The sequence below is a fragment of the Dermacentor albipictus genome, chromosome 6 (genome assembly GCF_038994185.2).
Source record: "Dermacentor albipictus isolate Rhodes 1998 colony chromosome 6, USDA_Dalb.pri_finalv2, whole genome shotgun sequence".
NCBI lineage: Eukaryota > Metazoa > Arthropoda > Arachnida > Ixodida > Ixodidae > Dermacentor > Dermacentor albipictus.
Genome location: NC_091826.1, coordinates 101,222,462 through 101,294,550, shown reverse-complemented (window position 1 = coordinate 101,294,550; position 72,089 = coordinate 101,222,462). Strand labels below are relative to the sequence as shown.

General features: G+C 48.6%; 1 protein-coding gene across 1 annotated transcript; it reads left to right on the top strand.

Annotated features, from left to right (window-relative positions):
* Window positions 1-13,084: 13,084 nt before the first annotated feature.
* On the top strand, window positions 13,085-66,459 carry LOC135913671 (uncharacterized). Its single transcript, XM_065446244.1, has 9 exons — window positions 13,085-13,112; window positions 15,019-15,185; window positions 21,136-21,287; window positions 22,226-22,481; window positions 37,817-37,980; window positions 43,092-43,183; window positions 59,750-59,908; window positions 63,395-63,464; window positions 66,058-66,459. The coding sequence occupies exons 2-9, from the start codon at window positions 15,055-15,057 to the stop codon at window positions 66,138-66,140; spliced, it is 1,107 nt and encodes a 368-aa protein (XP_065302316.1). The 5' UTR covers window positions 13,085-13,112; window positions 15,019-15,054; the 3' UTR covers window positions 66,141-66,459.
* Window positions 66,460-72,089: the final 5,630 nt, after the last annotated feature.

Here is a 72,089-nt window from a genome sequence, read left to right as displayed (position 1 = left end):
TTCTACCCTTGCCGCATTACTGTTTCTGTACCTCATTAAGAAGCACGCGTCATATCTCAAACGACATATCTCAAACGACTCCACACGGCACCATGCCGGTACAAAGTACATAATGGTATTGTTACAGCGGAACGCACGTGTCATCGCCGGATAATGGCCGTGAAAATGGCCTCATAAAGAGCAGTTGTGAAATTGCCAACAGAAATGCGCACCATCGTCAACGAAATAAATCGCTAAATGCACAGGCAGATGGAAGCATGAGTCAGCGCTGCACTGCGGATGCAATTCCGCTGTGTACGATGACGAGCTGCCCTTCCCACTAGTGTTGTCTCAACTTGAAAGTCTCTTAGTGGCCCACTTGGAAACGTACTATGAGAAAGTCTTCTCAAATTTTCAGTATTTTTGGAGTGTTACTGAATCAATAAGCCAGATCAAATTTTAAACGTGAACCACCACTGGCCAAAGTAGACGGGCGCTCACCGCAGGGGTGGGTTCGGTCCGGAGCGGCGTAAACGCTGCACTCAAAAAATTTCAATGATCATAAAATGCACAGGAAAAGGTTTCTCAACCGCGCAATACACAAAACACTCTGTGTTGCAGATGCGTTCAAACAGCAGCAAGCTTTAATTACTTCACAATTATGATGCGCATTTTTCAGGGAGAATCCATGCGCAGCAACTATAAGAGCAGTCTTCGCCCTGGCCTGCCCCTTTGGAAGATGTCCTCATGCGAAAAGAACCAAGCTCTTAAATATACACTTGCCCTCCCCACCCCCATCCTCATTCTGATAAAAGAGCGATTTACCAAGGTATAAACCAGATGAGGTGAAAAATGAAAAACGCATACCTAAAAAAATAAAGAAACTATTCTTTGTGAAGCAACTGGCAACAGTACAATATTCTCGAAGCTCTGCACAAAATAGGTCCGCTGACCTGAACTGTGTAAGAGCTTGTGCGACAAATTAAAGGGACGTGTGCAGCCAACAAAATCAATGCTTGCAAGCCGCAGCAGCTTTAGTGCACAGCGTAACGCACTCGCTCATTCGTGCACCCCATAGGGGGTAAGCGCTTGACGTCATCATCCGCGAAGAGCGCTATCGGCGCTCATGGTTGCCGCCATATTACCGGTCCCGATTTTGAGCGTTCGTGTTTTGTGTGCGTCATCTGCTGTTCAAACGGGCGTACCGTCATTTGTATATAAGCTCTATATAGCTACCCTCCAGTGGTGGTTGATGTCCGTCCGCCTATACACGTGTCGTCGACACGAAAAAAGTTCCGGCTCTGGTTTCTCACGAATGCCCTGTAGCTCTCGATATAATGTACATGTTTAGGGAGAAATTATACTGAAATTGGCCGCTGAAACGACTATATTATTACGCCGAGTTTCATTCAGTTGCCATAATTGCGCAGTTCACAGTGAAGTTGTAAATGCCAAGAGAATTGCTGTCTGCTGTTATTACGTGGCCGTCTATGGTGGCAGAATAGCTAAAGAAAACGGCCTTGACTATCCTGAAAAAAATTACATGAAAATTAGCAGCTAAGACGACTCTAACATTACGCCGAGTTTCATCTACTTCTCATAATTACGTAGTTCACAGTGAAGTTGTAAATATTCTGAAACTCCCGTCTGCTGTCAATACATGGGCTTCTACGGGAGGAAAACGGACGGCCCCATGTTTGTCCGCTAGAATAAAACTCTAGTGCTTCCATGTTTCATTCAGTTAATTAACTAGGAAGTGTGCGCAATCGCAAATTCCAAAGAAACGTGTTTTCTTCCGTGCACTGCTCTGACTGCGCCCCGGTCGATGCATATCGTCGCTCGTGTCGAGGCTCGGTTTAACGGTCAGCTGCGTCATATACACACACTTACCACCAGTGGGCGTTGTGTGTTGTGGTTACGTCATTGTCGCTTAGAAGACCTGAGACGCCTAGAGCCAGGACCTAGAAGGCATTGGCTCTGGCTCTGGTATGGGCTGGACGCGTGTTGAGCGCAATAATACCATGGTAATACCTATAAATACATGGATGCGTCGATTGAGGTAAAGAACACCACAGCCTCGCTGCTGGTCCTTCTTCACAGTGTGTAAGGGCTGATGAATTTTCGACTTTGTCCCCTGCCCGTGTTAATGTCGTCGAGTGTGAAGAAAATCGATATGAAAGAAAGAAAGCAATCGAACTAGATGTTTCTCGCCTAAAGACGGCCATTCACTGCTGTCCTCACTCTTGCACATGGGGCCTCGCTGGTTATTTGAGACATTTTGGGCATTTGAACAGCCCATCACTCAACATTTCGTTGTTTGAGAACTCTGACAATGTGAATCAAACATATACTCATGAGCAGCGACGCAAAAACCTATGGTGGACGGCTCCTTCCTTCTCTACCGCACTTAGGAAGGAAGCCACCAGTGGTGCGTCTATCGGCACGCTGTAAGCATTCCATATTTGTACGTAAATATACGGAATATCACGATGACGATGACGGCCAGAATTCGCCAGCAGTGTAAGAATAATTCGCAGGCAGAGAGACAGGCAACGAACTTTATTTAATCCTGAGGTGCTACTGCCAGGACCTCCTAACGGGAGGCCATGGTAGCCGCTGGCCGCGCCCACGTAAAGTACAGAACGCCGTGACGCTACGCTCTTTTCTGGGCCCTCTGGATAGCCTGGGCTTACTTTCGCGGTACCGTGCTTCTGCTGGCCTCCTCCCATTCGGCTTCGCTGGAGAGGAAGTTGTTAGCCAACGCGGGACATCGCCAGAGCATGTGAGCCATTGAGCAAAAGGTTTCAGTGCAGTCGGGACAACTAGGGTCCACATCCGAGTACATCCTACTGAGGAGTCCCCGCGACGGGAAAGATCCCGTCTGCGGCATTCTAAATAATATTTATTTTCCTGCGAAGGTATCTGCTTTGGTATGAATTTTTCCGCAGCTGCGAAGGAAACCTGCGAGACTTCAAAATGTACCACATGATGACGCCCTTGAGCGCAGTGACATTATTGCCCTTGATAATGATGATATTCTGGAATTCCCTTGGAAACAGGGCGGTGACAAATAGTCACTGTCACGGCTTGTAACCCGTTAGCCGTCGACGCAAAGTCATTGATTAGGAATACTTGCCCGCTGTTGGTTCCGTATTCAAGGGAGCACAGTGAAGAGGGCGAAGTTGGGAGAACGAAAGAAAAATTATCGACTGACAACGATACATAAATTAAGGAAAATGACACAAGAACAGTAACATACATGTACTTAATCTAGATCAATGATGACGATAAAAGAAATACAATCAGCAATTAAGACTGGGCATAGAAACTAACACAACACAAGAATGCATTTAACGCTGGTCCACAAAAACAGAGTTCAAAAGAAAACGAATGACGGCATATGCATGGTCGTGCAGCAACAGCAAGTTCGTAAACCGTGGAGTCGATGGAAGAGAATTCACGAAGAATGCTGGCAAGCTGATCTTTTTGCGGTGGATGCGATTGCTGTGCTGGGTTTCCCAGGAGTCTAGACCTGACGACCTTCCTCGAGCAGGTTGAGCTAACTCGAGCGGAACTACTGTGAGCTTCGTGGCACACGTTGGTTTGTCGTGACGTGGTCAGATCGGAAGAGGACTTGGCACGCCGAGGTACGGTGTCTAACGTAATTCTGTACATTAACCACGGCACTCTCCCTCAACCCGATTTTACTGAGCGGGGGCTTTGGTTAGGGCCAACGGTCCTTTCTTGACTAGGGAGCTGCTGTGGTGAAGCACGACTCAGCTACTGCACTCAACACATGAGCACCATGTCAGTGTTACAGGACACGAGCCTGACAGACCCTCGGATTGCATTAACGCAAAAGAGGTCAAGCAACCATGGAGACCACCACAGCCATCCGCGGAGCATCGCGACCACACGAAGGAGCGCCAAGACTGGTTCCGGCTCTGGGCTCCGCTGCGCGAAACAAAACCCCGTGGATCGACTGGCACACAGTTCGTGCGAGCTTAGGAGCATGCATCATAACTTTACGGGGAGCTTCCAGCTGACTCATCACGAATCACGGCAGGAGGAGTCCACACTTCGAGAAACTTCTTGTCGCCCAAGTGATGCCGCTCTCGGGTGAGATGGAACCAGACCTCCTTCCATGCTTTCGCAAGCACTTCGTGAAGGCCTGGCACGCGCACCCCAAAACTTCACCACAGCGTGCAAGAAAAACTTGGTATGTGCCCTCGACAAGAAGCACGAAATGGTTGATCGCCTGCTTTGGCGAAGTCACTCGGAGTACGGACACAGCTGGGCGGCCAGGGCGATACTGGACGGCACTAGATCCTCGACGCTTCTCAGATAAGTATGGGCTCAGCTTCTAAACTGCTTTGCTCGGTCAAAGACGTGAATTTATATAGCTTCGCTTTCCCTAATTGCTGGGTCGGGCAGCTGCAGATACTGGTGACAACGTAACAGATTTCACCTAATGATGACTCCTCTCAAGGTCTTGGCCACGCCTCTTTCATTTAGAGGTGAAGGAACATGTTATTCTCCCCTGCTGTTCGAGGGTCGCGCCCTTGCATTGCATGACACAGACACACACGCACGCCCTTGAGTACATGGCGGACCTTTATTGTCCGTCGACAAACACAGAAGAAACAACGGCAACCGCCCGACAACAAATGCACGGTTAGCAGTGCGTGGAAACAGTATAGCACAAACACACCACATTTTTCGGAGTATTCACCACCCCTCCCATCTTAGCAACATTCTCCATGCACGCACGCGGCAGAGAATGCACAAGGCTGCCTACAAAAGACTCATAGAATGTCGAGGTCACTTCAACAACAACAAAAAAAATCTTCAAACCGGCCACTTGCCCGTGTGGCCGGCATTACCTGTCTTACTCGCCGTTTCATAATCCCACGACCTTTTTGCCGCTCGTTGGTCGGTGCTTTGCCCATTCGAACAATGCCGCAACACGACAGTCACTTGGCCTGCTTGAGCTAATCAAGTAATGTATTTTTAATTATGCGTCTGCCATTTTTTGTCTCTCCTTAATCTTTTATCTCTTTCTGAAAACCTTTATCTACCATGTACAGTTCTTAAGTAAGTCTGTACCGGATCTGGTTTTGTCGATCTTTTTCCTGCTTCTACCTATACTCTAATCGTCTGGTATCTCGACTGCTGACCAGACAATCCTTCCATATTCTCTGAATACCAACGCTTGTATAAGATGGGCACTCCCTATGGGTCTCGCTGGCTAAATATCCTGGCATTCCATCAAGGTGTGCTAAGTTGTCCTGAGTTTTGCTGCAGCAGACACATGACTCATGGTGTTGCCAATATTTGCTCCGGTATGGCTTTGCCCTTAGGCAACAACCAGCTCGAGTCTCTCATAGCAAGGCGCTCGTGTTAGCTCGAGTCTCATATAGCAAGGCCTTTGTGTTAGGGTACAGATTTTGCCTTCTAGTTTCTTTCTTGTCATTTTTTCATACATTCTCTGCGAAATTTATGTGATGTCAGTTTATACGAGCTTATCGAACAACTGGGTGCAGCAGTAGCTACAACACCCGGTAATTTCTCGTGGCTGTGCCAATCATGGCTGCGCGTTATCAGCCGCTTTGGGAGTGCGTGAAGTCACTGAGGAATATGAAAGAAATTAAATGGGTTCAAGATAGTGTTGAAGTATTTATAGACGATAACCGTTGACTCACAGTGGAAAAAAATAACTAGGAAGCTTACCAGCAAGCATGCGACCGGTATAATAACATGGCTACGAAGAGTTTTATAGAGGTTGAGGCAATCTCCAGGTCAGCGGCAATGGAAATGGGAACCGCTATTAGTAGCTACCCAAGAGCTAAAAATGAAATCAGAAAAGAAACAATTTAGCCTACCCTAAGAGATAGTGTTTACTTTTCCGAGCGAGATCAGGGCTCTCTAGATTGCGCAGTTATAAATCCAGATACACCAAGCAAGAAGGAGCCCGTACTTGGCTGCGGCACAGAAAGGGAAACGACAGAAGAAGAAGAAAATAAACTTTAATTAAAAGAATGGTCCGGTAGTTTCAGTTGTGGTGGTATCAGGAGGGGGCTTCAATTCCTTAAACTCGGGCGGCGTCTGCGGCTGGCCGGACGGCCCAGAATTGGTCTTCCAAGTCCAAAATTTTGACAGATGCCTGCAAGTGGCGGTGACGACGACGGTGACGGAGAAGGTCTCCGGCGGCCCACGCAGCTGGGGCGGCGTCAGCAAGAAGCGATGGAACATATTGTGTTAGAATGTGAATATATCTTCTGAGCTGTGGGTTCTGGTTCCGCCGGCCTCTGTGAAGCCCTTGGTATCAGGGATTTGCAGGGGGAAATTAAACACGTCCGCATTGGCGATTAGTAAAAGCCGATTGTAGGTTTCGTGGCAGAAAAGTAGGGAGACCAGCAACCAGCCTCCGAGGGAGGTCGCCGTCGCTCCAGATCGCAGTCTAGGGGTCCCCTTCGTTCCAGGAGTTTATCCCGGAGCCGTTCCCGTGGTCGCTCCAGGAGATGATCTGCTTCCATGTGTCGCTTCGAGCCCAGAAGAAGATCCCGGTGAAGATCCGGAGCCAGGTGAGGGCAGCAGCAGGTCGTCCACAAGGAGGGCCGCCCCACTTGGGCAGATCGGGTCCGTGGAGGACCACCGGAGGTGATGTCGAGGTCACTGGTTTCCCGCACATCAGGGTCAGATAAAGGGTGCTCGTCCCAACCTCAACGAGTCGGCTCACGGGCCTGCGCGTGAACTCGCCCACCACGCGGGAGCCGACTCCCCAGAGAACAGGGACACGTCCTCCACCTACATCGAGAATACTAAACACTACTTTCTCAGCCATCGACCATACCTTGTTTATCATCCGCGGCTCAATGGTGCTCAAACAATAACACTCCGTCTACTACAAACGAATACGAATCCCAATCCGTCGCTCTTACATAAAATCTATCCAGATACTTACATCATACTTGCCGCGACTGTGGAGAAATCGCCACGTTAGAACACATGCTCTGGCGGTGTGATCGGTCACGCTCTATCATCGATAACTCGGCCAGATGGGAGGCGGTTTACCACAGCCCTCTTCTGGGTAACCAAATCTGGGCTGTCCAGCAAGCCCACGGTGCGGCCGAGAGGCTCGGCCTTCTGGTTCCCGCGTGAAAGCGGCCCGCTTCGTGAAGACTCACGATCTGCAGGACATCAATAACGTTTTACCATACCACACAAACAGCGGAGGTGTACAAAAACAAAGTTTGCAATGTTGCTTCAGAAAGTGTGATGCTGGGAACCTTTTCTTTGTTTAAAAATAGGGAAAACATTAGGCAACATAACGCAAAAAATCTTGGTAGGAAAACCCACCGCCGCGATCCAAAGGGGACGGTCAAAGCATGCATCCGTCCACCCATATGGAGGCCTTTATGAATAAATGGTCAGCACAGTTACATTGACTAGAGATCATGCGGAGTCGTTGTCGCGTGTAGTTGCCTGGACACGAAAATAGAGAATCACATAGTATTGCGACGTACTCAAACCAACGCAAGCGCGAGTTAAAATGTACTCACTAAGATTCACAACCACTCACTTCACTTCAGTGAAACTCGCTTGGATTCATGTGCAGTCACTCAAACCTCCGGCTCACTCACACTCACACATGAGTTGACTAAGTCTGAGTTGTCGGACCTATCTTTGAGAGTCGCTTTTGTTAATTAGCTTTTTATTTCGATCAGAGAGTTCAAGATTATCATATTGACACGTGTACTTCTTTAACTTTATCGGGCGGCCACTTCTCACCACCTAACAAATGTTATCGCACAGCGCAGGACGCGCCTGCATGTAAAAGAAGTTTCTGGAATGTTATCGATGGTTACATCCGCTCTCTTTCCCCGCAACTTGTGCAATCTGATTGCATGTATGCGCGACGCGAGCAGTGTAGAACATTGTGGAATACACGCGGGTCCCAGTGGTTACTCTGGAACATTCGACGACTGATCTATACAAGCCGACGCGCTTGACTCGCTGATCAGATTTTCGACGATCGCCGACTGTGTTCGCCGCCATATTTGTGCTTTAAGTGTAGCCTGTCCTTGTGGGCACAGCTTCACCCAATAAAAGCTAGTTTTGTCTTTCACAGTATGTGTTCTTTAACGTCACTACCACGTGACAATTTTGTATAGTCAATTCATTTACGAATGCCTGTTATTTCTTTTTCTTCTTCAACTGCACTGCACAGTGCCTGCCCAGTCTTCTTTGTGACGGTATTTTTCGAGCTAGTTCCATTAGCGAAGCTCCAGTTGGCATCCTTTTAGAGCTCATAATTTCTATGCTTTCATTCGATGTGCCAAAAAGCTGTTCCTTGTGGCTTAAAATGACATATGTGGGGAATAACAATGCTGGGATTGTCTCCCTTTATGTAAGCCTTAATTGAAATTTTTTTTGTCTTCCTTTCAGATGGTTGGAAAAGAAAAGCGTTCATCCACATTGTAGCTTGAAATATGGCGCGTCGGTACTTCATGCATGGTAAAGATGAGTGTTATTTCATTTTCTCACAACCGATCAACCACGTGCGTGCATCGCATTCCTCCTTTAACCCTTGCGTTGTATAATCGCGTCATGAACGTAACCGCATTTGTCTGTTAAAAACTAACCCATACTGGAAGAGACTGGCATTTCCTATCGCAGCGAACATCGCTTCAATGTCGGTGCCACTACGTGTCGCCCTAAAGCGTACCTTCATTTTTTCATACACCGCACCAGCAGCCAATTGAACTGTTTTTCTCCTCCATCAGTTAAGCTTCCCCCTTCAAGAATTGGCTCTTTCGCAGTTTGAATGTGCAACCAGAGTCCTTTAATATTAAGCGACTCTAGCAAAATATGTTCGACCGAATTATGGTGATGATGATGGCGACTATATTCATGATGATGATGATGAATTCTTTAAAAGATGGCCCGCATCTAGTGCAGGAGATAGGCCAAACTAATCTGGTGCTACTACGAGAACAATAATTACGGCGCTTTTGCGTTGAGGTAGATAATAGAGACTTTTATCGGGTCCGCTCTTCCGGCAAACCGGGGCGGTTTGGGCGGATTACCGGATAGTCGGGGGGCGTAAACGTGAGCGGCCAGATTGGTGGCGCCAGCTGGTGGTGCAAAGCTCAACCACCTAAACACATAGCCAATTACTATACTCTTCTTAGCTGTGGTGTAAGTTTTCGACAGCGGCGTAATTAGAGAGCTTTATCGTGCCCGGTATTCCGGTAAAACGCAGGCGGATGGTGCGTTGGGGCGGAGGCGTAAATGTGAGCAGTCTGCCTGGTGCAGCCACCTGGTGGCGTAGTGCTCAAACAGACAGAAACAACTAATATTGCAATAAACAAGTGTATTTTACTTCGTTGCGGGTTTGGCAGCAACACGATTACGGCAGTGCTGAAAATTTACACCAGCAGCGAAGAATACGCTCGTTTAATGCTATATTAACTGTTTCTGTCTGTTTGAGCACTGCACCACCACGTGGCTGCACCATGCAGACCAGACCGCTCACGTTTACGCCTCCGCCCAAACGCCCCGTCCGCCTGCGTTTTATCGGAATACCGGACAAGCTAAACCTCTCTAATATGACAATTAGGCGAATGAAGTAATAAATTATGCCTAAATCCCAAACCGAAAATTTTCGAAACGACATTTCTGAATGCGGCAGCGCCACTGGTAGGAGCAATAGACGAGCGAAAGCGGCTGCATCCGAAGCTGGTGCGGGTTTTTAAATAATAAAGGTACACGTTAGCGCGAGGCGTTTCAAAGCCCAGATTGAAATCGTGTTCACTGCGAGACGAAATGTCACACGGTTCACGTACGAGTTCATCTTTAACATACATACTGGCGGAATGTTCAATATGCACAAGAATGTTGTGATGATGTGATGCACAAGAGTGATGTGATGAACAATGTTGAAAAACGCGAGAATGTTCTAGTGGGACATTCAAAATGAATTCTTATTGAAGCTACGCTGGCAATGGGACAATAACTAGAATTACAGAAAAGTCGGAAGACGATGCAACTTCCAGTTGTAGTCGACGAAGGACAACGTCATTCTCAGCAAGTTTGGGATGAGAATGGGACGGAGTCACTGCCCACGGCACTCTATGGCACCACTCCCCGCGTGAGGGAAGTAGGAGGAGCATCGGGCTGCATAAATTTATTGACTACACTGTGTTCGGAATCGGCCAACAATTGGACGTATGATGATGCGTTCCTTTCAATTAACGTTTCTTTTTTTGACATGGCGGTACTACGAAAACTGCGATCTGAATAGAAAAGCTTCCTCTAAAGGGGGAAAACTGTCGGTGGCGTAATAATTACAGAATCGGGCTTCTATTCGAATGCTGCCGGCAAACAAACTTATTTATTTAAACATACACATTCACAACATCACGGCCGCCAGTGGCCCCATGCACATATCGGCCCAAATATGGAGACTGTGCTATCTCCGAGTTGGCACACGTTAGAGGCTAGGAACGTACTCGATACGGGAAAGAAGAAAGACTTGGTCTTATAAAAAAACGGTATTTTTTATGGGCTCATCGTTTTATCATTTGACTCTGTGTTGCCCAAAGCCTACGAACTACAACTAATTAGCATGTAAAACGGCTAAAATTCTCCTGTCGTTGTTTCCTGTACAGCTATGCACATAGCGACACAGCTGTCCTTAAATGCAGGTGTATACCATGGCGACAGGTCGACTTTGTATATAGTGCGTACTACATATAGCTTGCGTTTACATCAGGCGTATTGAGAGCGGGGACGAAAAGGTTTCGCTCATAAAAGAGCAATGCGCACTTGCGTCAGGGGGCGGACACTCCGTATACATCCCATTGGCCGTTTTTGAGCAGACGCTCTTTCGACGCTAGCGCCAAGGTCCCCTTCAGTTACGGCCCTAATCAAGGGGCGACGCATTAGGCAAAATGGCGGCGCACATGATTGTTTACGTTGCCATGGCAACAGCAACAGCAGCCGCGCGGCGCCTCCTCTCCCAAACGTTTTTCTTTCCTTTTTGTTTTTATTATGCCGACCCGCTCCACTCTCTTTCTCTCTTTCCCCCATGTCGCGCGCGCCGCTCACTTTGTTTTGTTTTTACCCGTAAGCGGCGCGTTTTTTCTTTTTTATAGCGCGCTTGTTACCGCGCGCCACGCGCCAGCTCGCAAGCAATGCGCGCGCTACGCGGCGCATTGGCATTGCTTGCGAGCTGGCGCGTGGTGCGCCGTGGGCTATGCATTGGCACGCACGCAGTCTTGCCCATACTTATATTATACCAGCATGTGGCGGGACATAAAAAAAATTCTACTTCCAACACAACAGATGTTTAGCCTCGCTTTATTGACTTCGTTTCCGAAAAGAGATTTTTCTTACAACGTGGTGTGATACACGCTCCAAAAATGAGCAAAAGTGAGAGGTGCATGACATATACAAGAGTACTAAAGACAAAAGTTCACAGATGGTGAAATAACAAAAGAAAGCGTGCAGTGAAAGCGCTAGAAAACGCGAAGGCCATTCCATGTATACACATATAAAAACAACATTTTTATATAACGTCCTCAAGACCTAAATGTAGACGAGCTCCTGATATGTGCACTAAGATATTGCACAAAATTGGACGACGTGTATGACGTAGTCATGACAACTATAAAAAGGGAAAACTCACTAGTAATGGCAAAAACAAGGACACGCAAAACACCTGAAAGATAGAATAAAATGCTAACATTGTTTGATTGAGAGCCATACCAAAAGAAAGCTCACTTATAGATCTGCACGAAAATATATGAAATGCTTGACATGTTCATTACTACTGAACAAATTGAAAAAAACATGGCAGAAAAAAATAACATCGTACTAAAAACTGAAACAAACATTATCACATTATTTCGCACTTGGTCACAACTTGAGTAAAGGTGGCAAGGGAACAGGAGATAGTCGGCTTTTGCAGCAGCACATAGAAAACATTCGCAGAAAGGCGTATTCCTCAATCAAAGACCAGGTAAAACAAGCCAACACGACCCTTCTTTCTACCCGAATGCAATGCTTAGCAGTAAAATTACGTCACTTAAGGCACTAAGTCGTACCTCCTGGGCTGTCCCTTGTATAATAAACATGAACTGCAAAAATCTGCATGTAGGACACTTGCAATGCTCATGCTTTCCAGAGGAAAAAAAAGCGTATCATGCCTACACATGAAGGTTGTTCGCGCGGTTTTCCCATCGGGGGTTACTGAGATAGTACACAAACACTAACAGTAATTTTTCAGCTGTTAGTTGGTTTGTAGAACGTGATACACAGAAAAAGCACTGAGGGCGGTATGGAAAGCTGGGCAAGTTACTGAAGTTGCAGAATGAGACTTGGCACAGAAAAACACAAGTCACAGACCAGGTGACAATGAGGAGGAACATCTATTTGTCAGCTTTCTCTACCGGGAAGAGGCAAGTGTAGCACAATCAAGGCGCAACGACGTCCGGAGCCTCATGGAGTACACAAATGGACAGGGCTGTGTTCGTGTACATGCGCCTTCTGATGTCCTTGGGTCTGAGCGCTCACCTGTTGTCTTTGGGCACCCGGAACAACCTTGCAGGGCTTGTTTTTGAGGTATTTGTGCACCACTGCACGATGCACGAGCGGTACGAGTCGTGAAACGGGTGAAACATCGCGGAGCACAAGCACACAGCTACCGAGGAACACAGAACTGACTAAACTAGCCACGTCGGTAAACGCACAGCAGCGCACGTATCTCGATGACAGTAGATAACAAAAATAAAGCGTTACGTAGCGGACTAAGCAGCAGCCGGGCCGGCGGGGATGGCACGGCGGCGCGGCGCGTAGACAGTCGAAGGTGAGGGAGTTGAGAGTGTATTACGAGAGAGGGCGTAGGGAGAGGAGCCTAGCGGGGGGAAGGGCTTGGCCACCTGGATCGGCGCGCGTGCGCGCGATGATCTACGAGGCCATGCAAGGGAAACGGATTTTTGCGTCGCCCTGTACACAGATGGCGCCAATTTCCTGCGCCACCGGAACCGAGGAGTGTCCCCCCCCTGCTTGCGTGCCACAAACCCACTAAACATATCAGAACGCTCTGTTCACTCGAAACGAAAGCATCGGTAAGTGGATCGACCTGTAACAACGGCGTCTTTCAGTTGAACAGCAAACCTTAGCAAACATATTCGTTTTTTTTTTGCAAAGATGCACATTTAGTTCTGTTCTTGTTCTGTTTTCTTTTTAACTATAGCGTATATATAGCCTCTGTGGGGGCGTTTGCCTATAGCCAGATGGAAGGATAAAACGGCGTTTAGTTCTTGCTTAAAACATTTTACAAGAGTCAGACGAATTAAACGTAGCACAGCATGCAAAAAATTATCAAGATAATCACCTTGAAACAAGCAGGAAATACTCCACGACTCACCGAGCGTTCCCGTGAGAAGGTCCAAGGAAGGATACTTGCAGAAAGAGAATGTCCGAAATAGAAAAGAAACTCTAAATTTCTGCCACGATTCAAGTTGGACGTAGCACTCGTTAGTCTATTTCTTTTCATCCTTCTCTTCAGTTACTTTTCGAGTGATACCTATCTGTAACGACTTCAGTCGAGCCGATCCTGGCATTGCTAGACGAGCACGATAAAGAAGAGAGAGGGGACACGTGTCATTGCTGTCAGCACGCAAATTACACGAATGAATGCTGGACATCTTGTTTAAACTGGCGACCCGGTCCCCCGCTGTGCACCCCCGATCTTATCTGGTGAATTCGAAATTCCAGCAAATGCGCAAACCGTGAAGTGAAGCAATGTATGAGACCCATCCGTACGAACCTCAGTGGCGACGTGGTAATGACGTCACGAGACAGCGCGAAAATCAATAGCGCCAGAACAGTAAACCTGTGGCAGTCGAAAATATGTGGTAGAGACCACCGCTTGCGTGAGCCCTTCTTGGCACCGATCTGATAGTCGCGATAAGTAATACGAGTTGAGTGCTTAGGACACTAACCAAGGCAGAGGATCACAGGAAGACGGTGACTGGAAGCGATAAACAGTTCTTTTCTGTTCTTGCTGCCCCTGCATTTTCTTTTTAGCCGCGTTGGGATATACGGCATATTATGGTTAAACAACAAACAGTGTAGTCGTTGTTCGTGATGCATCTGCATAAGCGATATATAGAACTTATTGTCCGTGATTAACAGTTAACTCATACTTCTAGCAACAACACAACCCCTTATCTTTCGCCGTATTATTTTCTCGCTGTCACAGCATACCCGAAAAGAAAAAATTTGACTTCCGTCACCCTTACCCACACGTTACAGGGAACTGCAACGTTGATTGCCCTGCATCATTATGGCTAAGGGAAACCGAGCTATATCGTGGTTACGAAGGAAACAGTTACCCTCTTGTCTCAAGCTCCAGCTTGGCTACAGCAGGAGCCGTGAGGCTGCGCCCTGAGATACTCCTTGTTAGATCAGTTATTTTTCGAAAACTTCAATTTGGTAAGTGCTCTTACGTAGTTTACAAACACGCTGATTGAAATAAACGAAAGCAGACGCTTTAATTTATGGTTGCATGCGTGCTTTGCTGTTCAGCTGCGCAAGATATGTTCTTTGCTAACAGTGCCCCTTTCTGGAAATTTTCACGATTTCAAAAGGCCATAGTTTCGTCCGAAATACTCGGGGGTTAGCGCAGGAACTTCAGCCAGATAATGAAGCGTTTCCACATGCTGTGGTTGTGCTCTTGCGCAAATATTCTTTTTCGCGCGCTACTGTTCGAGTGCTGTTTGGTAATGTAGGAATTCCTGGAGGCCTCGATGTCCTCAAGAATCTTCTGCCACTTATTCGCCTGCTACTAATAATTTTCACGCATATTTTTGTCATAATTTACTAACTCCACACTCATACTTATAAGTAACTAAACTCCTGTCTGGCAACAAAAGTGAAACGTGTAGTCCGAGACTGACATGCGTGGGTCGCACCAATGAAGGCCGTTGCATAGGCAACATTACAGCGGTAAATCGCTTTCAACTGCAGCAGGCAACGTATCAAGAAACTGCGACAGCAGGTGCAATGGCAGTGACCACAGTAGCAGATATCGAGCGCCTGGCTATGGCCAAGATGGAAGAAGACACGAGGACCTACATCTCCATCGGGGCAGGCGATGGACAGACCCTCAGGGAGAACATCCAAGCCTTCAAAAGGTTGGTGACTGTCGCCTTGTTACGCACACATGTGCACAGAGGCTTGCATGCACCTATGCATGGCAGAGAAAAAGATCTATACCGAATGGTATGCGGTCGAGAAACTGTCTACTCCTCCAGCTTTGGTAGGAGCATATTGGTGAATGTGCGCCGTGTGGGAGGATATCTCCAGCGTGGGATGACGCAGCTCTCTGCATTTGTAAACGTGATCATTTTCATTTAGAACAAGGTGATTACGTATCGACAATCTTACTAGGCTCGGTAAAGGTTATCAGTAAGGAGGTTATACAGTGTATATCTACGCTCGGAAGCGTTGTAAAGCTGGGAAGTAAAGAAGCCTGCACATTCATAAGCATGATTACTATATGTGCATAAGGGGGCTTTTGTTCAGCTGCCCCAAATTTAAAAAAAAATTGTCTGTGGCAGATAGTAGAATTCTAAGCATCGATCTAAATTGCTTATTGAAGTGGTCATTATTTCAACAAGAAGCACAAATGCTTAATTGAGTAATAAACATATTTACAATACTTTGTTAATTTAATTACTTCGTGGCAGACATTTCAAGCTACAGATAATAAGTAGCTAGTGAGTATGCAAGGTATGTCGACCTAAAACGAATTCTGAGGGCGCCACAGGTGTCGACAGATTGGCACGGGTGCCGACAGGAACATTCCCTGTTGTTACACTTCGGTTCACTAAAAGAATGGATCCTTCTAAGAGAGAATCCTGAACACCGCAGACCTATATGCGACAGCTATGCTGCACCTATTAAGGAGCGAAACAATTCACCTAATCCAAGCACCAAGCATAAAAGACCACTGGTGCTGCCTTTTAATATAACTTTTTTTCAAATAAAGGGACCCTGAAACGGTTCGCAAAAACTTTGAAGAAGCGTAGGCTACAGCTACAGTTAATCATTCGCACCACAATTTGTGCGAATCATCTGATATTAGGAGAGGTGTGGACGATTAGATGTCGCCCTCTTCCATAGCTAGCTTTTTCTCCTAAACTCCCCGAATTAGCGGGTTTGAACTCGGCCTTCACTGGTTCTGCGTCATGATGGAACATTGCGTCGTCTACTTGCGGTTGTCTTGGAGCGGGTAGTTACAAAGCTAAGAAGACTGAATAAGACGAATAAAATTACGGCCAGCCCCCAACCTGCCTGTTGCTAGAGGGACGACTTGACCAACAGACCGGGAGAAATGAGGCGGGATAGGGCAGTGATAACGTCACAGAATTTGGCTGCACCCAAGTGAGCCCGGCTGTTCGTAACACGTCTGTGTTAATTATGCCCTATCAGAAAATCAGGGAGAATTATTCTCCGATTACTGTCCAAGCTGCCTGCCGTGGTAGATTAGTAGTTATATCGTTGCGCTGCACAACATGACGTCTCGTTTTCTAAGTAACTTGAACGTTCATGCATTTCTTGATACACTTTGAAAAGTAATCTCTCGAAACTGGCTCAGTCTTCAGAATTGATTAGAAGTCGATAAGCTTTGCATAGTCACTAGCTACAATTCGTAGATTAAGATATGTACCGTAAACCTATTCTTTCATACAGTTATTATTTGTGATTAAGTAATTATTCAATGTAGGATTTTGATTTCTCATAGAATTATTGGCCGCCTCATCGAATAATTTAGATCAAGTGTTAGAATTGTGGTATCTGCCACAGGCAACTGAAGAAAACGACCAACCCTTCCCCTACTAAAAAAGGGGGGTAAGCCAAGCTTGTCCTGCTTGCACCTGACCTTCGTCACGGTTATGTAAACGACAGGTAACGGTGCCGGATCGCTTCGGCCTCGCGTTCACTCAGCTCATGATGTTCTCGTTGCTGTCAAATTGTCTGGTCTCGGGTGGCTCTAAAGTCGCGTTCATAGTATCGGCACCCGGGCGACCCCAGTGCATCGAACCACCGGTCGAACAACAGACGCTGTTGTTCTCGCCAACGATATGTAATTGCGTGCGCGCTCACGCTACGTCGGGCTATATTTAGGCCTTAACGGCTAGATCGGAGCGCCAACAGCGAGCTCTCACGGGCGACTTCTAGCCACCGCTCGCCGAAGGCTGCCTGTTCCTCAGGGGAACGCACAACGCATGACCACCTCATCCGTTGTCCGAGAATGAACCGAACGAAAACGAAGGAGGCACAGCGCGCGCGAAATCCTTTCTTTCCCTTTCCCTCCCCGGCAGAACGGCCCCGCCTGGTTGTGCGCTTGGCGCCAGCGTGCACCTATGCAGCTGCAATCCTCGCCAGTGACTCACGCTCCGCTGTCGGCGCAGCTGTATGCTTATCAATGCGCCCTTTCACGCAGCTGCTCTGCTCACGGAGAAACTGGGTTTTGGCGTGGACATATCGCCACCAAAACCTGTGAGCGAATACAACCTTCGCTTTAAAAAAAGCACCCTCTGTTATACTATACATACGAATAATGGTTATGGTACACATATGTGGTGTACATATAGAGGGTGGAAAGGAACATGAAACAAACCTAGTCAATGATAATGCTTGGTGTGGAACTGGTCACCGAAATGTCAAACAAAAAGAGCACAAAATAAATACGCCGAAGCAAGTTACCCTGGCACGCTTACGTCATATATTCAGCCCTTTACATCCCTCGAGTGGGTAGATACAAAGCGAAGGCGACTGAATAAGACCAATAAAATTGTGGCCGGCCCCTAACCTGCTTGCCGCCTAGGGGGATGACTTGACCGACAGATCGGGCGAAATGAGGCGGGACACTGGTGCAGTGACGTAACGCAAGTCGGCTGTGCTCTAGTGATCCTGGCCGTTTGTGATTCCAAATCGTTTCAAATATGCATTGGCTCCTACTGCTATCGTAGTAAATATATTATTATTATTATTATTATTATTATTATTATTATTATTATTATTATTATTATTATTATTATTATTATTATTATTGAATATTTATTATTTCGGAATCGGCACACATTTTTTCGCTGCACTCCTTTCGGGATATTGGTGTAAATTTTGAGACTGCGCTATTTTGCGGATCATCCCACGAAAGACGTCAGATGTCTGGGTACGCAATACTACGAACAGCTCAGTGAGTCGGTGTCGTAGCACAATAAAACAGCTTGAAAGGGAAGCAAAAAAGGAAACAGCGCAGTGCTGCCGCAACTGAAGCTGATCAAACATTCGTGAATTCAGCGTGTCTGAATGGCGCTCCGTCGCAGCTGAGTCGACAACATCTGCGTATTTAGAGCGGCATCGTAAAAGCCTTTCGGCGACATTGAGACCTTTATGAGGGCCACAATCTGGTGGCTCTTTTTATGCTCGAACAGTTCAGTTTACTGTGCTACAGGGACCCCAAAGTGGCCATGACGACGCGTCAAGGCTCGTGTATAGATTTGACGCTAGCCAATAACCAAACCGGCGCCGTCACACAGCAATTGGCGGTGTATTTGAGCGACCACAAGGCCATCATCTCTTGCGCGGCCAGATAAAGACAAAATAAAAAGAGACAAGGCAACAAATCACTGTGCATTTCTTCTTGGTTGCCATCTCCAGAGCAACTAATCTGTAGCTGCTCAGCAGACTGAAATACTTCATTTAGTTGCCATGAAGATTTGTATTCTGAATGCACGTTCACAATGTGAAAGTTCTCGATGGCCGTTTGTCCGATAAACACGTCAATGCACAGGTCAACTGACACCGTCCCTCAACTACGTACCACGGGCGCCCGGTGAAGTACTAGGACCAAAACACGACCTTTGACTCCATGATGATCACAGTCAAGCGGTCTGACATCGAAAAGTTTAAAACTGCCCGGCAAAACTCCGCGAAACTAGCGGTTTTTTTCTTCCGGTCTTCTTATGCGCCAACAGAAAGCTCAATAGCTTTTTCCAAAGATTCCATTTCTAATCGACCTTTCTGTTCTTCTGGTGCCTCTCGGGCCAGCGATGTAGAGCGTGATATAACGTCACGTGAAGTGACGTATGAAGAACACAGTAGCAATACTGTGAAAGATGAAACTAACTTTTATTGGGCGAACCTGTGCCTACAAAAACAGGCTACACGTAAAGAACGGCGACAACGGCGAACACAGTTGGCGATCGTCAAAATGTGATCAGTGGGTCAAGCGCATCGGCTTTTATACAGAAGTCATCGAATGTTACAGACTATAATCGGTGGGACCCGCGTGTCTTACACAAAGTTCTACACCATTCGCGTCACGCGATGAAATCGGATAACACAATGTTCGGCGACAACAGACAGCGGATAGAACCATCGATTACATTCCAGAAACTTCCGATAAATGCAGGCGCGTCCCGTGCTGTGCGATAACATTTGTTAAGCGGTGAAACGTGGTCGCACGATAAAGACAGGCAAGTGCACGAGCCAATATACTCGGGAAAGTTGACGAACACGCTGGAGATTGGTGTTTCCTTAAATCGAACGTGCTCCAGAGGCACTTCAATCACCTTACTGGTCTGCGCATCCCTTTATGTTGTGGTTTTTACGAAGTTTGTAGGAGGAAAATGTTTCCACAGATCTGAAAAAAGAAAAGAGCATGGTTCTATGGCCACATAATAAATGAAGAGTTCGAAGCGAGCACGAAGACAGCTAGACCATGCTTATCCCTGCAAACGGGAGAGCTAGTGCGCTGCAGATAACAGATCAAACTCCGTGATACATTCTTAATTATATGTTACAAAAATTCGTAGCATAACCGAAAAATTGACGCTTACAACTTTATGTTTTGTAGCCGTAAAATGTTCATGAGAACCGGCGTTTGTCCACGCAGCTGTCTACTGCGGGTCAGTCGGGAACCTGTAGACGCGTACACTTGAACACTTCGCGTCTCATTTACACTTGCAGTTCGGAGCACAACAAGAGCCAGGCGTTCTGAAGTGCGGCAGTACACGGTTTCTATCATCAAGAGCATTGTGTTGTGTCATCGCCTCTTAGATAGCACCTGCAGTGGCACTCTGACGTCACTGAAGTTTTGAATTGTGTATGTTAGATAGAGCGCACGCGCTTGTTTGTGTGTGTCTGTGATGTCACTGATTAGTGGCACTGTATAGCTATATAAGACGGCCACGTAAGTGCCTTGTGGTTCTTTTCCGTTGTATTGCAAGTGACAATAAACATGTGTTCTTGCAAGTAGGCTGCTGCGTACTTGAAGACACAACACTTTGTTCCCTCATAATGGACAACATATAGAACAGAAACTGATGAAAACTTTGCACCAACACTGCTACCACACGGCCGCACATTCCCCGCACAGATGGTGACTGACTCAATGTTGCCAACAGACGCCTACTTCAATACGACAAAAGAAGGAAATCTTATGATAAAGTTACTTTCCTTGCGTGAAATGTTCACTGAATAGTGGCTTATAACAAGGCGTATAGCTAGTAAACGTTATTCCGCAGAAATATTGACTCTGCTGGATAAAACAACCAACAACAATATTTTTATGCTGCAATTTTACGTTGAGTAGTCAGAGTGGTAAAAGCCAACAATACAGACACAACTAGCCAAGCCAAAATCTCTTAAAAAGGCTGAGGAGCGAGTCGGCCCGCCACCTACTCGCTTCTCGGCTTCGCTCCTGCAGCTAGGCTAAGCCCGACGTCGACACCCCCCCCCGGCCCATCCTACAACCCCCATCCCTCTGTAGTGGTGTAGGCTATCGGAAAAGCAGGCGGCGCGCCTACCTTGTAAAGTTCTCACTGGTGGCACGAGCATGGTGGCAGATGCAGCTAACGCGAACGATCATGCCTGCTCTTCGACAGTTCATGTAGTTTTGTACACTGTCGAGCTCGTGCCGAAGTCAGAGCAAGAGTGTTGCCTTGTGTCATCTCTCCTGCGGAAGCTGATCTGAGCCGTCTATTATCTGGGCAGGCCCGTCATGCTGTCCCCCTTTAAGCTCACGAAAGAAAATCAGGCTCAGCCAGAGTGATATTCGGGACATGTGCGCAGGCTGCGTTTCCGACCGCGGATTCTCGTGGACGTGGAAAAGGTGAACACCGCAACCACCGTCCTGGGCCGTGCAATATCCTTTCCAGTGGGGCTGGCTCCATCAGCGGCTCACAAGTTGCTAAACCCTGCAGGAGAGATCGGCTCTGCTCAAGGCAAGGCCGTCCATCATGTCTTCTACGCCTCTAGAGTTGTCAGTTTTTCTATGAAGGGTGCTTACAACTGCTTGACCATGCTGCGATCTTTGGACTCGCGGTGTTTAGGATAAAGAGAATTATGTCGAAATCAACTCTACGTGCAGCGTTGGCACATTTTTCTCTGGAAGGTACGGCCAGATTTCCCGCTAGCTGGGTGCCGCTTTTTATCGTGTCCCTCTCTCGGGAATGAAAAGGCTTTTTTTTCCTTGAACCAAACAATGGCTAACGTAAAAAACGATTGAGGTCGTACACAAGTAGGTGAAAAATGTTTCTTATAGCTGACCTTTTGATTTGCTACATGACCACTACAAATTCAGTGCTCATGCTATGATTATTCGATGTATTAAAACTAACTTCCATTAACTTCAGTGTCCCAGCAACACGTCGGTGCATAACAGTAAAACTTCCATTTGAGTTATCAAAACCGAACTATCTCACTCATTGCCTTGTCATAAACATTAAGCAATGTGTTTGCTCAGTCATTTTCAAAAGCCACGGGATCAATGACCACAGGTTGCATTGCGAATCAATAAACATTCTTTCACCGTCACCACTTTGTTACGATATTTTGACAAGACGGGAAGCGGGTTCATTGCCTAATATGCTTTACTTGAAGCTTATTTTGAAGGATGCTTCACCACGGCATAGGTGAAAAACTTGGTATTTTTAGTACCAACACGCAGAAATAGCGCAGTTCGTGTCTTTGAAAGACGATGCCCATCGACTGCTGTAACCAGCCAAGAGTATGAGACTGCTTAAGAACGTTAAATATACAGCAGGCACCATGGTCTTGTCTTAACGAGCTTGTTTGATTAATCATTTCACAGATGTTTAGTACACGGCTCCTCTTTAAAAATCAATGTGTGTTCTATGGTTTTATTTTGAAATCCAAACAGCGGCGCAGAACGCAGGTACGGTGATGATATTGAGCAGCGTGAGCACCATCACGCTCGAAGACGTCAGGGCTGGGGCACCCGGCTGTCAACTCTGGCAGCAGACGTACATTTTTCCCAACCGGTCGCTCACCGAGTCGCTGGTCAAGAGGGCAGCTGCCCGAGGCTTCGCGGCCATCGTAGTCACCGCGGACTCTCCCGTTTCTGGAGACGGCGTGCTGCGCCATCCCTATATGTCACGACCGCCGCATGGCCTCAGGTATCCCAGCAATTTTTCAAGTCCACATGCACTTTTAATAAAAGCGAGCATTATTTGAGGCTTACATATCTTGTCCTTAAACACTATTCGTTATATTTCTCTTGTGCATTTTGCGCGCCCAGTGGTTTCAGGTCATGAAATCCACGCACGTGTCGGTGGACATAGTGTTCTTGACAGGAAAGTACAGCGAACAGAAAGTCCTTAATATAGAAAACCCACGCAAGACAATGATAATGACTGTTTGGTGACAACATACACCGTTAGGAGCGTAAATTTTCGTTAGGATCTAAGGATTAATATTGGGGTTTCTAGGTGTGACATAATTTATATTGTAGTCATTTAATCTCTGTTCCACAAGCAGTCGAAAAGGACTGTAGACTTCGACTAATGATCGTACAACTGCGTTGTTGTTTTGTTGTTTTAACGCGAGAGCGTTAAGGAGCTCGTGTCGCAGAAAAGCCGGTGTCGTCGGCGTCGGTGTCGGCGTCGGCGTCTTCGGCGTTGGCCGTGAGCGATAAATCCCAGCAGGCACTTCATGAATAAAAAACAACTTGCAACATGGGCTGAATGGGAATCGAACCAGGGTCTCCGGAGTGTGAGAGGGAGACTCTACCACTCAGCCACGAGTTTTTTTTTCTTTATTGCCTCGCTTTTCACTGAGTTTACGAGATCATAAGAACAGATTAACAAGATAATAGTACCGAGAACCGTCAGCTGTTTGCTGACTACAAGCCATCAGTATTTCGGCATCTGCAACAACATTTCTAATCTTGGAACCCATTCTGGTACATACGACTGCACCTTCTGCACTTCGACAAAATGAGACACAGATTCGCAAAAATATTCGCGAACCGGTCTAGCGTCAGTATCCGCATTGTGTACAGCAGTCCGAGTTCGCCATATACTGTGCAGGCCCAGGAGCATAACCAGATCGAAAGGCACACCATCGTCGTTTTCGACCGTGAGATAACGGATTCCGTGCGGACTTAATGGCAACTCTTTTTTCAAGGTTCTTTGTAAGATGTCCCAGAAGAACACTCCACCCCAGCAATCTAAAAACACATGCTCAATTGTCTCTGGTTTTTTGCATAACAAACAATGAGTACCCCACGGAACAAATAAACCCCTTTCTTCTAACCATGTTTTAACAGGTAAGGTTCCTGTGTGCAGATTAAAAAAAAAAGGTTTTAACCCCTGGCGCAACTAGCATTTTTTTAACGCGTTTCAAAACATCTTTTCCTTTGCCTGCACAGTATAATTCACGGTACAATGGCACAGGAAATAACACATCCACAAGGTCCTTGTACAGTTTTTTGCGTGACACATCTGTCAAATATTGCAAAGAAAAACGCAAAGAAAATGCAAGTACTGCTGTTTTGAAAGACTTGATTGCAGAATTTAATCTAGAAGACGTGGGTGAATGTCTTTGGAGTGGAAAAGCGGTGACCTTTACCCACTTTCAGGGTGCGAGCCATGCTAGACTTGACAGAGTGTACGTGTCGGCTGAACTAATTCAGTCGTGTCGAGATTATCGAGTCACACCTGTTGCATTTAGTGATCATTGTTTGGTTTCTTTCCGTGTTGGAAAGGAAAAAACAAATAGCAAGCAATTTTCCTGGGATCTTTGGAAATTTAATGCAAACTTGATGAAAGACGACGAGTTTTGTGATCAGTTTCTCAAGGCTATAGATAAAACAACAACTAAAAACTTAGATAGTTGGGGACATAAATGGGAGGTTTGTAAGCAAACAATTAAATTGAAAGCAATTGAAAGGGCCAGTGTTTTAAGTCACGCGAAAAAAGAACTCGAGTCCCGGCTTAGATTGAATCTGAGGCAATTATTGGAAGCTGAAAGTATACAACCCGGTTATTTCTTAGAAGACATAAAAAGCATAAAGCAAAAACTTGAGCTGATAGACCAAGAGCGATACAATGGAGCATTGATTCGAGCCAGAGCTGAAAAATGGTGCACAGGAGAAATGCCGACAAAACGTGCCTTGGGAGTCGAAAAGAAATATGCTTCCCAAAATGCAATAACAGAAATAGAACATAATGGGTTACTGTCTACCAACAAAGAAACAATAGCAAGTTGTTTTCTGGAATATTACAAAGTATTGTTTTCTCGTAGCCAAGTTGACACTGATAGATTTAAAAAAGACTTCATGTCATTGATGCCAACATTAGATGATGAAACCAAGGAAGTATTAGAAGTGCCCATAACAGTAGAGGTAGTTAAGAATGCGATTGACCATTTAAATAATGGCAAATCACCGGGACCGGATGGCTTAAGCGCTGCATTGTACAAGGCGTTTAAGGGTGTTGTCGCGCCTGTTTTGATTGAAGTATACAACGAGGCTTACGCGAACAAACATCTACCGCCGTCCTTTTTGTCAGCACACGCGGTCCTAATACCAAAAACTGAAGACCCAATTAAATTACGTAATGTCACATCGTATAGGCCGATTAGCCTGACAAATATAGACTATAAAATATTAATGAAAGTATTGGCTAACAGGTTGCAGACCGTAATGAAAGATTTAGTCGGTCCACATCAAACGTGCGGAATAAAAGGAAGGACAATTATGACAAATATACACATAGCACGATCAATCCTTGAATGCTGTGACGCAATGCAACTAAGTGCCGCTATGCTGCAGGTTGACCTTGAGAAGGCATTCGACCGCGTGCCGCACGATCTGCTTCTATGTATGCTTCAATATGTGAATGTAGGTAATGTGATCAGTGAGGGTGTGCGGATGGCTTACGCCGGATGTACGACGAGATTGATAATAAACAAATCAGTAGGTGAATACATACCAGTACAGCGCTCGGTCAGACAGGGGTGCCCATTATCACCGCTTCTTTTTTGCATATATATTGAGCCCTTTTGTCTAAGCATAATTAGGAACAACGCGATACGTGGATTTCAGTTACATCAGGCCGAGGTAAGCCTTCTTGCTTACGCTGATGACATTGCAGTTTTCTGTGTCGATCATGAAAGTATAATGCATACCGTCAATGCTGTTAAAAGTTTCTGTCAAGCAAGTGGTAGTGCAGTAAACTGGGACAAGTGCGTTGGGTTCTGGCATGGGGAATGGGACGTCGCACCAAGGATGTTTTTGAACATTAAATGGCAAGAAACACCGACAAAATACTTAGGAGTACCCCTACAGTACTACTCTGACAATGAGCCTTATTGGAAAAAACAAACAGAGGTGTTACGTGAAAACGCACAAAAGTGGAAAGGATGGGATTAGTCGATTTTCGCATGGGCCACGACGTGCAACCTATTTCTTGTAAGCAAGCTATGGTATGTAATGCAAGTTTTGCATTGCAGCAGGTTAAATGTACAAAAAATGCACAGAGTGTTCGCGGTCTTTATCTGGAGCTCTCTATGGGAAAAAACGAGCCGAACAAATCTGTTTAAAAGAGTGAGTGATGGTGGGCTTGGTTTAGTGCATCTGTATGTGAGACAACTCGTCAGTCGATTTGTTTTTCTCAGAGATGTAGACCATACCTTTCTCAGAACTATGATTCAACTGAGGCTGGGTAAAGTGCTACCAGAGTTTGTTGTGTCTTCGGTGTGTCAGCAAGGACCAGTACGTGGATATCTAAAAGAAGTGGTGTCATCTTTCCGCTTCTTATCGGTGCGTTTTTCTTTGCACTCAGCCACGAGTTCGATGCTTCAAAGCGGTACAAAAGCGTCTCTAGTGAATGCGGTGTTGCCTTAGAAACGAGCTGTTTCTAAGGCTCAGGCGTGCGTCGCTTGCTCAGGCGCACATTTCGTTGCCGCGCCGAACGCGGCGCTGCTCGACGCTCACCGCGTCCGATGCGGGGCGCGTAGTCACAGCCCCGTAGCCCACTGTCTTACACCCCTTGGTGGGTCGACGGGAACGCTGTCGCGTTCCACTCTTGAAGGCGAAGCTTAAGCGTCCTCCAATTTTTTATTATGGTGTTGCGTCATTAGAGATATTTAGATTAGTTTGACATAAGCGTTTGGGCCTGATAGTACTTGGAGCCGCGGTACTGCGCATGCGCAGACCCCTACGTTTACTTGCGTCCTTGGGTTGTTGGGGTGGCCGAGAACATCGCTGTCCCTAAGAGGTCATCCTACCCACGTTACTAATGCGGCGTGCGAGAACTTTCGAGAAGCCAGACCAGCCGAGACAACCCGCGGATCCCGCCACACAGACGGAGAACGTGGCTGCGCCGGCGAGGTCATTTCAAGGCCGACGCGGACATCTTGGCTCCGGGAGAAATGAGGGCGGCCAACCCTTTCGAGCACGTGTCGCAGTGGGCGGTGACCACCAATCACCTCCTACTGGCGATTCAGAAGAATTTGTCGGCCCCGCGCCTGCAGGACCCCGTTGATATTGTCACGTGGTAGTGACGGCGAAGAAAGAAGCAGTACGGTGGAATACAAAACTAGCTTTTATTGGGCGAACCTGTGCCCACAAAACAGGCTACACTTATAGCACAACGAAAGCGGCGAACACAGTCGGCGATCGTCGAAAATCTGATCAGCGGGTCAAGCGCGTCGGCTTTTATAGAGCATTCGGCGAATGTTCCAGACTAATCGTTCGGACCCGCGTGCCTTCCACAAAGTTCTACACCATTCGCGTCAGGCGATTAAATCAGATAACATAACGTTCGGCGACAACGGCCAGCGGATAGAAGCATCGATACCTTTCCAGAAACTTCGGATACATGCAAGCGCGTCCCGCGCTGTGCGATAAGATTTGTTAGGCGGCGAAACCTGGTCGCTCGATAAATATAAATACACGTGTCAATACCCCCCTCTTAAAAAGCATCGTCCCGATGCTACAAAGAGAGCGAAACGCAAAAGGACACTTATTAAACAGAAGTAACAACACAACGAAAAGAAACAAAGTCCAAAGGTCAGTTACGCGAAGTCCCAAAGTTCGTTAACGCTGGTGGTATGGCTTTAACCGCACAACGTGGACAATTTCAGGTCGTGAGCGGCGCCGCTGTGACAGCGAAATGCCGTCTGGCACGACCTCGTAGTCCAGTGCACCAATACGTCGGATGATCTTGTACGGTCCGAAATAGCGACGCAAAAGCTTCTCGCTCAGTCCTCGTCGGCGTATAGGGGTCCAAACCCAAACACGGTCACCGGGCTGGTACTCGACAAAGCGTCGTCGGAGGTTGTAGTGTCGGCTGTCGGTCCTCTGCTGGTTCTTGATCCGCAGGCGGGCGAGCTGTCGGGCTTCTTCGGCGCGCTGGAGATAGCTAGCGACGTCAACATTTTCCTCGTCAGTGACGTGCGGCAGCATGGCGTCGAGCGTCGTCGTCGGATTCCTGCCGTAAACCAGCTTGAACGGCGTGATCTGTGTTGTTTCTTGCACCGCCGTGTTATAAGCGAATGTTACGTACGGCAGGACGGCATCCCAGGTCTTGTGTTCGACGTCGACGTACATCGCTAGCATGTCGGCGAGGGTCTTATTCAGCCGCTCCGTAAGACCATTCGTCTGCGGGTGGTAAGCCGTTGTCCTCCTGTGCATTGTCTGACTGTATTTCAGAATGGCTTGGGTGAGCTCCGCTGTAAAGGCCGTTCCTCGGTCGGTGATGAGGACTTCTGGGGCGCCATGTCGCAGCAGGATGTTTTCGACAAAGAATTTCGCCACTTCGGCTGCGCTACCTTTCGGCAGTGCTTTTGTTTCAGCGAAGCGGGTGAGGTAGTCCGTCGCCACGACGATCCACTTATTTCCGGTTATTGACGTCGGAAAGGGTCCCAGCAAGTCCATCCCGATCTGCTGGAATGGTCGGCAAGGAGGCTCGATTGGCTCTAGTAATCCGGCTGGCCTTGTCGGCGGTGTCTTGCGTCGCTGACAGTCTCGGCATGTTCTGACATAACGGGCGACGTCGGCGGTCAGGCGCGGCCAATAATACTTTTCTTGTATCCTCGATAGTGTCCGGGAAAATCCGAGGTGTCCAGCGGTCGGATCGTCATGTAGGGCCTGCAATACTTCTGGACGAAGTCCTGACGGGACAACAAGAAGGTAATTGGCGCGGACTGGCGAGAAGTTCTTCTTCACGAGTAGACTGTCTTGAAGCGTGAAGGAAGATAATCCGCGCTTAAATGCCCTGGGGACAACGTCGGTGTGCCCTTCCAAATAATCGACGAGGCCTTTAAGTTCCGGGTCCGCTCGTTGTTGTTCGGCGAAGTCTTCCGCGCTTATTATTCCAAGGAAGGCGTCGTCATCCTCGGCATCTTGCGGCGGCGGGTCAATGGGGGCGCGGGATAGGCAATCGGCGTCTGAGTGTTTTCGTCCGGACTTGTATGTTACGGTGATGTCGTATTCTTGTAGTCTGAGGCTCCACCGTGCCAGCCGTCCTGAGGGATCCTTTAAATTCGCTAGCCAACACAAGGCGTGATGGTCGCTGACGACTTTGAATGGCCTGCCATATAGGTAAGGGCGAAATTTCGCTGTAGCCCAAACGATGGCGAGGCATTCCTTTTCGGTTGTAGAATAATTGCCTTCCGCTTTTGACAACGACCGGCTAGCGTAAGCTATCACGTGTTCATGTCCATCTTTTCTCTGGACCAGGACGGCGCCGAGGCCTAGGCTACTGGCGTCAGTGTGGATTTCGGTATCGGCGTGATCGTCGAAGTGCGCAAGTACGGGCGGCGACTGCATGCGTCGTTTGAGTTCTTGAAATGCCTCGGCCTGCGGCGTTTCCCACTTGAACTCGACGTCGCATTTAGTTAGCTGCGTCAGCGGCTCAGCGATGCGTGAAAAGTTCTTGACAAATCGCCTGTAGTAGGCACACATGCCAAGAAATCTACGCACTGTCTTCTTGTCGATGGGCTGTGGGAACTTTGCTATGGCAGCTGTCTTCTGCGGGTCGGGGCGGACTCCAGATTTGCTGATGACGTGGCCTAAAAATAGAAGCTCCTCGTAAGCGAAGCGGCACTTTTCCGGCTTCAGAGTAAGTCCTGAAGACCTGATGGCCTCTAGTACTGTTGCCAGCCGCCTAAGGTGAACGTCGAAATTTCCGGCGAAGACGACGACGTCATCCAAGTATACGAGACAAGTCTGCCACTTCAATCCTGCTAAAACCGTGTCCATCACGCGCTGGAACGTTGCAGGCGCCGAGCACAGTCCGAATGGCATAACCTTGAACTCGTAGAGGCCGTCTGGGGTGATGAAGGCGGTCTTTTCGCGATCTCTTTCGTCGACTTCTATTTGCCAATAGCCAGACTTTAGGTCCATGGACGAGAAGTATTTAGCGTTGCAGAGCCGATCTAATGCGTCGTCTATCCGTGGGAGGGGGTATACGTCCTTCTTCGTGATCTTGTTCAGACGACGATAATCGACGCAGAAACGTAGGGCTCCGTCCTTTTTCTTTACCAGAACAACAGGGGATGCCCACGGGCTTTTCGACGGCTGGATGATGTCGTCGCGCAGCATTTCGTCGACTTGTTGTCTTATAGCTTCACGTTCTCGCGCCGAAACTCGGTAAGGGCTCTGACGGAGTGGGCGAGCGCATTCCTCGGTGATTATGCGATGCTTGGCGACTGGTGTTTGTCGAATCCGCGATGAGGTCGAAAAGCAGCCTTTGTATCGTCGGAGCAGACTTCTGAGCTGCTGTTGCTTAATCATAGGGAGGTTTGGATTAATGTCGTAGTCTGGTTCGGGAGCCATGGTCGTCGGGGTAAATGCGGCGGAATCCGAGAGGACAAACGCATTACTTGTTTCCAGAATTTCCTCGATGTACGCGATCGTCGTGCCCTTGTTGATGTGCTTGAACTCCTGGCTGAAGTTTGTCAGCAACACTTCAGTTTTCCCTCCATGCAGTCGAGCGATCCCTCTTGCGACGCAAATTTCATGGTCTAGCAGTAGACGTTGGTCGCCTTCAATGACGCCTTCTACGTCAGCGGGTGTTTCGGTGCTGACCGAAATAACGATGCTGCAGCGAGGCGGGACGCTCACTTGATCTTCGAGCACACTCAAGGCGTGGTGACTACGAGGGCTCTCCGGCGGCATTGCTTTATCTTCCGACAGCGTTACTGACTTCGACTTCAGGTTGATGATTGCGCCGTGTTGGTCCAGGAAGTCCATACCGAGAATGACGTCTCGTGAACACTGTTGGAGGATAACGAAGGTGGCAGGGTAAGTCCGGTCATGAATGGTTATTCTTGCCGTGCAGATCCCAGTCGGCGTGATGAGGTGTCCTCCAGCGGTGCGAATCTGAGGACCTTCCCATGCGGTCTTAACTTTCTTCAACTGGGCGGCGATGTGTCCACTCATTACGGAGTAATCGGCCCCTGTGTCGACTAAGGCAGTGACTGCGTGGCCGTCGAGAAGCACGTCGAGGTCGGTTGTTCTTTGTCTGGCATTGCAGTTAGGTCTTGGCGTTGGATCACGGCTGCGTCGTGTTGAACTGAGGTTGGAACGTCGCGTCGTCAAGTCGTCTTTCGTCGGTGTAGTTTTGGCTTCCAGACTTCGTCGGGACGGCGGCGTGTCGTTATGTCGTCGAGATGGTGTCTTCGTCGTCTTCGTCGGCGGCGGAGGATCTTCGTCATTTCGACGAACAGCAACCGCACCTCCATCGGTTGCTGCTTTTAGTTTTCCGGGTATGGGCTCGCAGAGCGGCCCCGGGCTGGGCCAGTGTATGGACGGCGCTGCGGTGACAGGTAGCGGCCTGGTGACGGCGAACGGGACGGTCGTCGAGAGTTCCACTGAGTGGCGGCTAGGTAATCGGCAATGTCACGTGGGCGCTCCCCAAGCTGTGGACGCGGCGCGTTGACGGCGAACCCTCTCAGTCCCATGTCGCGGTATGGGCATCGGCGGTACACATGGCCGGCTTCTCCGCAGTGATAGCAGAGCGGGCGGTGGTCGGGGGCTCGCCAAATGTCCGTTTTTCTCGTATAGGTGCGCTGGGCGACGGGTGGGCGCGCTGGCGGCGGCGGCGGTGGACGACGGAATTGCGGTGTTGCAGGACCTTGGCGCGGTCGCGCAGGGGGGCCTTGACGGCGGGCGACGGCGGCGGCGTAGGTCATTGCTTCCGGCTGCGGTGGTTCTGGTTGCACCTCAGGAGCTCCAAGGGATCGGTGCACCTCTTCCTTCACGATGTCGGCGATAGATGCCACTTGAGGCTGCGACGAAGGCAGGACCTTGCGCAGTTCTTCTCGCACAATGGCTCTGATGGTCTCTTGAAGGTCGTCCGAACGTAGTCCTTGGATGGCATACTGCGGCGTGTGCCCCTGGCGGTTATATTGCCGGGTGCGCATCTCCAGAGTTTTCTCGATCGTCGACGCCTCTGCAGAAAACTCAGCCACAGTCTTCGGTGGGTTACGAATAAGTCCGGCGAAAAGGTCTTGCTTGACGCCGCGCATCAGGAAGCGAACTTTTTTCTCTTCCGACATTTCCGGGTCGGCGTGCCGGAAAAGACGGGCCATCTCCTCCGTGAAGATTGCGATCGTCTCGTTTGGCAGCTGCACTCTGGTTTCTAGTAGAGCTTGGGCTCGCTCTTTTCGCACGACGCTTGTAAACGTGTGCAAGAAGCCGCTTCGGAAAAGGTCCCACGTCGTTAAGGTGGCTTCCCGATTCTCGAACCACGTCCTGGCGGCGTCTTCCAATGCGAAATAGACATGCCGCAGCTTGTCGTCGCTGTCCCAACTGTTAAACTTAGCGACCCTCTCATACGTTTCGAGCCAGGTTTCCGGGTCCTCGAATGTTGATCCGCGGAACGTCGGAGGTTCCCTGGGCTGCTGCAGCACGATGGGGGATGCTGGGGCTGCCATTGGGGTTGCCTTGTCCACAATCTTCTTGGTCTTCTCAGGTAGAAGTCCGTGCTCCGGGGGCAGCTGTTGAAGACGGCGGCTTGCTCGATGTTCCGGGACGGCGCTGGTGTTGTCTTTGCGGTCCGGGCTTGTATTACGGCTTGTCGGGGGCGTCCGGTACATGGACGTCCAGCACCTCCACCAGATGTCACGTGGTAGTGACGGCGAAGAAAGAAGCAGTACGGTGGAATACAAAACTAGCTTTTATTGGGCGAACCTGTGCCCACAAAACAGGCTACACTTATAGCACAACGAAAGCGGCGAACACAGTCGGCGATCGTCGAAAATCTGATCAGCGGGTCAAGCGCGTCGGCTTTTATAGAGCATTCGGCGAATGTTCCAGACTAATCGTTCGGACCCGCGTGCCTTCCACAAAGTTCTACACCATTCGCGTCAGGCGATTAAATCAGATAACATAACGTTCGGCGACAACGGCCAGCGGATAGAAGCATCGATACCTTTCCAGAAACTTCGGATACATGCAAGCGCGTCCCGCGCTGTGCGATAAGATTTGTTAGGCGGCGAAACCTGGTCGCTCGATAAATATAAATACACGTGTCAATATGCTTTTCGCGAAGTTCGCCCCACGTGACCGAGCAAACCTACGAAAGTAAGTGTGCTGTTCGCTTCGATGCTTCTAGAAATTGTTCTCGGAGCTTATGTTGTCAAGTTACAACCTTACCTGTGGGACGTCCTTTTAGGTCGGGAAGTGAAGACGAGAAACAACAGCTCCGGGCAAAGGTGCATGAGTTCGCGTAAGGGAGTGGGCGCAAGTCGAAGCACTCGGCTGTACGCAAACATGTGGCGGGGCTTTCCATGCAGCCGCAGGAACAGCCCCGTGGCTGGCCACGGACAAACGCACAACGTCGGCTGTACGAGGCCTTGCTGTGTCAGAAATATGCATGGGGTCAAATGATGGGACCGATGACGGTGGGCCAATGGCGCACGAGTCTACCTCTGGTGATGAAGACAACATTTGCAAGTTCCTCGTTAATCACCAAGAAACAATGCTTATATTTGTGGTCCTAGTATTTCTAGTATAGTGTGTAATGGTTGCTTGGCTTGTAAGCTGGCAGTTAAAGGCCTGTATTTGTTAAGGCTAACGTATCGTGATGAAACGGCCATGAATCGCACAAGTGCCGTAGTGCTTTATACATTTTGAACAAACTGCCTACTTTTCCGTCGTGCTGCATGGAAAAAAAATTGTACTGCCATCATTGCAGCGCTATTTTCCTTTCCCTAATTAGTGAACAAGGTTGAACCACTGTTTTCGTTTGATTAGAGAGCTAGTGGCAGCTCATCCTCCATGCTGCCATTGACGAAAAAGAAAAAAGAGATAGCGGTAAAGGATTCATATGGGTAGGATGCACGGAAGCTTGGCTAGTTGGCTTGACATTGGGAATGATTAAGTAGCGCAGAAAACAGAAACGAGGGTATATGTACATCTATATGGCCTGCTTGTGTCTGTAGGTCACGTTTTCTATCTTTTTAATAGAGTGTATAAGCGTGACTGAACGGGGACATAGAAAGAAAGAGATTCACAGAGACAGCGCTTCACTTTCAACTGTACATTTTATTTTTGCACGCATCGATGTATAGATACCATACGAGCGGAAATAAGTGCATGCGTAAATAAAATCTGTACTTGAAAGTGAAGCGCTGTCTCTGTTTCTTTCTACGTCCTTGTTTCGTCGCGCTTACACACTATGTCATGGATTCTAACCAACTAGCCCGCCAACGTGTTTAACCAAGTTCTATCTCTTTGATTTGCTGTGCAACCTATGCACCATTAAATTCGCTGTAGAAGTGAACTGTCATTCCACTTATATTTTAAACGGAACTCCATTTTCTGCATTCAAGCACAAAAGTAACTGCGCCGCAAATGCATTTCTCCACAAAGATTGCGTATTTGTGTTTCAAAACTGTTGTTATCTAGGTCATCCGTTACAATTGGATCCACCTTGGGACCTCCTGGCTTGAATTTGTAAATTGCAGTATGATGTGCGATAATTAGTGAAAAACATAATTTTTGAATTATTTTAGGATTGAATAATTTCAATTTCAATTCACCGTGCATTTAAATTTCTAGTCCCAATAATGCCTGCCTCTTTGGCCAATCCAGCTCAATGATTATAATTGTGCTATCTGCCACAGATTAAAATAATAAAAGTCTTATCCGAAATACCCAGTTTCTGAGCAGATTAACGAAGACGATGGCTTGGCCAGGTGTGTACTGCCTGTACTGCAGCTATACTGTCACGTGTCCTTGTTAATTTTTTTCGGGTGACCGCTTTTCACAGTCTAACAAGTGTTATCGCTCAGCGCGGATGTATCGGAAATTTCTCAAATGTTATCAATGGTTCTTTCTACTGTATGTTGTCTCCGAAGTTTTTGGAAATTGATTACATTAGTGATACGAAATGTGCGGAACTTTCTGGAAAACAAGCGAGCACCAGCGAATATTCTGGAACATTCGATGGCACACGAATGATCTGATCTGAGCTGCTTGACCTGCAGATCAGATTTGGACGATCGCCGACCATATTAACAGCTATCGCTATGCTTCGAGTGTAACTTGCTGTTGTGGGCACAAAGTCGCCCAATAAACGTTAGTTTCATCACTGACAGATTTGCCGCTGTATTATTCACCGTCACCACTAGTGAGATCTGGTGGAAGTGCTGGAGGCGCTCATGTACCGAACGCTCCCGCAAAGCCGTGAGCCAATCCCCAGACACGAAGACAACACCAACGTCGCCAAGGACTACCGATCCAGCCGTAGGTAACAAAAGTTGCCCGCGGTGTACGGACTTTTGCCTGAGAAAACCAGGAAGTGCATGGCCATGACAGCAGCTACAATGGCTGCCCCAGTGTCGCCAACACCGATCGTGCTGCAGCAGCCCAGAGGGCCACCGACTTTCCGTGGTTCAACATTCCAAGACCCGGAAAGCTGGCTTCAGGCGTATGAGAGGGTCGCTACATTTACCAGCGGGAACAGTGACGACAAGCTGCGACATGTATTTTTCGCATTGGAAGACGCCGCCAGTAGGTGAAGAACCGAGAAGCCACCTTAACGCCAAGGGACCTGTTCCAAAGCGGCTTCCTGCATAAATTCACAGGCGTCGTACGCAGAGAGCGAGCCGCAGCTCTACTAGAAACCTGAGTGCACCTACCCAATACAACCACCTCGACCTTCACCGAGGAGATAAACCGCCTATTCCGCCACGCCATCCCGAAAATGTCTGAGAAGAAGAAAGTCCGCCTACTCATGCATGGTGTGAAATAGGAGCTTTTCGCTGGATTGATACAAAGCCCACCGAAAACCATCGACGAGTTTCTTTGCAAGGCCACCAGCATCGAGAAGACACTCGAAATGCGGAAGCGGTCATTCAGCCGCCGCATGAACTCTGCAAACTCGCCGGGAGTTCAATCACTGGCCACGGACGATCTGCGCGAGACTACCAGAGCGGTCGTACGGGAAGTGCTGCAGAAGTAGTATCCAAGGCTGCAGCCGCAAGTCGCCTCAATCGCCTAAATCGTCAAAGGAGAGGTTCAGTGATCGCTTGGAGTTCCTGAGGTACAACCACAATCACCGTAGCCCCAGCCGGGAGCGGTGACCTACGCCGCCGTTACCCGCCGCCAAAGTACAGAGGCTAGAAGGTAGCCTCTATAGCCAAAGTCCCCCTGCACGACCGCGCCAGGGTGCTGTAACGCCGCAATTCCGTCGTCCACCGCCGCCGCCGCCAGCACGCCCACCGGTTGTGCAGCGCCGCTACGCGAGGAAGACGGACATTTGGCGCGCCCCTCACCACCACCAGCTCTGGTACCATTGCGGGGAAACCGGCCATGTGTACAACCGATGCCCATATCGCGACTTTGGGCTGCGAGGGTTCGCCGTCAGCGCACTACGCCCTCAGAAAAGTGAACGCCCTCGAATATCGCCGGCTACTTCGCTGCTACTCAGTGGAGCCCTCGATGACCCTCCAGTTCACCGTCAACAGGCCGCTACTTGTCGCCGCAGCGTCGTGCGTACACACTAAGAAAAGAAAAGAGTATCCCTTACTCCTTTCGAAGAGTCTGGACTCGTCGCGTATACGACACATTTTGTGGGAGACACCCGAACTCTCTTTTGGCAGAGAGACCGGCACGCTGTCGCCGCAACGGCGGCATGTCCACATTTGCAGCAGGCTCTCTATAAAAGAACACGGACCATCACGGATTATGCTAAAGGAGACGGATGATGCTGCACGCGGCTGCATCAGATGCCAAACGACAGCTTACCAAACGCATCCTTAGATTGCTTCGGCTCGGGCTCAGTCTTATAATCTCAGTCTTAAAATAATTATAATCTGATAATCTTAGAAATCTATTGCCTAGTGTCGAGAGATAGTGTTCTTATATATATAACCTGCTTTTAATAAAAACCGTTTATTGTACTTAACTTCATATGCTTGATTTCATATTTGAAAAACATAATAACGCCTCAACTATCAGACGTTGATGGTAATGCAAGTGCTTGCGACGTCACTGCGCCTTGCATTTGGGGCGGCTAATAACTGCTATAGTGTCCTCCTTCTTGCGTACGCAAACCCTCCCAAGTCCTAGGGTGGCCCAACGCTTGCGTCCTCCTAATCTAAACCACTCTATTGTTTAGCGAGAAAGGATGAGGTAGGGTAGGTCTGTGGCTTCGTAAGTGCATCGCCTGTCGGTGAACGCCTGAGCAGTCGAATGACTCAGGAAGAGTAAATTAGGAGGAAAGGAAAGAGAGAAGGATGATACCAAAAGGCGAGAAGAACAATCAGCCGGGTAAGTTTCGGCCAGTGGAAGCTGAGTGTCCCAGATGGCTTCTATCAATTCCAGTAGTTTCAACCAAAGTGCAGGGCATCTGTCGTAAGTATAACCTATCGGAAATAGCTATGAACCAGTTAACACTGTGGTCTATCTACTATTTCTACCGAGATTACATTCAAGTCACTCATGGCTCATGTTAAAAGGAACTTCAAGGTATACATTCCACATATACTCTACGAGAGAACAGAGAACTCACAAATCACCAAGCGTAAATACAGCAAAACATTACGCCATAATGTCTTTGTCGACCCTTGCATGTTCATAACCACGCCCACTCAAATAAGTCTTCCTAGGGCTACCGGGAATCGCTATTGAGCATTATTTCCGCAAGCATAAACAATAGTGGTCATAATCTAGTGTACAAAAGATGTATACAAAAGCGATAGTCTTGCAACTATAAATTTTATTTCAGTGGATTGCTAGTCAGTTTAGCAAAAGCTACCCACAATGAACTTGCCTCATAACGAAAGTGATTGCCCCAAATGAAATTCGGAGAGAGACTAAACGCTGGAAATAAAGCGTTAAACTTGATCCCGAGCTCTCATAACACGGTCACGCTCTTGGATGAGCTGTATTGATGGTTTCTTATCTTCCCACGAATATTAAACTACTTTATTTAGGGGTTTTTTCAAGGATTACAATTGCTGTCTCCCGTATCCGACTGTGGCATTGTCGCAGTTTGGCCAATTTGGAGGCATCATATACGGATGAGGTTCATGGATGCAAGCTCCAGGAATCATATACGAGGGACAAGGAGCGTCTGGCTTCGGCCTCGTTGAACGACATCGAATGGCTATGCGGGCTCTCGAAGCTGCCCGTAGTCGTCAAGGGCGTCCTTACTGGTAAGCGCATAGTTTCTCAACGACGCTGTGAACTCTGTGCAGTGTGCAGCCGTAGAATGGGGAACACGTATGTTTCAAACCATGCAGCCCGTCATAGCATAAGGGGTGGTCGCTTTGTCAGAATTTGATGGACTTCTTGCACAGACATACGGCGTAAGACTGATCAGATAGTTCCTACGCGCAAATGGGAAACCCATGCGCGTCACAAACATCCTGTCTGTCGAAAAACGCGTCGCAATTAATGACTGTGTTCAAAGGGGTGCTGAACATAAAGCGTTTCACGGGCAGTTTGTTTGGGGCCGGGCCCGTCCCGAAACCGAATGTGGCATGTGCAGGCCCCCTTAAGATCGGCCCGGTTATTTCAAACCTGGCTCGTACTCAGCCCGGGCCCTAAATATTCAGGCCCGGCCCAACCCGGCCTGGTTAGGTTCGATCCATTGTTTAGTGAGCATATACGAAACTCGATTTATTGGTTATTGTGAGATACTGTTGCATTAGTGATCATCATCTCATGTCTTTCCTGCCTTTCCTCTCGCTGTCTCCTTTCGCGTGGTTTTTGGATAAAGAAGCCTGCTACAATACTGAGAACATTTGCATCAATCACATACCAGTGACACCCTGTGGCGATGAGCTCGTTAAAATATATTGTAGCAAGACAGCTTGAATAGATGATGCAAGCTAAGTCTACAATATGCTTAGCGATACCTTTAAAGAAATACATTATGACTGCTTTCCTCTCGTGACATGCATGAAAGGTCGCAAAATCTGGAAGACGTGGATAATGCCAGAGCTCGCAGGGAAATACAAACCAAACTCAAGTTATTGATAAAATTTTGCGTACTCGACAGGTTGAGTACCTTACGGTCTCTGAGAAATATCGAAACAAATTGACCAAAAAATTTCAATCCGCACGAACTTCCTATCATCTATCACTTCTAGATATCAAGAACGCTCGATAAGGTTCACTATGCTGAAGATTAAAATCACTTTTACAACGTAATAGCGCAACAAAGTGTATTAACCAAACTAAATATTGATGAAAGCAAATTTCTGCTGTGGAAGTGTCTAATGTATTCAATGCATTTTAGCACAGTTGACTACTAGTGCTACTCAATCTGATTTTTGCAAACATATACACATTCGAAATTATGAATTATTTTTTCTACATCCAGTTTCGGAAGGCGAAGCAGTGTCAGAGACAAGCAATATTAACAACATTGGTCGGGACGGTGCTGACATTCAAATACAGCCAGTCAAGCATGTAAGCATCTAGCTGAAAAAATCGGCTACATGCTTGCTCACATCTTTAACCTCTGCTTACTAAGTGCAGTTATTGGGGAGTAAATGCAAATAGCGAAAGTCGTTGTTCTTTACAAAAAAGTAGATCGAAATGTTCTTTGAAACTGCACAGCACTCTCAATTCTTCCATTGCTTTCAAAAGCCTTTGAAAGAAAGCTTCATCTATGATTGTCTAACTTAATTCATAACTCTATATAAATCGGTTAATATCATTTCAGTTTGGCTACTGCAAAGGCAAATCAACTGACTCTGGGCTAATCGAACACAAATAGCATATAAGACCAGAACTAGAAAGCAAAGCTGTTATCTGTGGGGTATTTGTGTATTTTTGAAAGGCTTGTGACCTCATGATCATAAAGACTTGCTAAATAAATTGCTGTACTGTGGTTGCCGAAGGAAAGCACCGTCATTATTGAACTCCTACCTATGATTTAGGCAAGCAGTAGTATTAATTAATTGTGTACAGTGAGAACCGAAGCATCTCATATGCCGTGTCCATAAAAAGAACCTAGCACACTAGGACCTTTGCTCCTCAACATGTATATAAACAATGAAGGTTAGCTATGACGCAAAGTTTGTCATCTATGCAGATGACAAACTGACTTGAAACTGACGTGAAAATTTGACATGAATGCGAATTTAAATACGCTGCTCTGGTGGCTTTCAGGGAATTGATAATACACGGCAACTGCGCCCTTGAGCAAACTTACACACTTTGGGTCGTTTCCTGCCACGCAATACTAATCATCATTTGTATTACGCGCATTTCTTTTGTATAACGCCTCGAACCCGGCACTTCCAAATCACGAACGGCATGCGCGATATTTGCACGACAGAGCGTTCTCGACAGAAAAGTACCCAGCGCATCGGTTTTAAGAAAGGAAACGCTAGCAAGACAGATGACGATTATTCTTGTGTGGGAAGATACGACCCAAAGGGTGTACATTTGTATAAGAGTGTAGGAGATATTTTTGTTGTTAAAGAGAAAAATTACTTTCCCGCAAAGGTAGCTCTCATGTGCAAACATATCTTGACACGGAACATGTCATTTACATTGCTTTATTCGCCTTTATTATAACGGTGTAAACTTCTCACTGGACATTTTAGGATCTTTGGAGATGTCTCAAAATGGAATACTGTCTAATTTTGATTCATGATGAGGGGTGTTGAGAGCGGCGCATGTACAGCGTAGGCGACGTAGTTATTTCTCATCAGATTGGGATATGATATGTTTATTTGTTCACGTAAAGCACATATACAAGGCTCATGTTTATTTGTTCGCATATACAAGGCTGCGAAGACGACGGATGAGCCAATTGAGGTGTCAAAATGCCATTCAAAAGAAACATGCACTGAGGCAATAATTTGTTTCATTTTCCTTTGGCATCTCCCAATGTTGCAAAATTTTGCAACATCCGCGTAGCTTTGAAGTATTTCTCTAGGAATGGACACTTAAAAGCCTACATTTATTTATTTGAGGTTATTGTGTGATAAACAACGACAGAGTACTCAGCTTGCTTGGACAAATCACGAAGCAAGATAACGGAAACCATTAGCGACTTGCACTATGCCTTAACAAACAAAAGAATTGTGGATGATCATTCCAGAACTTGCTGACACAGTATTTAAATACTTTCCGAACTTGTTTAAACGTTATTCCATTTTTGTGTTTCTATTCAAGCTATCACGCACGAGGTAGAACAAAGCGGCACATCAATGACCCCTGTCGAAAGTTTGCATATCTTTCTGGAGCAAAACATACACCAAACGCATCTGTCTTGAGGCACGTCTTCTGCTCCTGGAAAATGTAACCAGATGTAGCGATATTCCTTTCATTGATCTTCTTGTGTATGCTATATGGAAGATACTTTGTAAAACTGTAGAGTTTTTTTAAGCACGTCTCCCACCATGCAAATATATTTCTAACTCTTCGTCATTTTCATCCTACTCTTTGGTGTCACGCCACTTTCGAAATTCATTATTCGTCGTCACTCTCAACCGCGCTAACGCGCTTTCCCTTGTTGACAAGTGCGGCCGCTGTCGAACTGACAGCTCCACCTTCAATCTAACGTTGCGTCCCCCATCCTTCGCCTGAGCACAATCACCTCTGCTATTCCGAAGTCTTAATATACTGAGGTTAATGCTGTCCTGAGCTTTTTGTGCCGCGTAACGAAATAGTTCTGGCAGAACGGCTTACAACGTAGCTCGAGGAATTACTCGCCGAGCAAGTGAACTAGATGAACAAGAGGAGACCGCATGGTCAACTACAAAGCACTCGCCGATTACTGTCGGTTGGGAAGGGCGTGGTGCCCGCCAGCTCATCCCGAGCTATCCAAGAAACGGGTCATAGCCTGGCGCAGAACAATGCAGCGTGCACTTCTGCATTTTTCCTGGCGAAACGTGCAAGCGGGTCTATTGCTCGCGAACGCGCTATGAAATTGCGTGCGCCGTAAACTGCATCAGTTTTCGTGAGATTGCCGAAAAAAAGCTGGTCTGTGCTTGGTGACCTCCTGGGAAAGGAGGCCACGTGAGAACGCCGACTTATGATTACTCCTCTGCTGCTTCGGAGTAGTTCAGGCGGTTGCCATAAGCGATGTAATCCCGATATCGGTTGAAGACGATCACCTCCTGAAGCACTTTCGCGGGGAAATCGGTTACGACTCCATGAAAACAGCGCACTCTTGCTATGTCGCCGGATAGTCTGAACCACCTCCTTTGTGTGTAAGCCATGTAGGCCTACGCAACGTATTTATTTTCCTCGCAGGATACAGTGTTTACTTAACTGCGTGCACTTATTATAGGCAAAAGAATCAGGAGGGTATAAGGGAAGAGGGGATGTGGAAAGGCCCAGCAGCTGCCTCTGATTTGTTTGAGATGTTTCGCCTAATCGGACCACGTAGTCCTGTCGGAACAGACGTAGAGGCTACTTTGTGTGATTGATTTGTCCATACTCTTTTTTAGTACATGAGAAACCGCTTCAACTTCCATATACACTTTCGGCATATGTGAAGCCTCCTGGGGGGCCCGACTTGCCTTTTTTTTCTGCTCAAAACCTTTGGAGGCAACGTTCTCGTCCTTCTCAGAGCACGGGCGGCAGTGAGAATGTTATTTCCTTTTTGTAGCCTCAAGAATGTGTGCAGTATCCAAAACAATATTTCCTCAACTTCCTGTATTATTGCTTCTTCGATATGCTTGTGCAGCGCGTCTTGTCTTGGATACTGTCACATGTTACGTAGTGCCTTCTTCGTGGCACATATTGCTAGTATCTCTCTGTTCGAGTCACCCCCTAAGAGTTGCGTATTTGTCCCCAGGTGGGCAACTTTCTTACCGGAAATTGTGTTCCTCGCGTGATTAGCTTGAGCGCGTGTGTGAAAAAAAAGGTAGGTCTCGTGTATGAGTGATTGTAACAAAAGCATTTCTTTTATCTTACGATTCTTTGTCGCGCAAAAGAGCAAAACAAAAGCCTTAATTAGAGGGCTACTGGACGCGGAGCTCCGTTCTTCAGCTGGCGCGTGGTAGCTTCTTCGTCCACTTCTTCTTGGGTTGTAAGCTCGCCCAGAAACACTACGTTGCATTGGTATAATTACGATGAAGTGCCTAAACACAGAGCGCACGTGTAGCATGTGTTGCCAATGTGTCTGCATGTATAATGCAAACCATGGGGATCGAGTAATGCGAGCAATAGTGACCGCATGTCGAGCAGATACGGGGCGCGCAGTCTCGTCTGTATCGCAACCATTGTTTTTTGCATGGTCCCGAGCTAACAACTCACACAAACTTGTGCAATTATACACTGGATTTCCACGTTGCAGCCGAAGCGGCGCTCCAAGCACACCGCCACGGTGCAGCGGCCGTCATCGTGTCCAACCACGGAGGCCGCCAGCTGGATGGAACTCCGGCCACGGTGCGTGAATCATGCTTGATATACCGCATTGACCAACTATTACCAAACAACATAAAACAAACTACCAAGGTCTTAAAACTTTGTCTAATGCGCGCACTCCCTTCGTCCATCCCACTTCAAATAAAATAAAGGAAAAAGAAATCTACCTAAAGTTTGCACAATACCTGTATCTACAAAAGTAGTATAGTATTAGCAGACTAATTTATTTGCAGAAGAGCAGAGAGATCGGCCCGAGCTTGACCGCTCGAACCTACTACCATGCATTGGGGAACGAAAGAAGCAAGGTGGCAACGATGATGATGATGATGATCGCTTGACTATAGCTGTGTTCATAGATATTTTTTTTTTCGCATTTGCCCGCGCGTCCCGCGCATGCAGGAGTTGCGAACCAGACATCTGGCCACATTCGCTTCTCGGAATCTGCCTTTCCCTTGGCCTCACTTTTCCACGGAAGGGGACGGCGCTTTTCTCCGCTTGTCCCTAGCCGAGCTTCACTAGACGGCAGTGGTTAAATACTCCGGAATAAGCTTACTCTCCTACCGGTTTTCGTGGTGCAGCGCGAATGCTTTCGGCTCGCCACTGGCAGGTCGTTTCTTTAGTGCTTCATAAAGCTTTTTAGAGTGTAGAGATCTTAGACGTTCGTTCCTGCAGCGAGCGTCGGCGTCCCTTGGAGCAGTCGCTCGTTGTGACTGAGCGAACGAGCATAGCAAAAGATGAAAGCCCATGCGCCGCGCTGCTGGGGATGAATAAAGCAGAGAGAGGGATGAGACCCAATGACAAAAGCGGAGATAAAGGTGCAGTGCAACTATGATGTGGAAATCGCAGGATGGTATGGCGAAAGGGTGAGGAGAAAAGTGTGGCATCGGCGGCAACCAGGCATGCGACGAGCGCGGAACCATAGCGCCGGCGTGGGCTTGGGATGTACTGCGCATGTGGTACTTCACCTGCTTCGGCACTGCCACTAGAGAATTTGCTGCGCGCGAGCCACACGTGCACGATTTTTTTCTGAACAACGAGCGATGCAACCGGTGGAAATGCATCGTCTGCCGCTGCAGTTAAACAAGCTGCCCGAGTATAAGCTCAGCGCCGCCGACGAGAGCAACCTGTCGTTCAAAATCATATTCTTTGCCGCAACATATCCCGTATTTAAAACACCCTTACGGAGTATCACAATCGCCGTCGAAATTTCTTACTACTTCTTTTTCAGGTTTCTGGATTATTACATGATTTCCCTCTTTGGCTTCCGTAGTGATTGTTCTTTACCTACGCTTCAATAGCAGGCCTGCCTAGGGGAGCTATTTGCGGGGGCAGAGAGGTTGCGGCTAGGTAGATGTCGCCGACCGATGCACGATGAGAAGTTGGTAATTCTAATTCACTTTATTCGTAAATATTCATTTGCGGGTTATGAGTGGGTTCTTGTACTTGGGCGGCCATGCGCCTTCCTAGCGGCACACATTTATCCTGTGGCCGCCGTCCGTGGCACGAGCACAGCGCCGAAGACGCACCGTGAATCCGGAAGTCCTATGCTACGTACGTCACAGTGACACGGACGACAAACAATAGCCGCTTCGCCATACGGACTCTATCGGCCGTTATGATCCCGTTTGAACAAAAGCTTAAGCGATTCTTACACAGGGATCGAACAAACTGTGTCATCCTCCATAGTACCTAGCACATTTGCGCACATTAAACAAAAGAGTTCCCAGAAAAATTTCCCCAGATCTCGGGAAGGCCTCCAACAAAATTCCCCATGTATCCCTCTCTTAAGCCACGTATGGGCACGATCGACGCTCAAGCATATACGAACGAGAAGCTGTTGTGGTGCGATGATACCGATTGTAAACATGGCAGCTAATTCAACCTCTTAATGCTATGACGGCGAGCCACACCAGAAGAAAGGTGGGTGCTGCAGTCATCATGACGTGGCACGAAGATTCCCGTAATTACATCTTCCACGTCGGCTGCAAAAGTACAATAGTGACCTGAGGACAAAAGTTGTAGCAACTTCACGGCAGCTTCAACAGCGCTGTGGTTCGCAGCTTAACCACGATAAATAAGGTTACATTGAGAATAATTCACAGTACAAGAAAGTTGCAATAGTGGCGAAGGAGCATAGCATATACCGGTGGGAAACGAAGTGTCTGGTTCTGTGTTTCTCAAACTCCGGGTCATGACTCCCAAAATCGGTTACGAGCCATTTTCTGGGGATCAGGGAACGGTCACCTATTATTAACGCTGCGCTCGCACGAACAATGATAAATAACACTCTTTGAACGTTGCTTTCTTTGGGAGCACACACACACTCACACACACACACACACAAACATATATATATATATATATATATATATATAGTGCCTGGGGCTCGTTCTTTTCTAGTACACTATATATATATATATATATATATATATATATATATATATATATATATATATATATTGTACTAGAGAAGAACGAGCCCCAGGCACTACGAGAAAGACGCCGACAACGAGTGGCTGGAAGCCTTGCGCCTGTGTTGCCGAATCTCTTTGTCCTCACGCTGCGGCGCTCTGCTATCTGAGCGTTTTATCAATTGAACTATAACGCCTCTTGACATTTCGTGGAGGTGCTGGGCCATTCCCAAACCTGGAACTCTGCAGCCGCACGCTCCCTACCATTTCTGCCATGCCTCAGGACGCCGCGCAGCCCCATCCTCCCCTGACATCGCCTGTCGTCTGCTCCGGTACTCTACGCCAACTAGATTCTGCAGTCTTCAGCGGCAACGACGACCATGACATGGAGGATTGGCTCTCGTCATACGATCGCGTGAGTGCGCATAACAAATGGGTTGACAAAGCTAAACTGACTAACGTTATCTTGTATCTTTCTGGTGTCCCTAATCTCTGGTTCCGGAATCATGAATCCAACCTTTTCACCTGGACAGCATTTACCCATTATTTCAAAGAAGTCTTCGGTCGCCCTGCTGTGTACAAGCTTCGCGCAGAACAACGCTTGCGTGGTAGTGCTCAACAAAAGGGTGAATACTTCACCAACTACATTGAGGACGTAGTTAGCCTTGGCTGGCGAAATAATCCCGCCATGCCCGACTCTGAAAAGATCAAGAATGGCATGAAGGGCACAGAAGATGATACCTTCCAAATGCTCTTGGCGAAAAATCCTGAAACGATTGTCGAGGTCATTATATTCTGCCGGAGCTACGATGAGCTCCGCAAGGAACGCCTTACAACGCGCCGAGCTGCAGCGCCCAACGTCACGATTTCTGTTTTAATCGACAGTTCTAGTAGTGCTCCCGCCCAATGATCGTTCCTTGACCAAATCAAGCAATTCGTTCGCGAAGAAGTCGCGCGCCGACTGTCACTGCTGCCTGCTACCCAGTCGTCTGAGTCCTCTTTGTCCCCGGAACCCCGACGCGTCATACATGAGCAAGTCAACGATGCACTACCTCTCGCTAATCAGCCACCTTCAGCGCCGGTTGTGCTCATGTATACTGCCGTCATCGCCAGGCCAAGACCACCATCTGAAGTTGCGCACCACAAGCGCACAAGCGGCTTCTACACCTCGCCTTCTCCAGCTGCAAACTACTTGCCCAGAAGCGGCTTCTGCGCGCCTGCGCAGCCCCTACGCCCAGCTCAAAACTGTGCACCCGCTACCTAGGCCCTCTGTTGATAATCTATGGCGTACCCAAGACAACCGGCCGATATGTTTCGCGTGTGGCTTTGGTGGCCACATGGCACGGTTCTGCCGCCGGGTGATTGGTATCCTCCCGATACTGCAGGATTTCAAGGGAATGCTCCTGACTCCCAGTCCTGCTATTCACCACCAGTTCCGCACTTCGCTCCTTCATCTCCTGTTCCCCGAAGCTTAAACACTCGTCGGTCTCCATCTCCCCGTCGATGATCCCTCTCCCCCATCGTCCGCCGCCCTTCTGCTGTGGAGGAAAACTAAAAGGCGCAGTTCCGGAGGCAAGAACTGCGATCTCTTCGAACTGCTCAAATCCTCGTTTATTCCCTACCAACGTCATTGAAATTTTTGCCAAAGTCTCGCCGTTCAAGCGCTTGTCGACAAGGGTGCCGCAGTGTCTGTGATTGCCGACCAGCTTCGCCGTACTCTCCGAAAAGTAGCGATTCCGTTTTCTGTCATTTCGCTACGCACAGCAAGCGCTAATCCAGTTGAGCCCTTAGGAACATGTACCATCCGTGTCGCCATACAAGACAGTTTAAACCACATTGAGTTGGTTGTTCTTCCCCGCTGCTCTCATGCCATCATTCTAGGATGGAACTTCCTCTCATCTCATCACGCTGTTATTGATTGTCCCCGTGCAGAACTTGCACTGACTCCATTTCGCGGCATTCCTTAAGATTTCCCTCTACCTTCTGCTCGAGTGTTCGTCGCCACCGACACTGATATCCCCTCCTTTCTCTTGTACCCCTGTACCCGTTTCACCCTTGTACCCGACGCACTGGACTGCCTCCAAGGTGCTGAATTATGTTCGTCCTTCCTGGGGATAGTTACGATCCGGTTATTGCCAGGTCGCCGTGGCTGACGCAGACCCCCTGAAAACAGCATCTGCTACGCCTGATGGCGTATATGAATGCACCGTGATGCCCATCGGCCTCTGTAATGCGCCTGCAACGTTTCAATGTTTGAAAGAATGATGGATAACATCCGCCGGGGGCCTCAAACGCCATACATGCCTTTGCTATCTCGATGACATTGTCATCTTTTCCCCGGACTTTCCTTCTCACCTATTCCGACTCAAACGCATGCTAACTTGCCTTGCTGATGCTGGACTCCAGCTCAACTTAAAGAAGTGTCGCTTCGCCGCCCGGCAGCTAGTCATCCTTGGCCACGTTGTTTCGAAAGATGGTGTGCTCCCAGATCCAAACAAACTCCAAGCTGTTGCCGAATTCCCTCGACCAAAAACCACAAAAGAACTCCGCAGCTTCATCGGATTATGCTCCTATTTTCGTCGTTTCATCCACAACTTCGCCACCATAATAGCGCCATTTACGCAGCTGCTCGCGGGTAACCACGACCTCCTGGCATGGCCGCCAATTTGCGATGCCGCATTCACGAAGCTGCTTCGTGTTGTAACCTCACCCCCCATGCTCCGACATTTTGACCCAATTGAAGCGACAGAAATACACACGGATGCCAGTGGCGTCGGCATTGGCGCTGTTCTTGCAAAACGAAAGACTGGTTTCGCTGAGTACATTGGTGCCTTCGCTAGCCGCGCACTCATGAAAGCGGAAGCAAACTATTCTGTTACAGAAAACAAATGCCTGCCTATAATTTGGGCAATAACTAAGTTTCGTCCTCATCTCTACGGCCGCCAGTTCGACGTGATCACGGACCACCATGCACTCCGCTGACTGTCGTCCTTGAAAGATCCTTCAGGTCGCCTTGCTCGACGGGCGCTTCGCCTGGTAGGATATTCGAGTGCCGTACCGCTCTGGCAGTACACACACACACACACACACACACACACACACACACACACACACACACACACATATATATATATATATTTATATACATATATATATATATATATATATATATATATATATATATATATATATATATGTATATATATATATATATATATATATATGTATATATATATATATATATATATATATATATATATATATATATATATATATATATATATATATATATATATTATAATGCCGAGACTGATCGAGTTGTCCAGCGCTGTTTATTCCACGAAAGGCAACGCCCCCTGCTCACGCGCGAAGAAGTCGAAGAACAGGGAAGATGATGATGGCTATGTGCAAATGAAAACGACGAAGTACGTTAATAGTGCTTACACTAACTTCCCCCCGTCATGGAAGCGGCCAGCCTGGCCGCAGATTAGAGATTATCTAAACGGGGAGTGAAGGGCTTCATCCGCGAGACGTGAACAATTTCGGCATTCCGGCGGCACCGGTCAGTGACGGAGTGTACTGGGCGGACGAGATAGTTCACTGCAGATGTTTGCTGCACAACGGTGTATGGACCAATGTAGCGTGGAAGGAACTTGTCACAGAGGCCTGGGGTGCGGACTGGAGTCCAAAGCAGGGCTTGGTCTCCAGGGTGAACGTAGGTCACGGCGTTTCTTGTCGCAGTAACGCTTGCGCTCAGCTTGGGTAGCTTCTGTGCTTTGCTGGGCGATTTGACGGCAATGTGCAACTCGGGCAGCAAAATCTTCTGGAAGCGACGCGTTAGGCGAAGAAGGTGCGAAAAAGTGTTCTCTGTCGAATATGGTGGAAGGAGATCGTCCATACACAAGGTAGAAAGGGCTGTAGCCGGTAGTCCGTTGAATAGCAGTATTATATGCGAATGTCACAAAAGGAAGAATTTTATCCCAGTCAGTGTGGTCAGGACGGATGTACATGGAAATCATGTCAGGCAGCGTACGGTGGAAGCGCTCAGTAAGGCCATTGGTTTGAGGATGATAAGTAGAAGTAGATTTGTGGACGGTATTAGTGGCACGAAGAACTTCCTCGAGAACTTGTGAAATGAACGCCTTGCCACGGTCACTGAGAAGAACGCGAGGAGCCCCATGGCGCAAGACGATGGCGCGCAAGAAAAAGTCGGCGACCTCAGAAGCGGTGCCGGATCGCAGAGGGGCAGTCTCGGTATATCTTGTTAAATGGTCGACCGAAGTGACAATCCAACGGTGACCGGAGGGTGTCAACGGCAAGGGACCATATAAATCAATGCCAACAAATTCAAAAGGTGCGTCCGGGCAAGGGAGAGGTTGTAGTAAACCGACAGGAAGGGATGTGGAGCGATTGAGGTGCTGACATGACGCACCAGAGGCAATGTATTTAGCCACCATTGAAGATAGGCCAGGCCAGAAGCAGCGGGTCTTTATGCGGTCGTAAGTCTTGTGGAAGCCTAAGTGGCCAGCCGATACATCGTCGTGAAGTGCCTCTAATACCCGCAAACGAAGGCACCGAGGTAGAACTGGGACCCACCGGTGACCTGTTGGGTGGTAAACGTAGCGGTGTAGCACGCCACCTTGAAGGCGGAATTGTCGAAGTTGGCGTTGCAAGCGGCTGTTGGGTGGTTCGGCGAACCCACTAAGGCGATCCATGAGAGCTCGACAGTAGGAGTCGGCCCGCTGAAGTGAGACGAAATCATAGCGTGATGAAAGCGTAACTTGGTCCAGGGGCGTTATCGAGAGTTGGTGAGAGGCAGGCGTAGCATCGGAACGACGTGGTTGGGAAGACGACGGCGCGTTACCTGGAGCGAGTGAGAGCGGGCAGCGAGACAATGCGTCTGCATCATGATGGCGTTTTCCAGACTTGTACATTATAGTGAAGTCATATTCCTGCAAGCGGAGTATCCTGCGTCCTAAGCGTCCTGACATGTTTTTCATTGATGACAGCCAACACAGAGCATGATGGTCGGTGACGATGGTGAAGTGGCGGCCGTAAAGGTATGGGCGAAATTTCTGAATCGACCAAACGATAGCCAGGCACTCTTGCTCTGTAATGGTGTAGTTCCGCTCAGCTGGAGAAAGTGTTCGGCTGACATATGTTCTGACTTGCTCTTTATATGCTGTATTACGTTGCAGAAGTACTGCGCCAATACCTTGTGCGCTTGCGTCAGTATGGAGTATGGTGGGGGCACGATTATCGAAGTGGCGAAGCACTGGTCCGGAAGTAAGATGCCGCCTAAGAGCTTGAAAAGCCGACTCGCAGTCGCTAGTCCACGTGAAGGAGGCACCGGTAACCACTAGCTTGTGTAGAGGAGCTGCTATTGCTGCGAAGTTGCGTATAAACCTACGAAAATATGACGCCAAGCCGAGGAAACTACGTAGATCTTTCTGTTGGTGGGGGCGAGGAAACTGAAGAACGGCACTAATCTTTTCGGGATCAGGCTGGATGCCATCTTTTGAAACGACGTGACCCAATACTTTTATTGTTTTGCTTGCAAATTTGCATTTTTTTGTATTGATCTGGAGACCAGCATTCGCAAGGCACTTGAGAACTTCGTCTAATCGATGAAGATGTTGGCTGAAGTCAGACGAAAAGATGACAATATCGTCCAGATAACAGAGGCATGTCTTCCATTTTAGACCACGAAGTACGTTGTCTATCATGCGCTAAAACGTGGCAGGAGCATTACAAAGGCCAAAAGGCATCACGTTAAATTCATAAAGGCCACCCGGTGTAGCGAATGCGGTCTTTTCTTTGTCAGTCTCGTTCATCGGAATTTGCCAATATCCTGATCGAAGATCAAGGCTGGAGAAATACTCCGCCCCTTTTAGTGTGTCCAAAGCGTCGTCAATTCGAGGTATTGGATGTACGTCCTTGCGTGTGATCTTATTGAGCGCTCGATGATCCACGCAAAAGCGAACTGAGCCATCTTTTTTCTTTACCAGCACCACGGGAGACGCCCATGGGCTAGATGAAGGTCGTATTATCTTCCGCGCAAGCATGTCAGCGACCTGTTGTTCAATGACCTTTCGTTCGGACGGCGATACACGATAGGGGCGTCGTCGTATTATAGCGGAACCATCGGTTTCGATGCGGTGTGTAGCCGCAGGAGTTTGGCTCAACACAGGGGAACAGCTATCGAAACAGGCTTTGTGTTTTGCCAAGACCACCATTAAGGCTTCGGACTGCGCGGCCGTTAGGTCAGAACCAAGAACGGCCGGAGGAGGGAAGGAATCATCCAAACCTGAGGTTGGTGCTGGCGATGAAGAAGGGCAAAGCGTGACTAGAGAGATAGGCTGAGTGTCGGCGAGGGTTGCCACAGTCATCCCGTTGGGCAGCATCACAGGATCTGGGTCGTGTTGCAAGCAGACAGAAGGGCGCGGCCGCGTGAAAACCGGACGAGACAGGTGGCAATGAGAATTCCGCGAGAAGTACAGCGGGAAGAAGGGGCGACTAGGGCGTCTCCGTCGGCGATCTGACTGGATGTTACGGCTACAACGTCTTCGTGACCAGGACGCAGGACGTAGTCTGCAGCGATGGCCAAGTTCACGCATGAAAGTGAAGAGTCCGCAACAGGTTCAAGCTCTGTATCCGTGATGTGGGCAACTTCTTCTCTACATGAAATGACGGCTGAAGCAGAATGTAGGAAGTCCCAACCAAGTATAAGTTCATGGATACACGTTGGAAGGATGATAAACTCGATGTTGTGGCGTATGCCGTTGATGAGAACACGAGCAGTACACTGTCCGTCAGGGTGAATGAATGCATTATTAGCAACACGCAAAATAGGTCCAAGATAAGGCGTTTTTACTTTACGGAGCCGGGAACACAGATCACTCCGAAGAACAGAAACGGCGGCACCGGTATCGATGAGAGCTGACGCGGGAACACCTTCGACAGTCACAGAAAGTATGTTGGCCGGGCGAACAGGAGGAATTTTTGAAGACCGATAAGAAGCAGTTTCCCCTCCAAAAACTGCAACAGTTAGTTTTCCGAGTGCTGGTCGACAAAATGGGAAGTTGGGCGAAGCAGTGATGTAGAGCGCCGGTAAGGGGATGGAGAACGACGTCTGGCCGAACGGGAACTATGAGGCAGATTGGGAGCAGCTGGTGGAGACGGAGAACGCCGTCGCCGTTCGGCGAAACACTCGCTTGCGTCTTTGTTACCCGTACTCGGCGGGCGACAATCCGCGATGGATTCTCACCCACCGCTTCGCCCTTAATGGGCCCGCCACTACAGGGTGGCCAGCGAGACGTCTATTGTCCCACTTACGTTGAGTTTAGATGTGTTGCGCAAACGTTCAATGCTCCAGAGCAATGACTTTGCCAGGCTTGTCAACTCATGGCTTCTTCGTCAGGAGTCGGCCGTTCTCGCACCCTCGCCCGACCATGGGTAGGGTACCGATGAGGACCTCGTGCCGCACCTCGCCGACACCACCTCGGTCAAGACGACCACGACCCTGCTGGCAGACCTGCCATCGGAAGACCTGAGCTTGCAGCGGCAACTGTAAACCATCGCTGCGCAGAGCGCCGCGCCTTGCAGCGAGGCGAGCATACCTTCCTCAAAGACACTGAAAGCCCTCCCTTCGTTGTCAGTCCCACTACCACCCTCGAGCGACACAGCAGAAAAAATCGACATGGTGATGTGCCGCCAACGTTGACGGGAGTGCGAGGACGGCATTGATGATGCGGCGCCCCGCAAGCAGCTTCCTTCAACCGCTGTTGAGGCCATGACCAACCAGGCAGCTGTTCCTGAACCGCAACATGGATGCGTAGAGGTCGTTCCGTCGAGTGAGCAAGACGTTGTGACTACCCCAGGTGATGGAGTTTCGCTAGGAAAGACTGTGGATGCAAGCCAGGCCGCGTCCGAGCTCTGCTGCAGTGTCTGCTACCTTGCAGACCATGGCGCCCGCTAATGTCTTCGCTGCTGTCCTAAGCAGTGGTGTGCCTGCTGCTCCGAAGCCCTGCGATGCGGATGCGATGAGCGAACAGGTCTCTTCACGCACCACATCGCTCCAGGGAGGTGGTTTCAGCATCGTAACTCCGCGTTCACACCATCGCCATGCACCAGCTCCAACGCGAGAAACCACCGGTCTTACTGCTGCTTCCGCGCTCCTTGTAAAGCCCTACAAGACGCCCACTAAGAAGATTGGTGGCACGGCTTTCTTCCGGCCTGCCACAGTGGGCGCATCCTTTTGCCGGAGCTTCCGTCTCAAGATTGTCCAGGTGTTCTCTGCACTTCTTGGTGTGGTCGAGGTGAGGGTAAACAAGCGCCTAGACATCGTTGCTGTGGATGCGCATTCTCCTGGGGGCCTGCAAGACTTGCTTGCCACGCCGGAGCTGGCAGGAATAACAGTTGTCGCTCGCCCCTCTGTCCACCAGTCCCAGTGAACGGGCTTTGTGCACGGGGTTGATAGATGCATTTATGACCACGACCTATTGGCGGCAGTCTTCTCTTCCGTACCTGTGGTTTCTGCCAACCACAGCGGGAGCACAGTGATATTTCGTTTCGTGGCGAAAAGCCCTCCTGAATGTGTTCACTTGTACCGGATGCCGGTTTCATTAAAGCCGTTTCGACCCCTCCGGATTCAGTGCGTGCAATGCGGACGCTTCAGTCAGACTACTACGGCGTGTACTTTCCCGGAAACGAGCCTGCAATGCGTTGGGCAACATTGCACGAGCTGCAAGCAGCGATGGCCTCGATGCTTTCACTGCGATGGACCTCACACCGCAAACAACACCCGGTGTGTGTGCTGGCAGGAGGAGCGCAAGGTTGCGACGCTGGTTGCTGCTGGCCCTAGTCCTCTCCGTCGACCTGAAGCCCGCGCCATGCGGTGATCAAGGGCTCTGTTGGCGTTCCCATCCTGTCCAAGCGTGACGGCCAGAGTTACAGGTCATCACTTACAGGTCATCTGCGTTGGGACCAAAACATTTTACCAAGGAAAAGACAACCGACCCGTCCTGCAACCCGAGCTACCAGGCAAAGCAGGTGCAATCGCAAGGTTTCCATTAAACTGTCTCAGACTTCAGTGTCGGCGTTGCAAACCATGCGAACCAAGGTAGGCGCGGAGCTCGCCGTGAGCACCCATATGCAATCAAGGGTGTCCCTTCCATCCTGACAGCGGCGACCCAATCTGCTGCCGCCAACAATTCGCCTGCAGATACCGCAGCTGCATTGCCATCCCTTCGGGAAGAGGTAGAGAGGTTGAAGCTGCTCCTGCAATTCGAGACTGCCCTCCTACCGGAGGACAACCCACTACTGCTTTGCGGTAGGTGGCCCGGCCAAACCGGGTAGTCAGGATGGCTAACCTCCGGGGGAATTGTCTTCACCGCCCGAAGGTGCTGCAGTGGCACGCACACTAGTTGCGGCGGCGTGAAGCTGACCTCTCGGAGCGCCTCCTGCGGGGAGGTTACGACGTATTCGCGCTTCAGGGAGTTGGTGTGCTGGCAGAGGCGCTCCGACTACCCGGCTACATCGGGTACTCCAGCGTCACGACGTGCTCCCTGGCCCCATGCTCTGCGGCTCCCTGCCTGGACGCCAGCCATCCGCATGCTGCCCCAAGCTGTGCGGTCTACGTGCGCTGCTCCATCCCTCACGCCGAGATCCTGGTTTCTGACCTGGCTAGCGCACCAATGGAGTGATGTGCGTTTACCGTGCGACTCGGATCTACGGACACTAGTGTAGCGAGCATCTATGTGTGCCCCTGCCGCCCCTGGGACGCTCGCTGGCTGTTGGTGCGGTCGGCCCATCTGGAACAACAGAGCGTATTCTACGACGACTTCGATGCACATCATACCGCCTGTGGTATCCGCAGCTGTAACACCCTCGGCAACACTTTTGGAGCTGCTACACTAAAGGCTGGTCTTGTCATCCTGAACACTGGGAAGGACAATTACGTGCGCAGGGGCACCCGCAGCTTAAGAACAGCAATCGACCTCAGCATTACAGCAGAGCGCTGTCTTTACACATGGGCTACCGCTACTCACACTTGGGGATCCGATCACCTCCCCGTCATGCCGACGCCCTCGTCTGCTCGGTCCCCCAGGTCAAGGTCCTGCACGTTTATGCACTGGCATACCTTCCTGCGGATCCTCGCCAACAATTCTAGCGGGGACATTATGCGGGCTGGTCAATGAAGCACAGTGCCGGCCACCGTCCGGGAGACCATACAGCCAGCCCAGCGGCTGCTTTATCTATGTGCCGCATTACGCCAAGCAAAGCGCCGCGCCCTGCGGACCAAGCGGCCTGAACACTAGACTGCCTTACGGCGGATAGACGCCGTATGCCGAAGCCAGGCCATGCAGAGGCGTCGGCAGAGTTGGCAAAGGGCCTCCTCAGCCATCTGGGGTGCTCGTCACGGTTCGAAGCCCTGGCAACTTCTAGGACCACTCCTGCAAAGTCCCACGATATGCTAACCAATTATGGCCGCCGTGATCACCTTGGGGATTGGCGAGATGAACCTGGCAGAGCGACTAGCAGACCTCTTTTCATGCCCGTCCCGGCCAACTCTTGTTCCACCGGTGGACCGGAGCAGACTCCAAAGCAGAACCTCTTGCTGCCTGTTGAGCCACCACCATTCCTGGCTAACGGAGCAGATTGCAGCCCTGTGCTACTATCATATAACTCGCCAAGAGCTCTTGGCCGCTCTGCGCCGCACGAAGCGACGCAGTGCACCGGGGTTGGTTGGTATCACATTCGAAATGCACCGGAACCTGGCTCGACCGGAGAAGGACCGGCTGATAGACTGCTTTAACGACATCTGGCAATCTGGCTGCCTTCCACAGGCATGGCTTGCGGCTGTCGTCGTGCCAGTCTTAAAGCCGAGAAAGTCTTCCAAGGCGCTCGCCTCCTACAGGCCTGTGCTCCTAACCTCAGCGGCCTGCAAGGTGCTGGAGTCTGCGTCATTGGCACACCTTGAGTGGGTCTCACGAGCTGTCCACTCCTTCTCGGAACAGCAGCCGTCGTCACTGGTGCACTGTTGATTCTATAGCGGACGTCATATCATCTCTGGAAAACGCGAGAAGGTATCACGAAACGTTGTGCTTCTTAATGTGCAAAGCGTTTTTGATGGGTTGCCTTACCCGGTCATTGAGCCATCTTTGAACAATCTTGGTATTACGGGATGTCTCCGGCGTTTCGTCATGGCCTTTGTCAAATCGCGCTCCCTTTGCGCAAGGGTGGCAAAAACTGTGAGCTCCCCACGGGTAGCCTGTTCCTGAGTGCCGCAGGGATCCATCCTAAGCCCCTTCCTTTTCAACATGGCGCTTGCCTTTCTTCCTTCTGCCATCCTAGCAAACCTCCGACTTCGCGTCTACATCTCCGTATGCGCTGATGATGCAGCCCTGTGGACTCGGTGTCCCACTAGAAGCCTTCCAGCCATTCACTGCTGCTTGCAGCGAGCCCTGGACGAAGTTGTTCCCTACTTCTAGACAGTGGGTCTTTCCGTATCGTCACAGGATCTTCCTGCCTACCCTAGAATGGCCGTACGCCGACGAACTGTCCCGATGGCGCTGGGTGGCAACCACATACCCTGGAAGCGGGTTGTTAACCTACTTAGGCCTGCGGATTGATCACCAGCTCTCGTGGGCACCAGCTGCCAAGGGGCTCAAGGTCAGAATGCGCAAAAGCCGGTTGGCCGTCTGCTGATCCGCGGCACAGGATGCACACCACAATCGGTTATCCGTCTATACGCCACCGGGGTTACGTCAAGGCCTCTTTAAGCACTCCGTCTAGTGGCCCTTGAACGGGTTCGCGTAGACCGCCTGAAGCTTCAGCACCGGAAAGCCATGCGGATGATTCTTGGCTTGCCAGGGACCTCGCACATTGCTGCCGCCTTAGCCGAGGCACACATTTGGCCGCTGTCCCTGCTGCTCCTACAGCATGGCCTCAATCCCGTTGACAGGCTACATCGCACCGTAGGTTACGCGCCTCTGCTTTCTAGGTTGAGGAGCCTACCTCACTTGCGCATGGGCAGCCTGTGTAAGCTATACGAGGATGTGGTAAGGTGTTCTCTCCTAACTAGCCATGCCACCACCTCCTCCGCACCAACAGTTATTGGAGGTCTCTACTACGCTGGAGGACCTTACAAAAAGGCGATCCTCATCATGCGTATCGTACCAGGCGTCGGCGTTCCAGTTGAAGGACCGGCTGGACGGACATCTCCACATCTGCATGGACGGCTCGGTCCATGCAGACCCCGGATCTGCCACTTCCTCCTGCGTGATCCTGGCCCTTATGCGCTCGGGAGTTTGACAGCTGCCTTTCGCGGCAAGCTCCACCGCTGCTAGTGTAGCTGGCCTCCATCTGGCTGTGGACATACTGGAGTAGTAGCCCCGGATTTCCCGGTTGCGATCCCCTGCGACTCACGAGCGACGCTCCTTGCTCTTCATCGACAGGCGACCGCTGGCGTTGGCGTTGCCCTGCTGGCGGAAAAGCTTCGATCCGTTGTTTAGGGTGGCTTGAAGCTGTTGCTGCAGTGGCTCCCCTCTCACGTCGGCGTCTAGGACAACGAGGAGGCTGACGCCATGGTGAAGGCAGCACACCATGCCACTGCACCAGTCAGTACTGCTCTAATGGTCTTCGACTTTGCAAGGCACATGTTGCAGCAACACCTCATGGTGCTCCACCCGGATCGGCGCCTCGCCAAGGGCCGCACTCCCCGTTCACTTCCTGAACGTGGCCTCACAAGGCAGGAGCGGCCTCTCCTGCTGCGGCTTCGGATCGGCTTTCTTGGACGGCATCCCGAAGATGCAGCAAAGGCCTGGCTTCATCCGCGACCTGCTCAGCGTGCGGCGAGGACGAAACAACCAACCATCTACTTTGTTCCGGTGCCGCCTTCTTCAAGGAGAGGGCTTTTCTCCACGTTTGATTCTGACGCCTCGGATTCCCAGCGGTCTCGGCATCCCAGCTGCTGTTTCGCAGTCGGTACCACGGCTCCACCTTCAGCCACCTTCACACGTTCCTGGAGAACGGGGCTGTCATGTAAATTGTGAATACGCCGCATGGCTAGCGCTGAAAGCGGCACCTAACAGTACCGAGCTTTGCAATCGCATCGACCTGCTCTCTCTTCCCTTTTTTCTTTCGTCTTTATGTCCCCCTCCCCTTCCCCAATGCGCTCATTCGTGTCCCCAACGGGCAGCAGAAAATCGCGCCTCTTCCTCTTCCCGCTTACACCCTCTATCTCTCACCCACACGGTATGATGATTAGTCGCCAACTCGCCCTACTTTCCACATTAGATAACTCAAAATAAGGTACTCCGAGAGTGGCCTAGTGTGCACGTTTGCCAGAGAAGCTATAAACCCCCTAAAGTTATTCATAGCGAGGAACAAGGACCATCCAAGTTAGGAAAGCTTTGCTTTAATCTAGAATCACTATCACATCTTCACTTTATCGGTGGACCTTCACGTTAAAAGTGAAGTGAGAAGTATTACTGAAACAATTTCCCGCCTTGAGAAACTCACTGGTCAAATATTTAATTAGGTAAGGCGGAGGAACAATCACATGTTGTACAAATGTGTCCGCTCTTCCCCACGCTGTAATAAAGGTCATGGTCTACGCATTCCATCCTGCTCTAAATGAGCCTCGAGTCAAAGCTTTTGCAAAATTTATTTAAAAAATTGAAATATGCCATTGACTGCGCCGATACTGCCAAATAAAATTCTACATTGGCTGCCTAGACGTTGCGTTTTCTAGTTCAAGTAGAGCGTGTCCGCCTCTTCAGATAACCCAACACTAAATGCGAAAACATTTTCCCTTCACAGGTGATCTTAAAACAAATCCTTTATAAATAAAATGAAGAAAACGGGATCGGTCGCGTGGCACCGCGAGCCCAGGTAGGGAGAGAGCGAATCAACGGTGGCCACGCATCCGTTGTGCAGTTCACCTGTGAAGAGTTTCCTCCAGCTACCAAGTTCACGCTTTCGCGGTATGATGCTGGTTGAAAGTGGTTGAACGCCTCCCCTCTTTCGCCGGACGTCCGTTGTATGCATTGACCCAAGGCCTTCGTTTGTGAAAATGGAAAGGTATCCTTGCACATCGCGCTGGAATCTGAAAACGTGCATAACCACCTGCAATGCTTCTGTGCTGTTTAGAAGCCGCATACGCCTGTTTCAGATTGACGTCCTGCCCGAGATCGTCGCCGCTGTTGGTGACAAGATGGAAGTATACTTGGACGGCGGAGTGAGAAACGGCGCGGATGTGGTCAAGGCACTCGCGCTAGGAGCTCGGGCGGTGTTCGCGGGACGACCTGTGCTGTGGGGACTCGCATACGACGTAAGCCAGCTTTCTTGTTTCTCTATAACTTACGGGAGTGTTGCACCGAGCCTTAGGGGCACGTTCAAGGGTGGTCATCAAGAAGGGGCGCTCCTTCTGTTTACACTGTTGTGCACATACCTTCAGTCAGCCTGTGAGGAAAGACGTGTTTCTTCGAGCATGTTTTTGCAGTCGCAAGCGGCATGGCCCCGTTTCGCTGCTATGTCACCACTGCATATGACGAGGAGGCCTGGTTTCGCATTTACGATAAATTGTGCAGTCGCATTCTGAACCATTCTTCGTTGCGCATCGTCGGGGCCCCACTTCGCGTTTCTTGGCGATGGCCAGCGCGATTAGTAAATGCTTATAGCCGCCATTCGACGCTACTCCACTTTGAATTTGCCAGTCAGCATGTTCACGTGTTTTAATTAAACTACGCTTCGCTGTACACCGAAGACGTTGCCGATCCTCTCAATGCTTCTTCCGAACCTATGCCGCCTCCGTGCTCAGTGCGCACTTCGGCCCTATTTCTTTTGTTGGAAATCACATCTGCACTCGGTGTATAATGTCCGTGGTTTCCCCGGCACTATTGCTTTATACGATCTTCGGGACTGGCCCATCATGCGAGACAGCACCCAGCAGCGGCAAAGCAGGTGGACGGGGCAAAAAGCTAGCCCATAAGTGAACCATCACTGCCATACGTCCAATGAGAATCTGAGGTCTTGTGTCCTTGCTCTTCATGACGCATCGCGCACGACAACTGCCACAACGCAAGACAGCTGTCGAAGAGGCAACGAGAACTTCGCGTTAATAATTATTCCTCCATCGACACCAATTGAGATTTGTTATAAAGGCAGCTCATTTTTTACGTATGGATGTCTGCCTCACGCACCTCATCGGCTCTTCTCCCGTGACTGAGGTAACAAATTTTACAGTTTTATTGCATTCTATTATCAGCCATAGCTTCCTGAAAAAATGAACTACATGCATACATTGCCACAAAATTAAGAACCTGAATTTCTATTGGAAATAATTGTACAAAAATCTTTGCCTCTTCCATCCATTTTCCAATTGCTGGCCGCGACTGGCTTTTTTCACGATTGCTGACGAAAAATAAATTTACAAACATAACTTATTGGCCTCGTGGTAGTGGTGGCTGGATAACGGACTTGGTCCAACATGGCATCACATTTAATATGAAGCTTCCTTCGTCTCGTCCTACCGTATTACGTCTTCTTGCTTTCAAGGTGAGCCGTTCTCGGAGGTATTCAAAAACAGTTCCGATGCTAGTACAAACCAACCCGACACGGAAACCCAGGAGCTTGACGCATAAAACGCATACACGATTTCCAAAACATACAAAAGTGGGCAAAGCATGCATTGAGCACAGAGGAGACCGAGCCTGGGAAGAAGCTTTGAGCGGAGCAGAAGCTTCTTCGATGTGCAGAGACGCCTGCTTTGGAACGCGAGCGGCCGCTGGTTAACCAACACGAAGTTAAGCAGCATTGAGTGGCGGGTGTGGTGAAAATTTAGCCGAGAAACGTTAAGCGGATCAGTGTTGATATGCATCATAAGGGTGGCTTGAAATGCGAGTGTTCACTTGCGCGGCCAAGCCAGGTAGCGTCGTCACGCTGCGACGAATGAGCAGTGGAAGGGCACCGCACGCGTCATTCACACGGATACACTAAAGTGCGTCGTGAAACACTTCGTATAGGACGAGTGCTGGTCGTAGTGCATTTACTGCTACGCTCTGGTGTCGATTGAACATGTCTTTGGCGTCGGACTGCCACGAGCTTACGTTCAGCGAAGCGTTTCTCTTCGAAAGCTTGTTCTACTTTGTCGTGTGGCCTGTGTTCGAAAAGGCTTGCTATACAAGAATGGCGTTTTTTGCAAAGCAATGTGTCGGAAAGGAGCCAACCCGAAAATGAATAAAAAAAAACATACTTTGACTGAAACGAAAACATAACCTAACTGTTATTTATATCTTATTTTGGAGTAAAACTGAAAACATTCTTGATCGGTTTTCGGTTAAAGAGGAAACTCGGCAATCAGAAGCAACCGACGTCAGGCAACATCAGAATTCACGCGTTTATCCGGGGTCCACATAAACGCACATCTCAGGCAGGGAAGTGCAAGTGATAGCCGGCGGAATGCTCTAATAAGCTAACCCTATCGATCGGTGCACTAGCATATCGGCATCGTTGCAAAACCCAGGGCATGCATGCACACTGAAGAGCTTATCGTTTCGTTTTCTACAGGTACAACGCTTTGTTGTGGAAGTTTTACCGTTTTGTTTATGTTCGTTGTAAACTCTTTTTATCGGAACGGCAATCCCGCATTTTGGCGAATAAACTCGATGATGTGCTGCATCAGAGATTATGCTCAATGCCTTGACTCGAGGCACTGAGCATGATCTCAGAATTCATAATTGCCTTATTGAGAAAAATGAATCTTATGTTTTTGTCGCCTCCTTGCTTCCAAAATTTTTGCATGCGAATGAAAACTGTTATGACCCGTTATGAAATTTTATTTCTTTTTTTTTTGTTGCTTCGGAGCAGAACTGCAAGGGAACGTTTTTTAATGGAATGAAACTAAAACCAGAATAAAAAAAATTTGTGCCCTTGTACTCTGCGAAGAAGGATAACCAGTGAAGCTGTATTGGGCTGACTACATGAACAACTACATTATTTTTATGGTTATTTACATATTGATTGTATAAATATACAGGTATGTAACTTCGGGCTTTTTGTCGTCTTTATTTTGTATCATTCGTTATCACAGTGACCATAACTTTGTAGTCGCTGTGGTACACCATGATAGGTTGTAATGCTATGCTAGACAAGTTCTTGCCAAACGTTCAATCTGTACATTACCGGTGACGCGTGGTCGGCACATTGACTTCCGCGTAGCACTAAATTCCGAACCGTTTTGACAGGAAGGGTACAATTCATTTGCCGTTGGGCACGTTAGGTCGATTTAAATGTCGACCATTGATGGGTACGCCACTGCGCTTTATTATGCTTTTCGACCATTAAATGGGGAGAGAAAGAGCGCCGCAATTGCACGTTTTCTATATGACAATGAAGATCATGCGTCATGACATGGTATATAAGATGATAACATTCAGCGCGACCACCGTGACTTGCTTTTGTGAACATCTCGGACGCATTTTTTTCCAGATCTTAGCCATAGACAGCTTCGCTGTAAAACACTTCGCTCCAATACCTTGTCACAAACACCAAAAGTTGCGTCCCTTAAACGAATTCTCACTGCGCGTGGCATTCCCTTAATATTTATAAATTGTGTTTATGCTTTCCTTCGCCAAACGAATACGCTTTTTTCCACATCAAATGACAGCGTGTAATGGCCACTAAATGCGAAAGGGCATTGAGTGACGTTTCCCTGAAAGTTTATCACGTGTTTGCTCAGCTTGAGCTTTGCAAAATGCTTGGAAAGTATGCATTCTATTGCGGAGCTTCCTTCCCAACGCAATCTTCCACTTCGCAGGGCAAGCAAGGTGTCGACAGAGTGTTGCACATATTGAGAGAGGAACTTGAACACACTATGCGACTCCTCGGTGAGCTGCTTTCACTTTTTTTCTTGTTCTATTGAGTGTGCACTCAGTATGTCTAGCGTTTCTTGAAATAAGATAAGTCTACACAACCTCCCCTCTCTCTGACTTTTGAGAAAGAAGTACAGATATAGTTTTCTTAGTACCCCCAGCTGCTAAGGAGCAGCTGGGGGAACTTGGAGAACGCTAGCATTTCTTCTGGCTTTCAATAAATGAGGAGGGCTTGGGAAAAATAAGGCACAAGACTGGGCCATCTCTACCAAAAGTGTTAAAAACAATCCCCATCGACTGTGGGACTTTACGCCCTCTAGCTGCACAGTAGGCTGTGTGCGATGCTGTAGCGGGAGGCTCCGTCATTAATTTCACCTCCTTAAATTTCGCTAACTTAAACCAAAATTTTGCCATGCGAGTGGTTGCGCATTCGACCTTCATATCAGTACAAACGCCAGCTACGAAAAAGAAACAATTGGGTTAAGCACCTAAACGCAATAGCGACAGCTGTGCAGGATATCTTTTGCGGTGCCTTTTATCGGCCTTCTTGTAAATGTAGTGATCGGCACGACCACCGGTGAGTCGACGGGCGATGGTCTATTACAGACAGCACCTTTCACTGCATACAGTGACTTTGTCGTCGCCAGGGATCGGGATGTGCAATTAGAGTGCGTAGGAGAAGGAGAGCTTCATTTCACCTAGAGAACGTTTTTTTTTTCATTGTGAATATAGGGCCCGTTTTACAATGTTACATAGAAGGAACGTCCTAGACGAATGGGGTGCTGTGTGTGTCTGGGGAATGGATGACTTGTAGTAGAACCAGCAGGCCACTTACCCTCCCCTACCGTTCCCGGAGAACCGCATTTAGCACCACCGCCATATGGCCCTCGCACTCGCATCGCATCGCAATTGAGAACTTTATAGCTTAAAGGAAAGGAAACAGTATTTCAGGTAAAACAACTTGCCGCGGTGGTTTTCAAAACAAAGGCTACCACTAAGTTGTACACACTAACTTATTTCAGACCCTAAATAGGCAAGTGACACAGTAAACAAACTCAAATGGCTATTATAGACCAGCTAATCATGCAAAAGGCTATGAATATTTCACCGACGACAGCGATACTCCCTAAGGCAAAATTTGACCGCAGCTCTATACGCCTTTTCGTTCTGCTATATACTGCTGGTGGTGGGGACAATCTGTCTCGTGCAGTACATTGCAAACGGGGCGAAGTGTACCGGGACGCCTAAAAATCGAAAGATCAGGCGGGGCAGCGCGCAGGTGACATCTGGGCGCAATTCACAGCAGCCGCCGCAGGCAGACTTCCACTCATACAGCGCTTTGTTTCCATATATGCTACCAGTGGCGCCATGGGCGAACAGGCGTCGTGCGCTAGTCTGGCGCCACCGGATAGCCATCGTCGCCACAGAGCCCGCCTGGCGCCGTACTGCGCTTTTCTTCTCACGGTGTCCCCATATACCTTCCTTCGCCGCTTCAGGCCTCATGGTTCCACTGCACCCTCTTCTTCCGCTTCCTCCACGCACTCTCTTCGCCGTCCTTCATCTCCCGCGGCGCTCCGCGTTCACTCACTCAACCTTCGCAGTCCTCGGTCGCTCGGTTAGGAGGGATGCCGACGTTCCCCACACGAACGGGCACCTAAGACCTGCGCTCTAAATATATGCTGATACCAGGGACTAGGTGAAGCTTCCGTCTCCACTCAGCAACCGCTGCCGACCGAGCGCTAGTTCATCATGCCAATCGGGGTGCACGTGATCACTCCACTGCCGCGACCTGCAATGCCTTCTACCAGACAATCCTTGTGTCTATCCTCCCTCAACATATGACGTTAGTGCTTGCGCCAGCCAGCGGGTGCGCTTAATGCATCTCCGCCCATCTTCTTGCTATCGCCATGGCAACTCTCCACCTACCATGCGGGAATGAAGAACGAAAAGAGGATATGGAGCGCTATGCGTAACGATGCACATTGGGCTGTCTTTATGGTGAATTTTATGCCTATTTGCTGTCGCCCACCCTCCACTCCGCAGTACAACCACCACCGCACCCAAACATGCTCTTAAACCCGCCAGAGTGACAAAAAAAGCTTCCCTTTCAAAGCGCGTTTTTCTTCCTGGCGGCTCTTGTAGTTTTCTTTTGTTTTAACTGTACAGCGCATTGCGACGCCATGACGAGCGGTCGGTATCCTTGATGGCGTTAGTTGAACATCACCGACATCTCTCGCCAGCCCACGAGACCGTGGGCTGGTGTTTCTGAGCGTTTTGAGCGTTTTTTGAGCGCTGCTAACCTCTGTGAATGCCGTTGACTTACAGCGGCCAAGGCTAATTCAGTTCCACTTTCTGTCCTCTCTCTTCCTTCTTTCTCTTGCCCCTTTCCCGTGCCCCAGCATAGGGTAACCAGCCAGACGCGTTTCTGCAGTGGTTACTAAACCTGCATTCTCTATTTGTATCCGCAACCTGCTACACCTACACCCACATGGTGCGCCAATGAGTCGGGGGAAACTAATGATGCCATGGTTTGTGGTTAGTTTAACTCTATCCGTTTTGTTCATGAAAAACCACAGAGTATGTGTTGTGTTCTTTACTTGCGTTCCAGGTTGTTCTGACGTTAGGGACCTGTGCGAAGAATTCCTCATCACCAAAAATCACTGTTCGGGACCATTTCGATCTACCCTATAAGCGAGGAAGACATGGTTGCAGGGCCTGTTCACTGGGATGATGGTGTATGCGCTACAAATTTGGGAGCCATGGGAAAGAGATGAGCCGGACATGCTGCTTGGATTGTTAGTGGATGTTAGTAATTGCCCTGATCAACGACTATTTCTTTTTTCTGTGACATTTTTTGAGTCTCGGACTGGTTATGTGCATATACTGAACAACGTTCAGTAGAGCAGAAACTTGCAGAAATTTCTTATTTTTCCACATTTGTAATCCATGATACCTAAACCTCTTGTTTAAAAGAATATGTACATGAATTTGCTGAATAAAGAATGCAGGTATTAAATCCTCGTTGGCTTTAGTACGAGTGCAAACGGAATAAGGAAATCGCACGAAAACTCAGTTTCTTGAACACTGGACGCTTGACTCTAGTAGAGCGCTATGGTTCCGTAGGGGAACCGTCTTTATTACAGCGGCCAGTTAAAAGCTCACTTAACGCAAATGTTTTTATGTGTTAATTCCAGGGATAATATAGTATGTGAACTGCCGAAAAGAGCGATGTCTTCTGCAGAAAATTTGAAATCGGAGTAACGATAAGCACATGAATCTGTATTTGTGGAATTTCTTTCGTTGCCTTTCATTTAAATGCAGTACAAATTGCTTTCACTCATAGGCGATTGACATGTTCGCTTGCGTAGAATATTCGTATGGTGCTGTGCCTGTGAGCCAACAGCACAATCACATTCGACGCTGTAACACCGTTTAAATATGGTGAAGCATAACCAATTTTGACACCGATTGTATACCTAATAATATGAACCCTTTCTACACTTCTGATAAGTTATCGAATGACTCACATACGACAAGTCGCAAGTAAGTACTCGATTAGGTGCCATACCGATAGCAAGGATGATATTGCTGCCTTATAAAAATGTCCCACGAACTGTAAGTTGCATAGCACGCAACAATGGGTAAAATCTCCATATTCAAGTGGCGCGAACATTGGCGTCACTAAAGGTAAGTGGTTGCGATAATTCGCTTTGGGATTTCAAATGTTGTGTTGTTGAGGCGAAAAAGTTCCAATCATTTTTCAGCACGTGAAGAGACTGGATGATCGACGCGAGAAACTTCACTTGTACCGGCAGAGCGAGCCTCGAATAGTTTTTTTTGTGTGTTGTGTTAGCGATATATGGAATGGTTCTCACTGAATGCTGTATTCGATGCCATGTGCTGCACAAATTAAGCTTTCGCTGGCTTTTAACAAGAATCAGAACCTGTCACGTGGCACATTTCGGTAGGCAAACAAGCTAATCACGTGGACATCACTGAAGTGTTCTCGGCTTTGTTTTGTGTATGCGCGACCCTTTATAGTAAGCGAACCGCACGCTCCTGAGACTGAGCTGCCTTATACGAGTGGTCAGGCAAACTAAAGAGGTTGTCGTGCAGCCTGGATGCATATGATAAGAAAACCTTTATGTTGTGCTCAGTAGGTGATGTTGAAATTCCATGTCATGTATTAGGAGCTCACGATTGCACGTACTACATGCTTGCGATTGCTAGACTAGAAGTTGAAAATGATTCTGGAAAATAGATGTCACACAGGTTGTCGAACATGCGCGACAACGTCTTTCTGCGAAAAATTTATTTCTGCAGAAAACTTTTAAGCGCATCCCGTTGAGTGTATGTTTAGTAGCTTATAGGGCAATGCTAATGAAGCCATTCTCCGAGAAATGCGTTGCTTTACGAGTTAACATTTCTTGTGGGGGCCCTAGACCCAGCACAGTGGCACAACAACATAAAAAAGCCACCAAGGCGACCGCTGTATCATTTGTGCGCTATTGTGTACCTCTCTGCCCTGCAGCAACCTACGCAATGGTACTACAATGTTTTTTTAGCCTGGGTTCAACATTCATTGCGGTGGGAAAACACGTTAAGTGCTGCAGTGATGGCGCGGTGCTGGGGGTGGTAACAACGGTATTGAAAATCCGGCATATTCGTGGCCTGGGCCTAGGCCGCCCCCCCCCCCCCCCCTTACCCGCTTAAGGAGGTCTGGAGATCCTGTCTCCCCGCTGCCTCATGGGCTTGCTGTATGACCCATAGCTGATCTCCGAGGTTTGAGCCGAGCAGAGTGGCCATCCACTGCGCCGCAGCTTCATCTAGGGAGACTGAATTTTCTCCGCCTATAAGCTCATATACCAACAGAGTGTGTCTGAGAGATGCGTGAGCCCTGCCGCATAGTTTGCAGTTATCATCTGAATAGTTGTCTGGATATATCCTCCTGAGAAAAATGCGGCTGGGGAAGGCCTTTCGCAGCGAATTTATAGCGCCTATATTGCGAAACTGCTACAACTAACCTTCCAGCAATTAGGCGGGCTTTAAAGACTGGATGACGGTTTCTGCGCTTAAAAATATACCTCCTAGAGTCAATCACTAAATGTAATTGATAATAGTCTGTTCAATTATCATATTGCCGATTACTCCACAAATTCTGATGTGTTCCAGTTTAATGTCTGGTAAGCAAAAATTATTTTTTAACCACGCACAAGCACTACGTATGTATCTGTTGGTTATTATTTGTGGCAGTATGCGAAGCATGTCTACTGAGCACACCAGTATTCTGTAAGTGTATTGTTGATTTCATATGAGGATGATGGTTATTTGAGAACTGATGAAAATGGAGTGGCACAAGAGCTATTATATGAAGAGAAAAAGCATGCTTCCCCTTCCCATGACAAGCCTTCAAAGAATTGGAAGGCAACGAACATACCACGTCAGATCACCAGCTTAGTTTGGACATCTTTTTTGTTTTATTTCTTCATTGCAAGGAAGCAAGCTCACTCATGGGGGTCACAAAATGAAACGCCAAGATAAACATTGATGTTAATCTTCGCATAAGTAGATGTGCAACCTTTGCATACGTCGCAAGTTGATTCACTGCCATTACGGTGTGGCTATGCGTATTGAGAGGTGCATAATGACGAGTATGTAGGATCCCGGAGATAAACAAAATCAGCTTCAAATAACAGCATCATTTGGATTAAACTATTGAAGTCTATGGGGAAGCAATTCTCCGGAAGCCCGCGAGGTGGAGGAAAGTACTCGAAAGGGCAAAAACTGGCATCCCACCGAGTTCTCGCGGGAAGCTACAATGGAAACCCGTACGGGTTTTTCAGAAAGGAAGCGGTATGTTTTTTTTGTGCTAGCTTCGTGCTGCAATCCCTGTGGATGCCAATTCCCCCCTTTCATACTTCTGTGTATAGTAATTTTCTATCTTTCAAGCATTTAAACAAATGAAAATTCGGCAGCATGTTTCACTCCTGTTACTAGTGAAGGCGAAAGCCTGCTACACACTGGTAATGCATTAGGTTATACGATTGTAGGGACCGGACTTCTTGCAAGACATAAGGAGCCGCCGTTTGAATACATGTGTGGCAAGCCGTTGTCTGCGAGCTTCAGCCTCCTCTCCACGTTGCCGGCTCGCATCACCGCGTTGTTTCTAGTTCGGCTCATTTGTATCATCTTCGACGCTTAGCTGTGACTTCGCGCGCTCGTATAGCATGGTCACACTCGTGCCAACGACATTTCTCTTCAACTTTACGTTGCATCCTCTCAGTAGGGAAAAGCAGCACTCGCAGACGAATACATTGCTCTCGCCGTTTGGTACGTCGCGCCTCGTTTCTCGCTTGGCGAGCATCCTCGGCTGTAGCGTACTTTCGAGGATGGTATGTTATGATTTTCTGATGGTTCGGATGCTTGTTTTCAGCTTGTTGTTTATTGAAACGTATGCTGTTCTGCATGTTGTATTGTTGATTTCAGTGAATGCATGCAATGTTCGCTTCACTTTTCTGAGTGCCTGTAGCCTCAGCCTTAAGGGGGTGTGAGCAAATGCATCTTTGGCTACTTACGGGGGTATGAGCCATTGCTGCTGATACTTTCTATATCCCTCGACTAGACGCCACGTTTTTTGGGCATGTGCGATTGCAACGATCCACTTAAGCTTTTCGCCCTAATAAATGTCTGTGTTACTGCAAAAGACAAAATTTTAGCACAGTTAAGCCTATGCAGCTGTCTGCCGATACTTCTGTACAAGATATCAGAGGTGAGTCATGTGATCTGTGAGGGAATGGTGACAGTCCAAGCTTTCCTACTAAGCATTTCACGTAAGCAGCACTATTACGCAAAATACACATTCTACATTGATGACGTCGCCGTCTCGATCATGTTGTAAAAGCGCGATAAAATATATATAGGATATGGGTTATCACCCCACGATGATTGCGCACTAAAAACATTAAGGAACTCATGTCCGAGGAACTGAAGTGCCTGTTCTCCAAGTTGATGCTTCTTCGCGTTGCTCACGACGCCATGGCTTGCAAGGCGCGAGAGTAGTATACTGAGGTGCGCCATGTGCTCGTCAGCGGAGGAACATGCAACGAGGACGCAGTCCACGCAAGCAAATGCGAAAGGGAGCCCTCGAGTGACCGAGTCCGTAGCCTTTGAAAACACTGGTCGCATTTGTGACGGCAAAAAGGCATCCGCACAAATTTCGAAAAGTCCTAACAGGATGGTAAAGGCAGTATTTAGTATATCATCTTTCGCGACGGGTAGCTCATGGTATACCACCAGCTACCCGCCGTGTGCATGTAGAAAATCTTGCGCTGTTTACCGCCCGAAGGTGGGAAGTTGGTGGCTGTTCACGATATTTGTGCTGCGCTGGAACGATACTGACTTCAGCGCCTGCGTCGACCAGGAACTGTTGACCTGTGACACGATCGCGTACGTAGAAGTAGTGACGTGCACCTTGAGGCTTGACCAATCGTTGCCTCTGGAGGTCGGCCGTACATTTTCCCTGCAGTGAACAGGGGCACCGACCACGGGGCGCGTCCCCTCCGAAAGGACAATGGCACCAGCACCCTCTAGGTAAGCAGGGGAGTGTGCACGGGACGCAGGTGTGCGACGTGAAATGCCGTCGCGCGCTCGACGATTGTGAGAAAGCGAAGACCGTTGATGTTTTGCGACACGGACGATGCCCTCCAGGTTATCGCAGAGGCTGTGAACCACCAACGGAGTGGTGGAGGAGCTCGACGAGTATTGGCTGCTCAAAGGAATTGTGTCTTGAACGGAGGTGAGAGCCGAGATTGTTGATGCAGTGACTTCGATCACGTTGTCGGCCAAATAAACGATGTCGGGCAGGCTGACGTTCCCGGCAGGGGCAACGAGCATCTGTACATTCTTTGACAGGTGCCACAGGAATAACTAGAGGTGAAGTGCATCATTTATGTTCGCCGCATACGGGTGCAGCAACGAACGCAAGTGCCGAAAAATTTGCGAAGGCCGACAATCGCCAATGGGGAACAACTGTTGTAGATGACTACGTGACGACAACGTCGCGGGATGCAGCAGTGCTGTTTTGAGACCTTCATATGGCGCAGCGGAAAGCGGCGCAGAAAAGAGAGTTGGGGACAGCGCGAAGACGACCATGCGGTTCTTGCACAGCTGGGTGCGAATGCCGCGCGGAAAAGTGGGATTCCGCTTGGGAGAACCATGTTGCCCCAAAACCCCAAAACGCCGGCAGTAGAACGGTGATAGAGGCAACTTCCATGAGATCGATGGTTCCTTGGCTTTCATCAGGCTGTGTTTGCTACTCGGCCAACATTGCTCCTCAACAGCGTAAAGGAAACCTTGTGGTCGCCAAACTGTGGTGCCTTCGACGGAGCGTATAGACGTCAGACATAAAGGAAAATTAGATTTATTATCACTTCGTCAGCAGGTCCCCGGAGCGTTCACGAACCCCAGCACGAGCGCATTCAACGCAAGGCTGCGCGTCTCTGCTGCTGTTTCCAGTGCGCTTTCTTCACCAAGGTGCAACTGCTAGAAACGCTTTCTCAGTTTGCAAGTGGTCATTTTTGCAACACACATTTGCTTAAAGGGACACTAAAAGTACATATAAATGCATCGTCCATTGTTGTA

What these genes read in the sequence shown, in the direction of transcription:
- LOC135913671 (XM_065446244.1), top strand. Translation starts at nt 15,055, where the DNA reads ATGGCAGTGACCACAGTAGCAGATATCGAGCGCCTGGCTATGGCCAAG. An exon ending in CGACCGCCGCATGGCCTCAG is followed by an intron (nt 22,482 to 37,816) that starts GTATCCCAGCAA and finishes GCATTGTCGCAG; the next exon opens with TTTGGCCAATTTGGAGGCAT. An exon ending in TGGATGGAACTCCGGCCACG is followed by an intron (nt 43,184 to 59,749) that starts GTGCGTGAATCA and finishes CGCCTGTTTCAG; the next exon opens with ATTGACGTCCTGCCCGAGAT.